Below are 70469 nucleotides of genomic sequence, written 5' to 3' on the forward strand. Positions count from 1 at the left end.
CAACGGCTTTTATTCACACATTTTCGATTTGTATCCGTAAGCATTTGGCCCTAAATAGGGCCGTTGGGTTAGCCTTCGTGAAGGCTGCTCCAATCCGCCTGATTCGTAACTTTACAGGGATCTCCACAGCTGGGGCAAGGTCGCTCCTTCCACAGCAATCCACGCTCAGCGAGCCATTCCTCCTTGGTCTTTGATGCAAGCTCCGCGCTCATAGTAACCGAAACGAAGTGGTGAAGAGTCAGCAAGTTAGCAGCAGCAGCCATTATGCGAATGAAACGGTTTGACGACGTGAACGGTGTGACGATTCCAGCGCTCTATGGAAAACAGCTTTTGTGCTCTATGGACGATAAGGACGACAAGTACTGGTCGAACCTAGCGTATCAGCGCAAGAATATCAGTACTGTGGTAGTTGCCTACGCAACTACCACAGGGTCCCTATGGTAGTTGACAATGTGTGACCGCAGCCGCACATCTATGTTGTTTCTTGTGTAGCTACACAAACCACGCCGGCAGTTACGACATGATAAAATAAGTTCTGATTTTGATTTCTGTCTCTCATATATCTTCCTCTGTTTATTGAGTATTACTTCTCGTGGATTTTTTAATTTGTTTGTCTATTTTGCGACTTCATTTATTTTTTGGAACGCTATCCACTTTTAATTGGTGATCTAAACTTAAATTTATCTTTTTTTGCTAGTTAATTATTGTCAATCACTCTTATGCTGGAGTTCTACGATATAATACTGATTGAACCACTGTGCTGACTATAATGCTGACCATTGTGCGATGACCGTTTTCTCTTCTTTTCTGTGAATGGAGAACTACAACGATTTATTTGAGATAGTGTTGCATTGAGAGATGAGGTAGTAGACGTCCAGTCACAAAAGATGAGCAAATTCGTTCTGGAACGTATTCATCCTCTCCTTCAACAGTTGGTATTGTATCAAAAAGCGAGCCGAGATGTTAAAGAAATTCTTACTGTGGTCAAAGAATTTATTGAAGGTACTTTAAGGTCATTTTTTCCTATTCCGAATTGCTGTTCTCAGCACTGTTCATAATAGACATACACAAGGAATTCTATAGGTGAATGGGCGGTAGTGGATGTACAGGAACGAGCAGCGTGCGAGGCAGCGATTCTCATTGCTTTACGGGTAACATTCCTTCGTGACTTTTTCTTTCAAAAAAGACTTTGATTTCTTGTGCTGTCATAACTGAGAGAATGTTAAGATACAAAGACCTCCTGTTGATTCAGATCGGCGCTGAGTCCTCGATATCAAAGGGTTACTGGAACCGCGATCGTTCGAGATATGCTGCTGTGATACATGCCTGTCTTCGAAGAGACAATGCGAAAACCAGTCAATATATACAGGTAATTCTACTTTTTTATTCTTGAGACACCACAGAGATGCTTATTAATAAGTCTTCAATTGGTTGAGAAGTCCTCCAGTATTTCCATTGAATTTTTTTTCCTGCTGTTGAATAGTACGGTTCCATTTTCTTTGCCGAACGTTGATATTCAGCTCAGCACGATCATGTTCCAGTTGTTGTTTAGCTCAACTCCATCAAATTCCGACATGTCCATTCACTGCTTTCTGCTTTGTTATCGAACATCGAAGGCGATTCCATTGTGGTATTCTCAGTCTTGCAAGCTATCTTTGATCTCACTCAATACATACTTTGTTCCGATGCATTGAGAAAAGGTAAGTCTTCGCAGAACGTTCTGTTAAAATCGTCGCAACGTTGTTTTAGAGTTCCTATTGCCTCAATGTGTTCCATTGTATGGAAAGCTTGTTTCTGTTTCCTTAGAAGTCCTTTCCAATTACTCGAAAGATTTTAGATGCAGGTTAGATTTGCGTATATATGTTCATATTGAAAAGCTTCTATAAATAAAGTTTCAGATTTTACAAGTAACTTCATTTTAAAACCTTTTTTCTTTTCTTCTATGAATATTTAACTCCCTTTGTCTTGCAAGTATTCTATTCTTTTTTCTGATGGTTTTGCATTTCTAAAAACTGATGCGTAGCCGAGCATTCACCTACCTTTCCTTTTGGGTTTATTTTTTTTTCGTCGGTGTTCATGCGTAGTGCCTTTTTCCTTGAATACGTTTTAAACCACGGTAAGAGATGATTCAATAATTGGTATCATGAAATGGCACATTTCTTATCTGAGATGTTTTACTTAGTAGAAGTTTTAACATTTTCAAGCAAATTTCAGTTCATTTCAATCTAATGTAAAGGGTGCATACATTTTAAACACTATTCTTTTAAAATAAAAACAGCAGTTTTTGATTTGCAGATGGGTGACTCTTGCAATATTAGAAGTACTGGTGAGCTCTTCTAAGGACAGTTTGTCCCTATGCATTGTGCTACCTGGGTTATCTTCCACTTTGGCCACTACGATCTGTGAATCAGTCAACGAGCATTTGGATATCACAACTACGTCTTTAAAGGTGCTATTTGTTCCACATTCACATATTTCTTCCACAATTCTATTTGTGAACCGTTGTTCGATATTTCCTCTTCTCTTTCTTTTGCAGAAAATGACAAATTTTGCTCCTTAACTTACCTCATGCAGCAATTTTTTTCTGAAGCAAATATTTCTATAGGTGATATCAATGGCTGTGCGATATTCCTTAGCAGATTCGGCGGAGGATATTGCTAACGTCGAAGAATCGAAAGAAATCAAGCCAGAAATACTTGAACTTTTGGTGAGACGGAATATTGAGTGGAAAACTATGTCAGCTGTGAACATCAGCAAAATAGTGAGTTTGCTTTTTAATTAATACGTTTTCATCGATGATTTCAAATTATTGTTATTTATACAAGTGTTTTTTTTCCTTTCTAATGCAACTTTTCTTTGTGTTTACTAATTTTTTTCCTGAAGATACGGATGTTATGCTCGACTCTAGCGGTACATCCTGATGAACATGTTCGAATGACGCTCTTGGAAGTTGTTGATTCTATCCGAACTGATTGCAAGAAAGCGTTTAATGGGGCTTTAGATCCTTTTCTGTTGGATTTGTTGCTGATAGTACGCGGAACTACTTCATTTGACAGGTGCTTTTATCCATGAGTGTTGATTTTTCAAAGTTTCTTCGGGCAATATAACTTTATTGTGGTCTCTTTGAAAGTTAATAATTTAATTTATGTGGTTCAAAATCTTTAAAGCATTAACCTAATTTTTATAGGAAAATTGAAAGGCGTTTCTGCGTTTGTGAATGGTTGTGCATTTTTTAAAAGGTTAATAGTGTGCCGTTCGTGTTAGATTCGTCTTTTGTTGATTTGCTCGATTTGTCGTAATGATTTAGGAGTGCTAAGGATCATTTGTCTGACTCTTTTGCTCTCCAACAGTAGAGGAGAGGAGACGGTGATGAGCTGCTTTTTGTTGCAATGCTTCAGTTGTTATTCCAGTGAGGTTGTTTTGCGACTACGAGCAGAGAACGTATCTGCATTCTCTCTCCATATGCATGGAAAGCTACGAGAGTTAGCCGAGAGAATACCATTGTACGTGAGGAAAAGAACTTCAAATAACGATCTCATGTTCCATCAGGTAAGCTTGGATATTCTTTGTTTTAGAAGAAATTGCAATTGCAATTGCATGAAATTTTTTGTATTGGTTTATGTACATTTTTGGTGTTTCTTGTTTATGGAAAGATTTGGCTCAACAAAACCTGTTTCTTTTGTGCTTGTTCAGAAGAAAATCCAATTGTCTTATTCACTTGCTTATTTATTATTTGTTCGTATCACTCAAATGCGCATGAAAAAGTAGAATTAGGCGAAATTTGAACTTCAGCAACCACATAGTTGCTACATGCATCAAACAGTTCAAATCTTCTTTTACCAACTGAAAGGAATTTATATCTTTTTTTTTTCTTCTCGCTCGTATTTTTGATCTAATGCGTTCTTCGGACGTTTTGAGGGCGGGTGTACCGCAGTCGTTCAGATGTCCGCTATAGCCGCACGGTCGATGGTTCGAAACCGCTTTTGTATAAACCAAGCCGTATGTCTGGGGATAAATTGGTACCAGAATTGTCTCTAAGGATAAAAGCGCTGACTTGACTCATCGGCTAGCCCCCACAACTCATTGTATAGCGCAACACACATCCCAAAACCTTAACGATTACGAGGTCCAGTAGAAAAAAAAACGCGTTGGCGCATCCCAAAAGGGAATGGTACGACAGTGACTTTTGACTTTTTACTTCGGACTTTCTATTCACTTATCACAATTATTGACATGATTACTCCAAATTTCTAGTTAGCGGGAGTGCTGTCCTGTCTGGAATTGGATGTGACCAGACTAGCTATCTGCCGAGCACCATCCTTACAAACCATACTCTGCGCTCTAGCCTCATCCTTGTGCGTAGATGTACGACGAGTTCTGATTAGCCGTACTCAGATTCGTGAATCTTCTGTGGGTGAGTGGAACATTAGTCGAATTTGAATATACCAATCCGAAGATGTTGCCAAAATAATATTTCTTCGTTCATATCATTTGTATTTTTTAAAACTTATTTTTTGGCTCTGATATTGATTGACGCGAGCGGATGCCCCTCTGGCTTCCGTTGTATCGTGAAAGACAATTGACCCGGACTGACAAGAAACCTCATTTCTCTCTGAAGGGCTTTATGTAGAAATGATACGATATTTAAAGGTGTCTGGGGTGCTACGAGTTCCAAGCGGGTAATGCCTATACGGAGTCGCAGATTGTGGGGAGGAGGGTGATTCCGTTCATCTCTCCCTATATTAGTGTAAAGGACGACCCGGAACGCTGTTTCTTGCGACATCCTCTACTGCAGTGCGCCACTCTCGCGCCCTCTCGCGATATTCGGAGCCGGTGCTGCGACACCCTTCAATTTTGGATTATTGGCGGAAGAAGAAAAGAAGGAATAACCATTCATAATTATCATATAAAATAAAATAAATAATAAATATAAATAATAACTATATGATCGCACAATCTTACTGACTTACCTGTCTTCTGATTACAGCGTAGCAGTATATTACAGTATAGTAAGCTACGAAATGAGAAGACGTTGCCCAGAATGAACCACCAACCAACAGAGCTAGAATGTACGATTAGAGCGTGTTTTTTTCTTTCGCTGGAACGAAAATTCGCTGAAATAAACAGCTAATATCTCCGTTCAGAGAAGAAATCGCCTGCCAATGAAAGGTATCTGGAAATACCACATAACTTGACGAATCGAACGGTATACAACACATTCATTATTCTTTCTACTCCGCGGAAAAATTTCCGTCCAAATTTAGGCATGAAAAATTGAGTGTTTTCAGTTTTGAGCACATTACTTTGTTGAGAGACAAGGAAAGAAGATAGAAGTACAGAGATAGACGAGGAAATTTACTACAAAACCAAACCAAAGTTGTTTTTTTTCACTTTGACGACTAAGGTGAAAAATTAGACCTGAAAATGGTGGTCGAAACGGCCAAATTTTTGAGCTTTTGCTTCGTTTTCTACCTATTCGAAACGAACAGGTAAATGTTATATACCAGAAGAATACTCATTCCACACTCTATCAGAAAATATATAACATGTGAGGAAAATTTTTTTCTAATAGAGATGGAGGGTGGAGGAGCTCGCGCGGTTGTAGATTCTCCGGCTGTACAGTCCGAGCCCAATGATTAAGCATAGGAGGGGGGAGCACGCCGACGATAGCGTGCTCCCCCATCCTTCCTGAAAAAACTACGAATATTTCCAGGTCAGCCGAGTTATCTCTGTAAAGAATGAAGAATTCTTTAGCGAATATGTACCCTTCACTCTATTGATAGGCTTCCAATTAAACAAGTTATTTAGAAAAAAAAAACCTGTTTTTTTCGGGTAAAAAACAGCAACTTTTTGAGCTTGGGACTCATTTCCTTAAAGGCATCACCCCATCGCAATCAACCGCACAGACGTAAGTATTAGTGTGCAGAGGTACCGACAGCAGGTTGTTCGGTCGTATCGGTTGCTCTCGCTGCTTTTCTATACTTAAAGGCATCACCCCACGAATCTGAGGTGGTGCAGATTTCAGCTGGAGTATTCGTATACGGGATGGGAGACTATGGAGAGGGGGGTGATTCCGTCCATTTCTTTCTAATTGCCGTAAAAAACGGCCCGGAAGATGCACGGCCGCACAAGGCTGGCGTGCTCCAGTCGAACTCTTTGTAGAAAAAAGTGCACCAGAACGCCGTATCTTTTGGGCCGTTTTTTACAGCAATTAGGAAGAAGTGGACGGAATCACTCTCCTTCCTATAATCTACCATACCGTATACAAATACTCCACCTGAAATCTGTACCACCTCAGATTCGTGGAGTGATGCCTTTAACCCAGTCAAGTATGCTCGGTATAGAGCAAAGGAAGTTGGAGCAGTTATGTACCCTTCACTCTACTGTTAGATTTTCAAAGAAGTTAGTTATTTAAGAAGAAATTTGCTTTCGAAGGTGGTGATAGAAATAGTAAATTTCTGCAACTTAAAAACTTTCGGTCCGGTATTTCGGCAACAAATACTTGTAGCAAATTCCAACCTCTCTTACGCTATATTGCAATTAATCCACGTAGTTTGGTCTGGATTTTGCAATATCTGAAATAGTAATGTATGTGCAAGTACTGCTCGTGATGACTCATCCCGCCGCAGTTCTTTGGGAACTCTGCTGCAAACTATCATGATCTACTATATAATAACGGGCTTATTCTGTCACGTGTGTGTGTGTGTGTGTGTGTGTGTGTGTGTGTGTGTGTGTGTGTGTGTGTGTGTGTGTGTGTGTGTGTGTGTGTGTGTGTGTGTGTGTGTGTGTGTGTGTGTGTGTGTGTGTGTGTGTGTGTGTGTGTGTGTGTGTGTGTGTGTGTGTGTGTGTGTGTCAGTCACGAAATTCAAAATGAGGGGTGCGACGGGTCCACCGGCGTCGAGTTAATGCCTCGAAGCTAGGAAGCTATAAAATGAGGTGTGAAGGGGTCCACCGGCGTCGGATACCTATAGAAGGGGGTGCGACGGGTCCATCGGCGTCGGATACCTATAGAAGTGGATGCGACGGGTCTATCGGCGCCAGATAGCCTTAGAAGGGGGTGCGACGGGTCCATCGGCGCCAGATAGCCTTAGAAGGGGGTGCGACGGGTCCAAGACGTCGGATACCTATAGAAGGGGGTGCGACGGGTCCATCGGCGTCGGATACCTATAGAAGTGGATGCGACGGGTCTATCGGCGCCAGATAGCGTTAGAAGGCGGTGCGACGGGTCCACGGCGTCGGATACCTATAGAAGGGGGTGCGACGGGTCCCACGACGTCGGATATTTATAGAAGGGGGTGCGACGGGTCCATCGGCGTCGGATACCTATAGAAGTGGATGCGACGGGTCTATCGGCGCCAGATAGCCTTGGAAGGGGGTGCGACGGGTCCATCGGCGCCAGATAGCCTTAGAAGGGGGTGCGACGGGTCCAAGACGTCGGATACCTATAGAAGGGGGTGCGACGGGTCCATCGGCGTCGGATACCTATAGAAGTGGATGCGACGGGTCTATCGGCGCCAGATAGCGTTAGAAGGCGGTGCGACGGGTCCACGGCGTCGGATACCTATAGAAGGGGGTGCGACGGGTCCCACGACGTCGGGTATTTATAGAAGGGGGTGCGACGGGTCCATCGGCGTCGGATACCTATAGAAGTGGATGCGACGGGTCTATCGGCGCCAGATAGCCTTAGAAGGGGGTGCGACGGGTCCATCGGCGCCAGATAGCCTTAGAAGGGGGTGCGACGGGTCCAAGACGTCGGATACCTATAGAAGGGGGTGCGACGGGTCCATCGGCGTCGGATACCTATAGAAGTGGATGCGACGGGTCTATCGGCGCCAGATAGCGTTAGAAGGCGGTGCGACGGGTCCACGGCGTCGGATACCTATAGAAGGGGGTGCGACGGGTCCCACGACGTCGGATATTTGTAGAAGGGGGTGCGACGGGTCCATCGGCGCCAGATAGCCTTAGAAGGGGGTGCGACGGGTCCATCGGCGCCAGATAGCCTTAGAAGGGGGTGCGACGGGTCCAAGACGTCGGATACCTATAGAAGGGGGTGCGACGGGTCCATCGGCGCCAGATAGCCTTAGAAGGGGGTGCGACGGGTCCATCGGCGCCAGATAGCCTTAGAAGGGGGTGCGACGGGTCCATCGGTGCCAGATAGCCTTAGAAGGGGGTGCGACGGGTCCAAGACGTCGGATACCTATAGAAGGGGGTGATACCTATAGAAGGGGGTGCGACGGGTCCATCGGCGTCGGATACCTATAGAAGTGGATGCGACGGGTCCACCGGCGCCAGATACCTATAGAAGAGGGTGCGACGGGTCCAACGGCGTCGGTGGACCCGGGCATTGGTGCGCAATAACTTAGTGTGCGTGACGCAAAAGGTAAATGGTTGCAGCCGTTTCATAGCCGTAACCACTTGGCGCTTTGCTCTTCACCTTTATGACTCCTCTGCGTGCCTATTTCCTTCTTCTTTCGCCTCAAGTTTGTAGGATGCCGTTCTCAGAAAGTGGAAACATGCATGCAAATGGCTGCTTAAATAGTAGCAAGATGTTTATGTGATCTGACGTGGAACGTTATCTTTATCAGTAGGATAATGTTTTCACGTCATTTAATGTTAAAACATCATTCTGTGATAACTATTGGGAGAAATCAGGTGGAATACCCATACTTCGAGTAATGCTTCCAAATTGTATCTATATTATTCTGGCATCGAAGGAGTGTTTGTAGCTGATGGTCGAATATTCTCCAAATGTAGAATTAACGCGTTTAGAAGGAAAACTCCGTAATCTTTCGCCTTAATTTATAACATAAAGAAGAGAAGGAAAGCGTTGTTTAAAAAACACATCTAATTTTGCAGAAAACACCACTGCTATTAACTTTCATTGATCAGTGAAGGAGAGCGAAGCTAAAATCACTGAAAGTCTGAAGTCCGGCTTTAGCCGGACATTCAGACTGGTATATAATATAATATATGACATATATGATGTGTGTAAGTGCTCTTTCTCCTTCTAGTTTGTAATTGAAGTTGCCCCTTCGTCCTCGTAGCTGCTCCTTCGTCCCGGTGTTGTTTATTCATCTTCATACTTTCTCATTAAGTACCGTTCAGGAGAAAATGCATACCATGTTATTGCTGTTGTTACTTTTCATTGAATAAGTAATTTCTCCGCTACCAAAAATGAATTTTTCGTTCTTGTAACTCTTGATTAATACAACTAATCTCCCTTTAATGTTATCTGTTGGCTTATGAGCCCTTCTCTTCTAAATGATGTTTTAGGACAACTATTCAACTAATTAAATTAGTTAAATGGTTTTTAGGTATTCTTTTGTCGATGAGTACTATGAAACAACCTGTCTGAGTTGTCCATCTTTATTCTTACAGACCAACATTTTTTTCTTCGAGAGACATACAAATCTGACATTCCTATTGATGATTATGTTAAATGATTCGGATAAATCCTATAAAACATACGCACCATGTGGATGAAAGAATCCATTTCGTTCACTCAACCCGATTTATTTTATTTACATTCGGTTCTACTATCTATTTAGTTATACTATGAAGAAGCTCACAATAAATAGCATTACAACCTTTACTATCTCACATTATAAATTTCAGAATAGTATCGTTTCAGAGCGGGTGTAGTGTAGCGGTTAGCGGTTCCGCTTCCAACACAATCGATCGTAGGTTCAAATCCGCTCTAGTGCTCACCAAGCCTTTCATCCCTCCGGGGTCGATAAATTGGTACCAGACTTGTCTGGGAGGATAAAAACACTGACTTGACACACCGGCTAGCCACCGCAAGTCATTGTATAGGCCAGATACACGTTCGTAAACCTCAAACGATTCTGAATTGAAGTGAACGTGGGGGCGCATCCCAAGCGGATTGATTAACGCCAGAAACTTTATCCTTTATCCTTTATCTTTTTCAGAGTAGAATTCTTCTTAAGTTTTTCTTCGTCCCATCGCATGCTCAACCTCGAAAGCCGTAATGACATAGGAGCAAGGATGCGGCTCCTGAAAAAAGACCGTAAAAAAACCGATAAAACAATTTCCGTTTCGTTCCTGCCCTTACGCGAAATCATAAAAAACATTAAGTGCCTTACCCGGAACTCATCAGTAAGTAAGGAAGGCATAACATCTGAAAAGACAGGAAATCACTCGTAGAGAAGAAAATTTCATAGGAAAATTGTGTATGGAAATGCACAAAAGAAAAGAGAAAAAAATGGAAATAAGAGAAATTTATATTAATTATTATTTGTGTCCCATTTATTTATTGGGAATTTTTATTTTCGTTGTCGCAATTGTTGTTTGCGTAATGCGTGTGTGGTGGTGACACAGAAAATGAAAATAGCAAGATCCACGTCCTCCCCCGGTCGATCATTATGGTATTATAAATGTGTAAATGTGTGCCTTTTTTTACTTTGACAACCTCCTTCACTTTGGACAGTCGGAGACGGGTGAAACCCCCTTCACCTCATGCTCCTCCCTATCGCACCTATGCCCCGCCTGCGATTTGTCGAAAACCCATTCGGCCGAATCGCAGGATGGGGCCGGGTGCAAAGGTTGCGCATCGCAACAGAAGCCTTTATAAACAGTCCGGGGGTCGTCCGTTCACACTGATACAAGGAGAGCTGAACGGAATCATCCTTTTCCCCACAATCTACGACCCCGCATACGCATTACCCGCCTGAAACTCGTACCACCCCGTATTCTGGGGTGATGCCTTTAATATTCTTTCTGAATTGAGAGTAGTTCATTATAGAGTTCTTGAAGTCTTTACCCTTCTCGTTTGATGTAAAAATTGGTTGGATACTTCCCGTTTGCAAGTTGCTTGCTATTCACGGAGGAGTTGAGGTGAGTTGCGAGATTTTCTCTTAATCATATGGACAAAGTATTCAAGAAAGTACCGTATAATAGCAGTGATATTACAGTTTTCATTTTGACTTGTTCGTGCCATTGGTTTTGCGGACTACTTTCGTTTCTTAGGTAATCGACATAGCTGCATCTGAGATGGTGGAAAGCTCAAAGAGTGATCGTGCTTCTCTTGCAATCCTGATAACTTTGATCTTGGCAGAGATGGAACCGCAAGATGATTCACACATTCTGTATTTGCTTACTGAGACATGTATCGATTGGATCAGAGATGCCCGTCCAGAAGAGCATACACGCGATGACATCATTGAACGTAAATACTTGTCGTTTATAGAAACAAACTGAAACACTCCAAACATAATTGTTTCTGTTTTTGCAGGTTTGCAACATATTTGATCATTTCACGCTTATTTGTAACTTGTTCCGGTTAAGTCTTCTTTTCCCATTTCTACCCGCAATTTCTCACATACATGTTCAACTTTTTTTGGTGTCTTCTTATTAAAGGCGTGATAATGACAATGATAACGATGTAGTTCGGAAACGAGTGGGAAGTGGAGTGTTGATTATGAGTATGAGAATGATCTCATTCAATTTCCGCTACTCGTCTTGAAAAATAGAGTGAGAGTGGAGCTTGTTTCTGTGAGATATAATACGTCACCCTTGTGTACGATCTCGCCGCCTCAGCGGCCCATTCATTTGTTTTGCATGGATACGCTGGTGAGGATACCTCATTGATCCTCGCGTCCGCTCGTTTGTGGAAGCTGCGCTTGCACAAAAGTGGGGCGTTTTTACGCATACCACGTAGGGACAAGCGCCGTTTTTTTTTTTTTTTTTGGCGATTAGGGGGAACTTAGTGGGGCCAAGGTCATACTCGTAATCTATCCCTGACTCTACATTCTCCCACACACTTCTCAACTACGTCAGTTTGATGCTACGCACCCTTCAAAGAAAAGCACTTGACTTTAGTTGGTGATGTATAGCGTGTAGTGATGTAGACTTTTGCTGCCTCAGCAGTGGTATGGTTCGAAGCATTGGTACAAATGGTCTCTACTAGAAAAAAATGAGGACACGTAGCAACAAAAGAGCTTCGTAAATGTAGCTTTGGATAAGCACTTAAGCCTCCTGTAAATTGCACTAACAGTCATCGCTCATGAATAGTGCAAGTAACGCTTACATATAACATATGAAAGTGAAGGCGAACACATGAGATGTATTCGTATATCTACCAGAACTTTATCTATCAGTTCCGTTATGTGCCTACCATAAGCATTTTCGCTTCGTCTGAGTCAGTCTAAGTAAACTTATCTTGACGAAGTTCCTTATATTCCAACTCTTTTCGATATGCCTTCGTTTTTTTTTCTTATTCCACGTTATTTCTTTAAAATTTAGATAAGGTACCTGTCCCGAGCGGAGAAACTATCCTTTCCATTTCTTTGGTATCGCTAGTAGCCGTCACCTTTACTCGCATCAACGAGGAAAAGAAGCAATTGAAGGTGAGAATTTTGAGCTTCGAGTTGTCTCTGCATTCATTTCTCTTTCCTTCCCTTCATTAATGAACAAAATCTGAATCTTTCTAATCTCTAATGTATCGAAAATTCACTTTGAAGTTGTGCTTCTTGTGTTGTTCTCTAAAAAGTGTTTCTCTGTTTTTTATTATAATTAATGCTACTTAGTTACACAGTGATCTGAAGAGGGATTCACTAGAGCATAACAATTTGTTTCTGGATCTCTTTGAGAATGTTTAGTTGCGCTGAAAGATATGAGATTCTCCTTCATCTTGTAGAACTTTAAGGTCTCTTATGGGCACTTTGGATATATCCATTACCCATTCTCTATCGCACTTCTTGAAGAATGACTTTGTTTTTCTGACTGGCTCTTAACATGTTGTCACTTTATTGTATTATTTCTTGAACTAGGTTCTTTGCTTGCATATTTTTTTTTGCAGATTCTTGGTTCATCCTTTCACAACTTCTCACAATTACTTTTCCTCAGTCATCACAAAGTCATTTGATCGAATTGGGTTATCACATGTTATTACGTTGCGTTTTTCAGCTGCTGACTGCCTTTTTATACGAGTTACTTGGCCTTTATGCGATAACTAACTGGATTGTGCATGATGCAGCCGATTGTGCATTGAATCAAATAGCTAGTGTAAGACGACGAGTTTATTCTTTGCCTATTATTGTTGAAAAGTCATTGAATATTTATTATTCGAAACATGCTTCTCCCTGTTTTGCCTTTCATATTTTTATCATTCGTTTTATTATCAGTCGCATTCAGCTGTTTAGACCATGTCACTCTCTGTATCCGAGTTTTTATATGAACGAGGAACCTATCTTGTACACAAGATTGCTCTGGCATCTCGCTCTCGTAGAGAGCACTATCATGCTCCTATTGTATTCTCGGCCCTTCTAGAAAGGGTAGATGACCCACGAATGTACGATCACGTGAGACACATTGTGGAAGATCTTCTGCTCGCGTTGGACAGATTCAAACAGGCATAACTCACCTTTAATTATTATAGGATAGGAAGTCATGGGACCATTTGTCATTTTTTCTGCTTTATTCTTTTTACTCAGTTCACAATAGAAATTAATCAATAATATAATCGCCATTACTAATCAGAACGGTGTCCCACCTAGTGGGACGGTCAGCGATCCCTTTCTCTCAGAACTGGGGAGGCTAAGAGTCAAAGAAGTCGCTGACCAGCCGTTCGACTTCAAACTTGGTGAAGTTTTTCTTAGCTAGGAAAGCCTTGAGGGACCGGGATAAGTGGTAACTTGAGGAGGCAAGGCCGAGAGAATAGAGGGATGAGGCTCCGTGTCCCAGCCCAACTCCTACAGTTTTTCATGGGTCTGCTTAGCTATATGGGGGCTTAGCGCTATCGTGGAGGAGGTGCACCGAAGCTCGTCTCGGCTATCGTTTTTCTCGAACGGACGATGTGAATTTCTGAAGCTGACTAGCGTACATGGAACCGGTGATGGCCTTGTGGAAGCAGCTCATAAAATCGCATTCCCTTCGAATCCCGGAAGCAACAAAGGAGACACTTCTTAGAGTGGAAGTCCGATTTGGCTTGCGTCGGTCTTCTCCTCAAGGGAGCCACACGGCATGCTTAGAGTCGTAGGGGACCCAACTCTCGTCTCCAATAATAAGATTTTCGAGAATCTTCTTTCGATACGGGCGAAGGAGAGATTGACCGATAGATATCCGGGTGAGCCGACTGCTACCCGTCAAGGTGTGAGGGATACATCGAGCCAGTACTTTTCTGTAGCCGAGGGCCTGGAGGCGACTGATGAATGTTGAATGGCTGCACCCGAGTCGCAAGACTGTGAGTGTTCATATCCGGATCCTCTTTAACAGCGTCGAGAATCGTGATTAAAGTTAAGTAAGGCCCCCGACTATATATTCCTATTGTGGAGAAGCTTCGAGAATGTTCTACAAGTACAACATGGTGCAACATGTGTTCCGTTCCAAAAATGGAAAGTTCTGGAAAAAAATGAAAATGGGTGACATGACTTTCTGTCCAGCCTAATACTTGTAATTAGTGGAAGGTGGTTTGAATCATTGGTGTGATGTGCTTCAGGAGTACTGTATATTAATTTTACGATCCATGTTAGCCTTTGTTACCGCTGCGGGAAGATGGTTTCCAGAACTTGAACCGCCACAAGAGGTTAATTTTCTCAAAATTACTATCAAAAAATTCGCAAAATGTAGTTATTGGTCCTCATTGTTGTCCAGGAGGATATGTCGCCCGCTGAAGAGGACCAACTGACCGAAAATCAGGCAATGGAAACTAAGAAAGCACCACCACCACTACCAATTCAAAGTGTCGAATGTGTTCTACTCAGGTGAATGGAGCATACTGTACTACAGTTATGTTGTCCTTCTAAGTTTTTGACCTTCTAAAGAACGAAACACCTGCTATCGTCATCGCACTTTCCAATAAGAATACTTGTAATGAAGATATTACGTGAGGGTAGGTTCCTGCAGGTGTTATGAGTATATGGTTTCGTCAAAAAAGCAATTGTAATGTTTCGCAGGATTTTGGGTGTTGAGAAATTTCGATGATCAATTGTTACCGATGGTACATCAGAACTGGGAAGTGTTGATTAACAGATTTCGTGATAAAGAGTTGGAAGTGCGTCACGAAGCTCTCAAGGTACCTTTTTAATTGTAATTTGCACAACCGAGGACTGCGTAAGCGTAAAAATAAGAGTTTAGGGCAACTTTTATATACCCTTTTAGGTTCTTGCACCTTTATGCTCTTTTTAAAGAATTTTCATAGCAAGTTTACAACTGTGCCACGTGGAGCGGGTGGCATTTCTTTCTTCTTGCACCGCTTTCAGTCCTCTCCCCACTCCAAATTTTCTTAATGGAACACAATCAAAATCGGGTACTGGACGATTGAATGATGTAGATTGAACTTCTTCTTCTGCTTTACTTTCTTTTGCTACTCTGCGGAGCCAAATTTATAACCTTTCAAGGGCGCCAAATGTGGAACCTTTCGGGGGCTCGTTGGTGCATTTGGACCCTTTCTGTTAATTAATTTGTAGACTCCAGTCTGCTGTTTAATTTAATGTGCAATCAATAACTATTATGTGACATATCTCCATTGGTTCTTTCATTCACAATCGTATTCATTCATTTGTTTATACACTTAACTCGTAGTTTTATGGTGGTCAAATACTGCGACGTACTCACCGCTTTTCTAATTTCAGGTTGTCACCCAAATAGTACGCCTCTCCAAAACCTTTGTCTATCGTAAAGTGCGCTATCAAATGTGGCCAATTCTTGGTAAGTGGATGCATGACGCTAGCATCCACACTTATTCTACGACATCTGTAGCGTATAAATACCAGCTGTTTGTTTTGCAGAGGTAAGGTAGGCTAAACCTTTGACATTAGACAAGTATTTTTTTATACTTATTTTGCAGTGTCGCCGAGATTTTCATCGGGATAGAGGCTTCATCAGATGATTTGAATTTGGTGTTGGAGATGCTGGCTTTGTACTGCAACAGAACAGGGACTCCTCAACTGAAAAAAGAGGCAGAATCTGCTACGAAACGTCTGAACGTCTACCTTGAAAGGAGAAAACGAAAAAAGGATTTGGGAGAAATATGGTAGTAGATCGATAACACCCTTAGGAAATGGATGAATATTCGGGTGCGTGTAAAGAGGGTCCCGGCAGATTTTCGAGCATGCCCCGATCATGCTTCGGCAGAGCAATTACCACTGGTGCGAGAAAGAGATTTATCTTTGTTGCTGCCTAAATACCTGAATCCGCTTACCTATCGCTATTCATCCGTTGGATCACCGGCTAGGATATAATTCACGAGCTACTTAATAGTTTTGGAGGACCAAACACATCCACTGGAAACATGTGATGTGAGATGACCTCAAATTTGTAATCATAGGAGAAGCAACGGAAGTAACCACGTGAAATATGAGAGAAGGATGCACCTAATAGCTTCAAATATGAAAAAAAAAACTTGCTCCCGTTCTCTTCTTTTTTAGATATTTCTTATAACTGTGTAGATTCTTTGCGTCTCTGTGGCTAAAAGAGCATCTAAGACGGTTGTCTGCGCCATCATGAATGACTAGAGCGTGACCTCGTCGAGATATGTTCGTGTATCCCCCGGGCATATCCACTGGACACGTAATGTCTCGGAGGCATTCGCGGAGAATCCGCCAGGATCCTCTTTACCGTTCCCCTGAATATTCCGAGATCAACATAAATTATCAATGAAAGACGAACTTGCGGGAGATTCCAACACATTACAGTCTATAGAGGAATCCGGCTATACATGCTGCTTTTGCACTTACAAAGCGGAAAGGTGGTCTGAAAGGTGAGAAAGTTGTTCATGAGTTCCGTGTCAGTTTCCTTTTTGTTTTGTTTCATTGCACTGGTATTCTTGATTTCATGAGTGTTTGATAAGTGAAACAGCAGGTTGTTAGCAGAAATAAGAAGTTGTGGAGCTTAGAGGCAGGAGCCTAGTTCCTGAATTGCTGCTCATATGTTGTAGAGAGACTTTTCTCTCACTTCATATTTTTCCCGATTTGAAGTCCTTTGATCCACGGAGTTCAGAGATTGTACTTTATCATAGATGTTTTCAGTTGTCTTTAGTGGCCCTTTTACCGCACCACAATCTTCGCATTGTCTTTGCCATTGTCTTCGCAGTTGTTAGTGCTTCCGTTACCTATCAGAAATCGTGCCATTTTACGGGCTTTATTAATAAATTTTCACTTTAAGGATCTGTAATTTGATTGCTACGTATCTTTTTTCTTCTGAGGTTCATTTTCCTTCCGCTTAGAGATTAATTTGAAGCAGCAAAGATGATGAACACATCTTTTGAGTGAAGTCGATGCTCTCAGTTCTTCTTGAATACGGTGTGACTTAACTCCTTGCACCCATTTCGTTTAGAAGAAACCCTAGTCAGCTGCTACATTTTTGAATTTCTTGTCATTAATGATAAAAGTTCATGAAGCTATTGTGATTTCTGCTATCTAAGGTCCCACCTCCTCCTTATCACTTACTTTCGTTTGTGATTTTTAAGTACGTTTGGTGCTTCGTGTGTTGCTTTGCATTCTGATCTCGCGCTGCTATGCTGCTTATCTGTCCCGTAGATTATCACATGCGTCTGAACCGACATCTGCCGTATTTTCTTCGAGGACGAGTTGTAGCGGGTTTTGGTAGAGGCGGAAAGCAGTTGGGATGTCCTACCGGTGAGTTCATAATAAAGCGATAGATTACTTTGGAAATTTAAATCTTTTCCTCTTTCAGCGAACATTGAGGAAGCTGTTGTGGAGACCTTACCGTCTGAATTTCCTTGTGGTGTGTTCTATGGGCTAGCACGAGTCGATGGCGAACAGGTAATTTACTAGTAGTTATTCGACGTTATATGGGGTGGATGTAGCGCAGCGGTAAGTTGGATTTACGTTATGCTGTGTCTGCTTTATCGATCGCGATAGTTTGAAACTGCGTTAGTGTTAACCTGGCCTTTTATCCCTACAGGTCGATAAATTCTTACCAAACTTGTTAAGGTGAAAACACCGACCTGATACATCCGCTAGCCCCTGCAGGTCATTGTTTAGGCTAAATACACGTTCGTAAACCTCAAGCTACACTGAACAAGTGAGTGCGGTGGCGCATCACAAGCAGTCTGATTAACACCAGACACTTTATACCTTTTTGTAGTTCGTCCGGGAAAAAAAAATACACGTTCAAGCAGGATGTACATATGCTTTAACAGCCATTTAATAACCTCTTTATTTGATTGGTTATATCATAAACTACATGGAGCGTTTTTCCTTTTTTTTACGTTTTTACAAGTTACCAGATTTCTGAAGCTTCTTTTTCTCACGTTCAGGTCGACAAGATGGTAATGAGCATAGGACGGAATCCACACTATCATAATGAGAAGAAAACGCTGGTGAGGAGTTTTTGCACATGAGAAGTCCGGCTTCTTATCGTTGTGATTTTTGTTACTTGGTTCTGCGGAGATAAGAATACCTTGGGAAACTCTCACCGTCTGCAGTCGTGTGAAAACACTGTTGCAGAAGAAATGCCGCCCTTTAGATGCGCTTGTTTTATATTATCTTCAACATTTTTCTGGTTTGTATGCTTTTGTGCCTTCGTTTGTTACTTTCGTTTGTTACTACAGCAGCTTTAAGGAAGTGCACTTATTACGAAAATTTGAGAATGATTTCTACGGATCAATGGTTGATGTGCTGATTCTGGGATTTATACGTCCAATGGCTGCGTTTAACAACCTAGGTATGATACTGTCATCATTTTAACGTGATTAGAGTTGCTGACTATATCTTCATGCACTATTCGCGAGATCAAAGCTAGATATGGCAGTGACTTCATCACTTACTCAGCCTGGATTACTTTAGATGAACTCCGTACAGCGATCAGTTCAGACATAGCCCTTGCCGAAAAGGAGCTGAAAAGAATGGACACAAAAGAGTTGACACAACAATTCTTCCATTAAAGGCAACATTTATGACAGTTGTCTGAATTAAGTTATGCAGATTTACATTTTTCGCAGGAGCCAGTAATTTTCATATGGTTGTGATTTTGATTAGAATTCCATTCTATTCCAACCTCAGTATGAACAGTATTTGTGATTTTTCTGCATAATTGCATCAGTTTTGGTGCATAAGATGTCATTTTACTAATATCACTTCTGGTTTTTCTACGACAGACATGAGCTTAAAAATACTTGAGACCTTATTTCTGCTTTTTTATTATGTCGGTCACTAAGTTCTATCGAATCCATTGATTCAAGCGAATCTTTGGTTCAGATGCAGTAAAACGTCGCTTGCTAAGGTTTTGACATGATGACCACGGATATATTAACTTTTGAAGGTGGATGGCTTCTGTAAAGTTATTGATTTCTCTGTCACTTCTTTCTGGGCCCAATAAACGTCGCCTAATGGAGTTTTTACATGCGCTGAATTAGAATTAAAACCGTTTCATTACAAGCGGAATAACGACATTGTTTCTTCTTTCTACAATCCTCAACCGTAGAAGTTTTCGTATGCGCAAATTTTTATATGGTAATCATCCAAACAAAATGTTTAACATATGGCCAACAATATAGGTGCAATGGGGAGAAGCCGGACCCTCCTCAGGTGAAGGGGGTTTAGCTCATCGGGTGCAGCTCAAGTGAAGGAGGTCCCTTCCCCAACCGTCCAAAAGTGAAGGGGGTCAGAGCACTGTCTCCCACTATCGGATCCATGGCCAACAACGCAAAACTGTAATGCAGAAACGGCTCAGTAGTGTTTGTCAATCCTATTCGAACATTGTGATGTGAAAATTAAGATAGTTAGTAGTTAAATCCGAAGTGCATACGGATAAAGTCGGCATAGCCGACTCGTGACTCAATAAAAAATCGTAAAGGGGCAAACTTTGAATAACGTTTCGTGACAGCTCCATTGTAAACGGACAAGAACAATAAACTGTAAACGACAATAAACACAAGTTTAAAATAGTTTCATGAACACGCATGCCATGGTTACAATAACCTGAGGGTGTGAGCGATGTATAGGGCATGTGCTTTTATCCTCACAGGCTTGTCTAGTATCAATTTATCAATCTCGAAGAGATGGAAGTGTTAGCTGTCCAATAGCGATTTTGAACCGTCGACCGTATAAGTTATAGTAGGGTCAAAACGACTTCGTAAGCGGCTGGATTTGAAGCGGCGCGGTGGACAAAGCGGTTAGGATCGAGCCGGCACCATCGCGAACTGTAGCAAAGAGTGGTGCTGGCAAGGGTCTTTCGTCTACCCCAACCACTGCGCTCGACCGCACCGCTTCGAGCGCAGCCGTTTAAGCAGTCGCACTCTGCTTCATGTCGTTCTGACCCTGCTACATATTTGGTACCTTCTATCACCTCATTACTTCAAAAGTTTTTTTTTTCATTGCAAGATCCAGTTTTTTTCGAAATCACATTTGAACTTGGTGGCCGACCTAATGTCATTCTGAATTAAAATGGTACAACTTGAGCATAATTTTCTTTTTAAGTCTTAGTCTGTGATTTGTTTGTGATAGGGATTTTTATGTCATACTTTCGAACTTGGTAGGTCAAATAAACATGATGAATGAATCGAACACTTTCGTTAATGTAGATATTTCAGTGGCACTTTCACAGGATAGAATATTGTATGAGATATAATATTTCCCTTTGCTTCCTTGAATTTCTTACGACAGCTCAGAGCAGCCGAAATATAGAGTAGACTACAGACCGATAAAAAAGACCTGATTTTTGGTGCAATTGCTTGATTGGCTTGTTAGCTGTTAGCTCTACCGTCCACTTCGAACGCGGACACTTGCACACTTGCACCAGATCTCAGGTAGTTTTGACTCCACTATATCCTCGAATGATGTTATCTGTTGCTTGTTTATTTGTTTATTTGTTACAGTGTCATCTCAGAATTAACAGCAGAAGTATTCATGCAACAGTATTCAAAAGTCAATAAGGAAACTACTGGATTTCCAACCGCATGGAAGATTTGATTACATGTTTTTCGCACTGAATCGAACTTGCTAAAACTGAAAAAACAGCGAATATGAATCCGGATGTTCATTTACATGATTTAAAAATGATTTTAAAAGAAACTAAGCTCATAAATGCTCCACATACATAGTTTGAAGATGCATCAATCATTTTAATTTCAAGGAACTGTAACTTTGAATACTTCTGTGAAAAGGCAGAACTGTTCCACTACATTGCAAATTCTCTAAATTATCGTTCTGATAAGCACCACCCATCAAAACGTGTTCTTGTCCTGTGACACTTTTCAAGAAGAGTTTCTTTCTCACCGAAGCGGCTTATAAGCCCAGCAATCTGTTACACATAATTCACCAGTTTTCCGCAAGCATCGCTCTGCTTTGAAGTGAGAATGTCCTATCGATTCTCCTGAAACGATCCGAATAAAAAAAAAACGCTTCAATTTCATGATTTATGAGTGGTTTTACAAGGCAATTACCGCCATTGTGTTTTTCTATTTGTTGCTCGTCGTGAGTAATAGGAGCAGTGTAACCGGGTCTTGGCATCGGGCTAGTATTGTGCTCCTGTTGCACTTTATAAAAATGAGACAAAAACACAAGAATCTTCATACAATCGCACCTGGAATTCTTGAGTTACGGTGTTTTCTCTTGCCGAATTTGTTTTTTTTTTTTCTGGCACGCGAAGTGGGATTGCCGCGGCATTACTCTATTCCTTCCACCGGAACAGCAATAGGATCACTGCGGTGGCTCGCCGTGCAAACCCCCCACCCCGTCCAGTCAGTGTGCGTTATCGAGTTAGCGATGCGATAAGTGCATCCAGCTCTTCCAGTAAGCCTCCGCTGCTTTCGTCACAGTATGGAACAATGCCACTTTTTCACGATGGTAATTTACACTGAGCCGAAGGTTAAGCAAAATGAAATACGGCGGCGCTAATCATTGCTGGAAAAACCGTGACAAAGCCGCTGTCTAGAAGATTGGTGCTCGGAGCTGAATGGGCAACATCATAAAGCTGGGATGAGCATAGAAATAGATGAATCCATAAAATGAAGTAACTCTTGAGAGTCGAGCGTGCAGTCGTCATTCTACCACGATCTTTCTTGTTTGTCGCATTTCGCTCGAAGTCACCATGGACAATTTAGGAGAAAGAATAGCCTTTGCAATTTTTGGCAATCTGAATTGCATCGCAGTCGGCAAAGACTTGTCTCCGCTACTTTTACTACTTGGTCTCTGAACAGAGAACTCGCATTCACTGTTCCAAAAAAAAGAGAAACAAGAAGCCGGGGCAACTTTTTTGTTCTTGGATGTCTGCAAAATTTCTGAAGAGACTCTAATAACTAACCTTTAAATATAAACCCCTGGGATCACCGGAATTCCTTTTATTGCATGGTTTTTTCATACGCACTTTTTATTGGACTAAATCTGATTTGGCGGAGCATTTCTCGTTGTGAGCGCTCGTCACGAGTTTTCTCATGATACTCTATGTCAGCGCCAATTAAATGGTGCGTTCTGGGACCTAGCTGCAGCCTAATAATATTATTAAAAACCATTAAATTTTGATTGGCTAACTATTCAAAGAAGAACTTTTTTGCTATGCCAATCTAGTCATTTTCTTTTTCGAGTGAACATATATATATATATATATAATATATATATATATATATATATATATATATATATATATATATATACAACTACGCTACGAGTCAAATAATAGGTTTACATGCGTATTACTTCCTAGTTATTACACATGTTGGAGTAGACGCTATATGTGGTACCATTTGGAGCGCTGTATGCAGAATACTGTACAGCGCTGTTCTTCCGCGTGACGTTTTCAAATTATCACTTACAGCGCTTCTCTGACAAAGGTTACGTCGAATCTGCTAGCTTTAATCGTGTGAAAAGAGGAATTCTAGAGTTTTCCGTTGCACTCTCGTGTATTCAATTGCACCCACCCGCTGCGATGGGGGCGACGAGTTGGAGAAACTCGTTAGGAAATGATTTTAGAGAAAAAGTCAAACCCCACTGTTTCGTTTTTAATTACGAAACTGCTTCCTCGTTACTGAATGAAAATGTTTTCCACAGATCTTCGTTCAGTAGTCTCGTCAAACTTATTAGATAAGGAATGCCGTTTTCACCTAGCTTTTTAGGGATCAAAATCGCATTCAGGATCTTTAGGTAGGAGAAAATTATTTTTTTTAGTTTACACTTAACACTGCTTCCTTCTTCTTTATCTGCTCAAACCATTTCTGAGATTCTAAGTTGTTCCGCCCAAAAGTTCAGGATTTCCGCTATACCCTTATTCGTATTAGACGAATCCATGAAAAACGAATGTACTGGCCATGAATCAAAGTTTGTACCCAATTTCTATATCATCTGTGCTAGTAGGGATTTAAAGCGCATTAATTTTAAGAAAAAAAGAAAAAGAAGACTCTAGATCTTAGTTTTTAAGTCCTTACTTGAAGCGATCCCCACGTAATCATTTAGAGCTTCTCTATGCGCAGTGCATTAGTGCTACTACATTGCTTTAATTTATGGCGTTTCCTGCACCATGGCTTCTTCCTGCTGCCATATCTGTAATTGCGAATTTGAGGAATTACCGTGTGTGCAGCTATTGCTACTTATCAGCAGTCTCTGACGTTAAATGACACCAACTGTGTACACTAGTTGAGTAGAAGAATGCAACACAGGGAACAAAAAGCTAAGAAAGTGTATTCGTTCTTTTTATCTAGAGATTGAAGCGATGAAAATACCGGTTCTTTCCGCAGGGTTTACGACAGGTTCCTTGAAAAAAAGAGGATTTCAGTGTTGTTCCACAAATTACCAGCTTAGATCGTAGTAATTATTCCAGAGCGAGTACTAGGCCAGGTTGTTTTTAGCAATTAAAGGTATCTTACCGTACCACCAGCACCATCCACCGCTGCAGTTCGGGATGGCCTCACGTCGATTCCGACCGCCATGCCCACCGCGCCGCTGCGGGCGCAGCAGCTTAAAGAACCCAACCGTGCTCCATCTCATTTTGACCGACTATGGAGGTCAAATATCCATTCTGGAGGATAAACTGCAAAGAAATAGGGCGATGATTTTCTGTAGTCGGGTCGAAACGACATGAATAACGAGTGGAGTTGCGGTGCAATTGCGTACGCGCTCGAAACGGCGCGGTGGAGGCAGCAGTTGGAATCGAGGTGGGACCGTTGCAGCTTCATGTCGTTTTGACATTACTATATTTAGTAGTTGTTTGTATCGTAATGCTTCAAGAAGCTACCTTCATATCTTTGGCTCAGCAACGCACTTTCGAGGCTGTTCATACAAACGTTGGAAAATTTCTGAGCGGTGCTGTGTCGCGGCTCTACCTCCTTTACTTGGGATTTGTGTTAATTTTAAGATATTTGTGCAGTAGCAGTTTCTTCTCAGCAGCTGAATACGATATTCAGTCTTAGATGTCTCAAATTAGCGTTAGAAAATTGGCTGATACCCAGCCAGCCGTCCTCTTCCTATTGGGCTTGCCTAGCGGTGCAAAGACCGACGGCGGGGGCGCGCAGGATTTGAAGAAGCTGCGGCGACGGCTACTTTCGTGCTCTCATTCACACGCACAACTTACTTGCTTTCACTAACGCCTCGCCACATGCACTCACTCCAGGCGATATCGATCGTTGAGCAGATGAAGCGACATAAAAGGAGCGTATCGGAGAGAACGGGGTGCGAGCCGGGGCTGTGGGTTCTGCACGGCGACGCCCGGGCGCTGCTCGCTTCGGACCAACGCGAGGCGTGGCTAGTGCGGTTGCGATATCTGTGGTGTGAGCGCACCGACTTGCTATCCGACTCCTGTCCCGCCAGAGAGTGCCGGCATCCCGGAGACGCCGACATCCAGACACGCAGAGGAGCCGACGGAGGCGGCGGCGGCGACACTAGCAGCTTGACCGGCGGCGGCGGCAGAGCAGCACCCCGTTCCGTGTAGCCACACACACCCACTGTACGGGCCTCCTGTGCCCTGAACACAGCGATTACGCCATTTGTTCGCCTCTGTTCTGTCCACCGCTCACCACGCCGTCCGCGTTGTTCGGCTCGGATCCCGGCTGTTTGGCTAGGATGGGACATTGTACAAGCAAGGATCAGAAGGAGGGGAAACGCCTCAATCGGCGCATCGACGAGCAGATCAAGAAGGATCAGTCGATGTCGCTGAGGATTATTAAACTGCTGTTGTTAGGTAGGAGTCATTTTCTTCTCTTCGTGTGTCAATTCTTGTTCGCGATTTCGCAAGGTACCATGCCATCCGTGCAGGACTATCTCCATTATCAACGAAACTAAGTTCAGCGTTTTTTCTTTTGCTAAATTTAGTTGGATTGAGCTCAGTCATGAAAATTGTGCGATTTTTTTCATGGTTTACAGCTTAGAAAGCAGATGATCTAGGCTTTTTGTGTAGTGTCTCTTCTAGCTCTTCGTGCACATAAGGATAACCGTAGATATCTTACCGTGGCAAAAAGCGACATTTTTACAACATAAAAGGAAGCGAACTGGTGCATCTGACATCCGTTTGAAAGCAAACGCTGTTGAATGAACTTTCCGATTACCACGGAACAATGCAGTTCCTAGAAGGAAAACTGTGTCGCATCGGTAGTTCTCGAACGTGCATACTTCATGAATGATTTCTTTTTCTTCTTCATATCATCTGCTTCTTTGTCACAAGAGTTGCTATAGTATCTTTTTTTTTCTTCTAAGGACGTCTGATTCAAGACCGTTTTTTGTATAGTCAGCGAGATTGAGTGGTTGATTGCGAAAGTTCGGAAGCTGGTTGATTTTTTTTTGTTTCTTTCCCGTTTTGACATCTGCAAATTATTATTTATATTTCGTGTTTGATTATGGGGCGGGTGTAGCGGTTGGAGGTTCCGCTTCCTGCACGATCGACCGGAGGTTCGAATCCCCCCTAGTGCTCACCAAGCCTTTCATCCCTCTGGGGTCGATAAATTGGTACCAGACTTGTCTGGGAGGATAAAAACGCTGACTTGATCACCAGCTGGCTTCCGCAAGTCATTGTATAGGCCAATGCGCGTTCCAAAACCCCATCGATTACGAATTCCAATAAAACGCGTTGGCGCATCCCAAGCGGATTGATCAACGCCAGACACTATCCTTTTATCCTTTATTTCGTGTTTGATTAGTTTTTGAATTATCGTAGTGTCGGTGATTGGAACCTCAAATACAGCACGAGTCTGACGCAATGAGGGTAACCACTGGACAAGTTAGAGATGGAGTTGCAGGATCAGGGGTATTTCCGCTCACCTCTCCTTAATCGTTATAAAAAAATAGATAAAAATGGCGTGAAAGACTCCGTTTTTCATGGCGATTTCATTTGTACGCCCCACAGTTGTACACCCATCGCATCCAGCTGCTCAGCAGTCTAAAGCCAGTGAGTTCTCCTCGACTTCCTATTCAAGTGAAACCAATGACTAGGTTGATGAGGGGATCAGAACGTACACATAGAAAAGCGTTCTAACGTTCCCCATAGGAACCAAAACCGTTCCCACGGCGTTTTTTTTTAGGACGATTAAGCGGAATCACCCGTGATTCCGCAGTCTACATCCCAAACTCTAGCTCCCCCCGTGGACCTCCTCAATACGTCAGATTCGTGATGTCCTGTCTTTAGTAGCTGTGTGACAGGACTTTAGAGAACTCACACTTGTTGTTGTACTATACTTTTGTTCCAATAGGCAAAGATTTGTGCAATGGGGGAAGATTTGTTTACCCCTCTTTCCTTTTTGCAAAAAAAAAAATTCTCACTTCCCGAGACCTAAGCGTAGTGACTCGCAGTTACTTTCATGTTAGTCAATCCGAGGCTGTAAGATGAGATGTCAAACGATTCGCTCGATGTGAGGAGTGGTGAAAATCTTGTCGTTCTCCTTGTGAACTACTCACTTGCACGAATGCGGCAAATGCTGTTAAGATCGCAAATCTGCTATTGCACGTTTGACATTAGGGGTTAATCATGTTTGTATTGCTTTTCGCCATTTGTCCTCCTCTTGTCCCGAGAAACTCGATCTCGTCAGCCCATAGCATCTAATCCATTGGGAATCCCGGGTGAGCATGATCTTGTTAACCTTTCACTCTCTATTTATTGACCTTTCATTTCCGTTGTGTTAATACGGAACGGTTCTTGGAAGCTGTAGGAGTCTTGCACAGTTCTAGTTCTAGGTCTTGTCATAATTTAATCCTAGGAATTTCCTTTTTTAGGATCGCTCTCTACAAAAGTTGTTTTTAGTATGCAGGTTTTACGACGTTATACGATAGTGAGGAAGTCAGAGTGTTATTTTATGAGCAAATTAGGGTTTTGAGCAGATATTAAACCCGAAAGTACTCAGCTACTTGGGAGTAATATCTTTTTTTTTTGTGCAGCAGAATCGTTGACCAGCCGCTTCCATTCTTCAGCATGGATTTCTCAGCGTTTGAGTTATGAAGCCCTTGATGCAAGAAGAAGAAAATATCCTGAAGTATTGCACTAGTACTAGTAGTAATAATAACAATAAGTAATAGCAGTAGTAATAGTACTAGAGTAGTCGAGTATTACAAAGTTCAGCCATAGTTCGAATCTTTTAAAAAACGAATTAAGTAATGCATGAAAAACTCCCGGGGACATGGATTTCAATGGGAAGGATTCTGGATTCAGTATCTGGTTGTTCACAGTTTATCCCTCCAAGTTCTGATCTCAACTGGCAGCAACATAAAGTGCCATAAGATCCCTGTCAGGTCAACTAACCATATATGTCCATCGTGCCAGCGAGGTGTTGTGGATCTACTTGACCTAACTTTCATCTCTTGTATGTTTCCATTCTTACTTGCACAAACCTCACTTTTCTGTCGGATTCCATCTCCTCTCATGATCCAGCCCTCCCTCCCCCCTCCCCCCTGCGCCATCACTCGTTGCTTCCGCTAAATTTTTGGTTTTTCGTTGTAGGATTCTTTAACCTGACAGATACCTAAGCAGTTTTGCCGTATTTTTTCTTATCTACATCTTCTTAGTCATAAGCTCTCCTGCGCTGCCGTCTTCTGTTCACTTTAGCGTGTACATAAGATGAAGGGATTTCTGCGACTCTGTTAAGGTTTTTTCTAGGTTGTTTACGACTTTGCCGTTATTTCTCGTCTTCTATATTTCTTACTTCGAATTTTATGAAACATTCAAAGGTTAATTCACTATTAGATTGAGGGAAAGGGACCCTATAAGGAATGCATAATGTGCAACCAAATAGGAAGATGCATCTTATGAGAATATCTACCGTCAGATCTTTTTTCTTTCGTACTTTGTAATTTTAACTCACGCAGGGCTAATTATTCATGGATTAACTGGATATTGAAGTCTTTAAGTATGTCATAAATAACATCTAGGAGAAATTGCTGTTTTCACGGTCCGATTCACATATTGAACTGCTTTAGCGTGCGATATCAGCTCGTAATGTTAAGATGTAACGTGGATATTTTTTTTTCGTAACGTTTCATCTTCATAGGAGTGTTTTATCCTTATTCCATTTTCATTCTATACTCCATTTCAAAAGTTCCATTTTTTGTTACCCTTCGATGTTTAACTGAAAAAGATTTGTAGTTGTGAATACAGGAAATTGCTCTCGGTTTCCATAATCACACTCAAACTCTTGCTAAATGCTATATGCGTTTTGCGATCTAGCAGTTTCTTACACATTGTTATTATTGTTATTGTTACATTACTATCATTAGCAACCTGATATAACTTAGCTCTCTTGAAGCACTAGGAGTGCGTAGAAACGTTGACGAAAGCTTCAATTAGTATGACGCGAGATGTTCTTTCAGTCGTAGTCGACGAGATTAATTAGCTCTGGCAATCTGAGCCAGTCTGCTAGACGGAACACCAGTCAGCAAGAACGAAAAGTCAGTGCGGGAAGGGATCGTTCTTAGCATTTCTTTCGTTGTAATGATAAAACCTGTGTCAGGTACAGTGAAATCCGTGCTCATTATTGGTATGAGCATTCCGCAATTGCAAATCCATTTGCACTAACTTTTTCTTCGTTTTCGTGTGGAATTCGAGTTTCGGGATAGCACCGTTTAACGAAACACAGTGATCAGCGGATCCTGAACGTGACGTCGCCGTCGCGCATCAAGATCGGCTGCTAACCTACAGTTTTAAACGGTAACTCAAACGTGGTGTAATTTCACGTAAAAATTGTATTAGCGTTGACATCGCATCTGCTCCACATTACATGGAAAGATGGTTGGCAGCAAGATTATGCTGTTGTTACTTCGTTAACGAGAAGTCCAGAAGAGAAGTCATGTGACCGTCATTACTGGTTAGAGTACTGGGAATAAGTTTATACTTCCCCGTCGATTTAAACAGATAGGGATGAGATATGAGGTGAGAAAGTCCGGAGTACCGTACATGAGTGACTCAAACTGGTGTTGAGTGTTGTTCATTCAAGATAAACGGAGCAACCGTGCGAAAATGAAAGTCCTCATTGTTGTACTTGCACGGCGAGGGAATTCCCTTGCAATGAAGCGTTACTCCGTTGCCTTCTTCTACTCCTTCTAACTGTGAAATCCGCATAAAAATGTTGTCTATGCTAAGAAAAACTCCCACGCCTTCGTTCTCTGCGTCGTGTCAATGTTTCTTTATACTGTCATTCCAGATTAACATTTATATGTCAAGTTAGAGGCTGGACAGTGATTATGCATGTAACTGAGAAGATTACAGCAGTTGTTTGGAGAACAATTCTATTCATCTTCATTGAAAGGTCTTATAAAAAGCAAAGTGCTACACCGAACATTGTTAGGATGTCAACTGCTGTGACATCACAGAGATGCAGGAAATTATCGCCGCATACATCAAACATGCCGCCGAAACCACCTGCGTTTGTAATTGCGTAGAAAACAGAGCTCGCGAATTCGATTTGAACTTGTAGGAATAGGATTTCACTGAATGTTGGTTCCCTACTTACTCTGCGCTTATCATCAGTAGAGGGCAACCTATGGTTGGAAATCACCATTACAAATTCCTACACTAGGTTATTCCTAAAGTTTCTCTGGTGGTTGACATTATGCTTATATATAGAGCTCACATTTTTTTTAGCACGTGTTCATGACTACCATTTATCACGCGAGTCCTTGTGCACCTACCCTTTTCGTGATTTCTGTCGCTTTTGTTTCGCAATTTGGATCGAAATTTTTGGAAATGATTTATTTTTACGTAGTCCTTGGATTGGAAAGATGTGGATTTTCCTGTGAACAGTCTCGGAAACAAGTAGATTTTTGTTCTCATTCTTTTGAATTTCCATGTTATAATAGGTGCCATTAGAATAGAAATCAGCAACATTTTTGGAACTAATGTTTCACACCTTTCGTGGCGGCATAAGATATGACACGGTGTTACAACATGTGATTTCTAGGATTTCCATGATTATGTCTTTTTTTATTCCTTTTTCTTAAAATGTATGCTTGTTTTATGGAAAGTACGCTGCAGATCTATCGATAGTTTCTTCTTCCACTAAATGTTCATAATTTGCAAGGAAAGCAGTAAAAGGATGTTTGCAATAACAAACCAAGGTCTGCGTTGCATTGAGGGTTTTTTTTCAGGTTTAATGGGTCCAGTGTTTCACAGAGTATAAAGTTGGGGCCAAAGATTCGTGTTCACACAATTTTTTATCTTACACTATTCAATTTATCAATTAGAAATCTGTATACATTGTTTTAAATTTCTCACTTCTTTTCTTAAATTTGACTTATCTAGCCTTGAAGAATTCAAAGACATTAACCTAGTTAATTTAATCGTGTGTTACATTTTTTCGTTTAAACTCACCAATATGTTGTTGTTCGAGATTTTCGATGCCTACCACTGTTATTTTTTCCAGAACCTAGATCTCCGATCTCTCGACCCCTGTGATATGCCAGCTGATCTTTCAAGTTGACATCTGTAAACTGCAAGTTTAATCTCAGACGTTACTCTTGGATATGTTAGTCACAAGGGACTATTTATATTCGTTGTAGCGTTGAAGATGCATCAACATATTCGAGAGAGCAATTTTCATCTTTTTTCCCCTTTTCCGCTTTATCTCTGGTTTCTACCAGTTTTGATCGTAATTGGCTATGTTCAATTGGCAAGCCTCATTGCAGTTACTCACTTTCGAAGTAATTTGTTTTCACCCAGAAAAAAAAACGAACATTCTCTGCTTCTCTTCATTATATGAAACAGATTAGCTTTCGTCTGTACAACGTTCGCTCGCTCTCTCTTTCTCTCTCTCTTTCTCTTTCTCTTTTTCTCTAATAACGTGAAGAAGTCCGACTTCTGAGGATTATCGTTTAAAAGGATAAAGGACGATTTTCCGGACAAAAATAGCTTACTGTCAATGAGGGGTGTTTGATGTTCGCTTAAGGATGTGAATATTAGTTCTTAGGTGGACAATTTGTTATTTGAAACAGAAAATTGAGGACTGTTTATGATAATTTTCTTTTGGGGATACATTTAAGTAACTCACTGTTTCACTTTTTTCTCTGTTGTTCATGACGAGACACATGCGACTCCAAGCAGTACGCTGAGAGAACAAGCTCTCATTTGTTCTTTATACGTTGGCGTTTGCAGAATCCGTTTCCCGTTTCCCGTTTGATACTATGCAGAAGGGTCCTTATGCAGATTCTTATCTGAAATTTTTCTCATCTTTTTTCGGTGCATAGATGGATATTGCTTCCGTGAAGGTTGCATAAAAATTACATTCTATCACTGCATCTACTTTTCTGTATTTGACGTTTCGAAATGAGTTGATTAGTGTTGTAGACAGAGCATCCCCTAGACAAGAAACGCTGTCCTTCGTGGAATTGATTCCACTCCCCACAAAGCGTGTTTTATAAGGCTGAGAAAGAGGTTTGAGTAAGCAAGCGAGCAGTAGAAAATACGTGCAGTGATGGATTTTCGCCATAATTTCTCTTTTTTTTGGGGATTGATGACTTTTTCTATGACTAGGTCATTCGTGTGACCCTATGAGATGGTTCGAAAAATTCCATAGTTTTTACGTAACAAAGGTGTTGTCTGTCTGATAATGTTCCACTCACCATTCTTCTAAAACGAATTAGTATTTTTTTGAGGGCACACATTTCCCATTTTCTAAAAATTTATTTTTCTGGGTGGTTCTTCTTTCTAATGAGTTGGTTTGAAGGATGGCATTGTTTTCAACAAGTATTGTAAGTAAATCTGTAATTCCTCACCACTTTTCTGTGCATCAGAAGATTTTCGCCGCACCATTCAATTCGAATACGGAAAACGAACTGCTCGAAAAACCATGTTTTTCCTCCTTACTCATTTTTGTTGTTGAACAAGCGCGCAGTGAGAGGCAACAGTTATTTTGTCATTCGAACAGCATCACAATAGAGCTTGTTTTTATAAGTGAAGCAGTGATGGAGAAGTGAACAACGGCTGCGCGCTATTTGAGCCGAGCGAACAAAATAACCACTGTAGCTTTTTTCGAAGTTACAGCACGACTTGGTGTCGGATGATCGCGTTTTGACGTCAGTTGGGCAGCTACTAGTAGGTGATTTGGATGGTCGTGAAGGGGTTCTCCGAGGCAAGAGAAGGATTTTGAGGTGTGCGCTTATAGGAGTATCTTTGTACGCTTTCTGCTTTTCTCCTACTTGATCCTATTTTTGGAGGAGTTTGAACCATCAGGAGATTAGAGGATATATTTACGTTTTCTGTTTGTGCTATTTCTGGAATATAAAGAAGTCAGTGTTCATGAGTACCAACCCCACTACTGCTGTGACCCGGTTTCTGGTTGTCATTAAGCTTTTAGTGTAGGTGAAATCTATTTTACGACAGCAGGAAGAATTTCAACAAACTTGGGAAGGTTCGCTATGACCAGAAGATATTCAAACAAAGCGCGGTTGTTGCGAAGACAACCGCAAACCAGTGACTGACAGACTTCAAAGGGTTCATTTTTGCAATGAGAATCACTTCGGTTTGAATTAACTGGAATGTATCCTGTATAGTGTGCAGTTAAATGGTTTCTCCTTCTGGTTGGGTTCCCCCAACATAGAAATTCGCCGAGTTCATGCACATCTCAACCACTTTTGTGGATAGTTTCCACAAGCATAACCTCATTATCTGCGTTGTCAGTTAAAGGTATCACCCCACGAATGTGAGGTGGTGCAGATTTCAGGTGGAGTATTCTCATAATGGATAGTAGATTATGGAGAGGAGGGTGATTCCGTCCATTTCTTCCTAATTGCCTTAAAAAACGGTCCGGGAGATTCGGCGCCGCACTTGGCTCGCGCGCTCCAGTTGAACTCCTTGTAGAAAATAGTGCGCCAGAGCGCCCGAAGCCGCTTCTTCCGCGCCGTTTTTTACGGCAATTAGGAAGAAATGGACGGAATCACTCTCCTCCTCATAATCTACTATCCCATATACGAATACTCCACCTGAAATGCGTACCACCTCAGATTCGTGGAGTGATGCCTTTAAGCATTTTTTTGTATTCCAACTGCTCATCTCTTCGGTTCAACCGAAGAACAACCTTTTTGAGTTTGAGGAAGTTGATGTTCACCTCAGCTTTGAAGTTTGATGTTATTTGTTTGTTTGATCTTGGCGTTCGACTCTAATTATTTGAGAAGCACTCATGAATTCAAAAAGCCTGAAAAAGTACTCAAATAAATGAACACTCATGAACATGGAAATTTCTCGTTACTTACTAGATACGCGGAGAAGGACGCCAACACTTTTCAAAATGGATTTTCCTCTAATCGCACAATTAGTGAGTAATAGATGCCCGCTGTTTTATTGACATGGATCTCTTGAATAAATAGTGCGCATGCACTTTTATATACTTAAAATACTCGTTCTCTGATTGCCTGAATAATGCGTTACTAACGCGAAGTGCAATTGCCTTTTAACCCAAATAGAATGGGAAAATTTAGAAACTGTTTACTACGCAGTAATGAGCATAGAAGTGGCAACAAGCGTCGTCGGCTTCTCGTCGGCGAAACGACTCGTTTCGTAGTCGGACAGCGGGCGCTAATGAGGCTTGAAGAGGCCACAAGATCGTCAGCGGGCGAATACGCTTTTCGCAAGGGGCACTCGCCTAGAAAAAATGAAAAATCGGATGTGATGCTCTGTCCTCGTTCTCCTCGCTCGGAGGCTACCGCGAAACAGCTAGTCCAGTAACTCTGAATAGTTAATTACGTTGCGAAAGTAATTCCTATTCACATCAAATATATGAGTAATGTCACGAGCACTTATTTGATATCAGTGCGTCGAAGCATTCACTCTGCTGCCGCCGGCATGCCCTTTCACGTTACTTCATCGTCGAAGATATCCGAGTAGCGCGCATACTCATCTCGACTCCCTCGATAACACTGCCTCGTGATTTGGAGCAGCTGTGTGCACCGCTGCTCTAATTCCCATAAAGCCGCTCGTGATGCGTTTCCAGCGTAGCGCAACTGAGTTTTCAAGGCAACATCCATCATCGACTTCAAGGGTTGACAAGAATTAGCCTACTGCAGTGTCGTCAGGGAGATGTGTAAGCACCGACGGGTTTTGGTGTCATGGCAATGCTGAAAATCAGCAGGGGTCGTAAATAAGTGAACGAAATTGGGTGAGCTGGGATAGGGGCTGATTTTGAGGCAGCCAAAATGGTTGGAACCTAAGTTTGACTAGCTGGTTATGCAACGAGGATCTCTCTTAGCCATAATTTGCTAAAATACATATTCGACGGTATGGCGACACAAGGGATTCGAATACTACGTAAAATTAACGGTCTTCCTAGGCGAACCACTTGCACATAATTTGATTGGCTTATATATCTTTTTTCTTTTAGCACCGGAGATTTGAGCGTTAGTAATTGCTTTCACCACATATCTTCCAACCATATTTGTTTTATTTGCTAAGGGATATGTAAGTTTATTTTAAAAAACTTGTACAGTGCAGGAGTTTTAATTTTTTTTTGAGTTCTCGGAAATTATGTGCACTTCTGTCGATCTCGTTCAACGAGAAAACCCTCCTTTGAAAAGAAGTCCGGCTGAGATGTACCATTTTTTTTTTATAGACGCGGGTCTGTATATGTTCACATGACGCACTCGTTAGCAATCTGGGCGCTCACAAAAGACCTTTCGAGCTGATCCCTATGACTGGGGAGTTCATCTGAAAAGCAAATGCTTTTTCTTGGATGCGTTTGATTTTTAAACGATATGCGAGACGAAGGGATTGGTTTCGAAACGGCGCTGGACTGAAGAGGACAACCTTTACGATCTTCAGTTTGTTGCTGGTTCGGAATTCTTTGCGAGAACTCTAAAAGTTGAGAGGGTGGATAGAACGGATTGCACCAATTACAATTTACCATCTCTTCGTATTAAAAAGAAGTTGGCATTTCTTTTCGGAGTGGTCAAGAGAGTCACAGTCACAGTCACACTAGCCCTTTGTTCCTATACAGATAATTTCATTTCTATGAAAAATCCGTTTTTTTTTAGTGGAATGGGTTTTTTATTCCCCATGGTTTCCTGATGTTCTGAGAAAAAGCATTGGTAGAAAGCACTCGCATTTTGATAATGGAGAATCGTTAGCTGGAGTGAGGTTGGCGGTTTTTATACTTCCGGAGGACTTAAACGATTTCCGATGAGAAGGAAACTGCCGTCCATGCAAAGTACATCGTTTGGACGTTGACATTAGTGTAGGGGCTGTATTAATGTTAATAACTTTCCTAACAAAACGGAGTGCCAAGGAAAACAAGAGGAAAACAAAACGGTTATGCTAAACACAGCGCTAATTTTCATCCGAGATTTCATTTTTTCGGTCAATTTGCCCAAGCTTTTGCTGTGATCTGTCAAAATTATTAGACTAATGCATTTCGCTGCGAACACTATTACTGACGCAATTTGGAGTTCCTCCTCGCGTCATTCGATGTTTTCGTCGCGTTCAAAACCCAGCGTAACACCACCCACTCGCCTCCGAGCTGACGTGGATGCGAGTAATTCACGCGTTTATGCGATGTTGACAATTATAGGAGCAATTCGATGCCTGAAATGGCGTTTGAAATATCCTCAACGGAGGGGATGGCTGAAAAAAAAACTTTTGATTAGTACTCGAGCGGGCTATTAGTCCTTACTACGGTAACAAACTACTTATAACTGAGTTTTCATCAGTTCACAGTAGTAGCTCAGAGTAAAAATTCAGTTCAATTCAAATGATTGTTATATAAGCGCCGAATCTAAAGCTTTTGATAATTGGCTACTGACTGATTGGAAGGACTAGCTCGAATTCTCTAACTAGATTCGTATTATTTCGATATAATACGAATCCAGGTAAAGAATTTCGTCTGGACTTCGTTTAGGTTTCGATATTGTCAAAACGTCTCCAGGGCCAAGAACTGAAGAGTATGGAACGTGGAGTCTTCGGGCATCGAAAATTCCATTTGGTGAGAATCGTTGAGTTCAGCCATCAATGCTTATTCCATTGATCAACGGATTCTCGAAAGTTCTCGATTTACGAGGAGCTTCATATCCTGTACATCAAATTATTTTGATAAAAATTCGTCAAAAACGGCTAGAAATAGATCACAGATAGCAACTCTATCTTGTCTTCACAGCAAACCGCCTTTGTCTGCTTAGCTGTTTTCCCCTCCACTCTGCTTCGAAAAAAAGTATTACGCTGAAGAAACTTGATCCAGCATGTAGTGGAAGTGCATTATTTTACGACGCTTCGTAAGTGAATCGAGAATAAGAAGGAGGAGGAGGTTGATACGAGGCAGTACATTTAAACTCTTTTCTTCTCCTTTGTTTACACTCATGTTTACAGAGAAGTAGATTGCTCCTAGGAAATAGGAAAGAAATAGGAAATAGGAACATCGTCGTTGAAAGAATCTTAGTGTTGATGTGGGCGAATGCATTGCAACTAAGGAAAACGGGAATATTCACTATGAGCAACACGAATCGCCTCCAGGCTTTCCTTTCGGAGCTCTCAGCAGGGGTACCTAATTATTTGTATGTATGTGTGACTATCAGCGGGGTCTATATCTAATCCTGACCAAAAATGCTCAGAGGAACACTATTATTTAATGGTTAACAACCGCTGACAGGAACTGTTGGGTAATATCGAAGAATCTGGAAATGTGCTCAGCTGTTCGTTTTGCTTCGTTGAAATCGAATCGGCTGCTCGGTGGCAATCCGCACTCGAATCTCTTACGCTGAAATTAGATTGACTGCTGCTGAAATTAGATTTTTCTTTTCAAGAGAAACCATGTTTCTATTTTGTTCTGACACTTGAAAGGTTGTGTTTACGATATTCTCTTGGGAAGAATGACAGAAAAAAAACCAAATAATTCAATCCACTTGTGTGTAAGGAACCTAAAAGCAGGCTGTGAAGTGGGTAATTATGTCCTTAGAGGATTGTTGTTAACTGAGATTGACTAGAAATTTCCTCACCTACATCAGTAAGAGAGAGAGTAGAGTATTTATGCTGCTACTGATGTTCAATTATGGGAAGAAAAGGGTACTTTTACTCCGAATATAGAGTTGGAGTTAAACTGAACCAATACACAACAATACAGTAGTACTTGCAATTGTCCTGTAATATAATCTAGTGCAATAATAATCATATGAAATTACCAACATCCGCTGTGTATGGGAGAACCAATGTCGCTTATGCATGATTGATTCGATGACAACATGCGTTGCAGAGCGAGACAGATTCGGCATCCGTCAAAAAAGCGGCATCGAGGACTGGGTATTTATGCAAGGACAATCAGGCAAGGCTCTCACTATGAAGATGGCCAGTCACGAACAAAAGGATCGTCCAGAAGTAGTCCGAACAAAAAGAAATGGCTACTTCTTAGATTGATCTTTTTGCAACTTGATTTCATTTGCGAATCGCCAGATTAGCAAGAATGAAAAATCCAGTGCAATTTTTCGAGTTTCCGAGTTTCTCAGTCGGTTGTGAAGGCTTCAATTATTTTTATATTTTGTTCTTATGTTTGAAAAGGACATACATAGTACTTATTTCTTCGTTTTAAGCAAGTTTTGACTATTTTCCTTACTTCTGTAGAATATGTCTGACTCTACTTGCAAAATCTTCGAATTTTCATTCGTCGCTTTGAACTTTAAAAACAATAGTTCAGCTTTTTCTGAGAATTTGATTCAGAAATAAGCGTAACTTATTTCTATTTCTTTATCTTTATGGTTGTTTACCTACACTAGAAATGGACTGCAACGGTTTTTTCCTACATATAAAATGTAAAGGGTACTTGTACCACGCGTATTCAGCATGTAGGACGATTTCTAAACGTATGCTTGTGCTCTTATCCTGCTTGAATTTTATTATTTTATCACTCAATAACGATAAGATTCAATATTTACTTACAGGAGCTTGCATCCTTCTTTCGCAACAGTTTTTCCTCTTGAACATGGAGACATTGGGAAATATTCAGGCATTGGATTTTTTCACCCTAACAATGTGGGTGCCGAAAATCATCGATCATTGCCAAGTGCATCGGCTCAGCACCGCGATGTTGTCGACGAAAACTGCTTTTCGAGAAAAGTACGCTGCACCTTATGTCGTCCGGATTCAATTCTCTCAAATGGATGCAGCATGCGAAATCCCCCTATTTTCTTAATCAAAGAGGACTACCGGCTCGCTATGAAAGATGGCCAGCCACTGGACTAATGCTGTTTAACAACAAAATTCGGAGCAGTTATACTCTTCGAAACGTAAATGTAACATATCATCCGAGAGAAAATATATGTGTGAACTTGAATCTGACAATACATTTGAAGCATGCCGTCGAAGAAATTGCTTGGAACTAAAGTTTTCCCTCTCTTTTTTGTGATCTTGCTTAAAAAAAACAACGAGAAACAATGCTCTTCTCCTGGTTTTCTTTCTGTTTCATCTTTTTATAAGAGAGACTTCCTTCATTGTCTACTTTTTCAGGCGCCGGTGAAAGTGGAAAAAGCACAATTCTGAAGCAGATGCGGATATTGCACAAGGTGAGAATGGATGTTCCGTAGCATTTTCTGGAAAAAATATGCTTGTATATAGGTTGAATTAATGTAGTACATACTTATGCTGATACCTGAATACTCATTTTCTCTGTAGGCGGTTGAATACCAGAGGAACTCACCGAGCTGCAAGGCAAAATCATTAGTTAACGGGAGTGAGAATTTGCGAGCGTTCCTGATTTTTTAAAATAGTACACTAATATGTATACGGTTTGGAAAAATGCCTTTCCGCTTAAAGTTTTCAATATTTTCCCAGCAATGAGAAGAGATGTGGTTGGGGTTGCTGATCCGAATTTCAGCGACCAAATCCCTCGGCTTCTCTTCTCTAAGTAGCGCATCTTTTCGATTTTTCTAACTTCAGGATGGATTCTCACAGCAGGACCTGGAGATGATTCGTCCAGTTGTTTATTCGAATTGTATTCACTCCATGTTATCAATACTTCGTGCCATGTTTCATCTTCAAATCGAATATGCCGACAACGAACGAGTGGTGAGCCGATCGATGCATCGATTTTTCCGTTAGTTTCCTAGTAATTGGGGACAGTGCTGTGAACTCTCCTTTCGTTTGAGTTGTTGTTCCACCACCTCGTAACAAGCGATTGATGAATTCCATCTTATAATTGGTCTGCTCTGCGGAATATGCATCGCGTTACCGCATATTGATTTATTGATCCAATAATTGCTAAAGCTGCGGTAACATTGTGTAAATAATCCTTCGCCTAGTAATTGAGCCAAGAAGCAGGAATACGGTCGTACTGAACTTCGAGGATATTTCGGGGATCTCGCTGCGAATTTTATGAGAGAGAAATTATTTCATGAACTTCATTATTATGAGTTTAGCAAATGAAGCCCTACGAATGAGTTATCTCCCTCAAATCAAGAAACCAAATGCCTTAAAAAATGAATGCTTCCTTGAACAACTTTTTTCTTAATTTTTCACAATAGCAGCACATGCTGCTACAAGGACCTTAAAATCAGATTGTGACACGTAATTTGCAGTTATTCTCATTGAAGCGGGATCTCTGTACGATGACCTATGCTGCATTTTTTTATAATAGAGTTTTCGGTTACGTTTGTCACGAAGCAGTTTGTTTTCCAAGTAAAAACATGGGAAACGAGTTTCTTTTCAATGTTTTTAGAAGTTTTCGCTGCGACTTGTGAAATTTTTCCCTTGATTCTCCTACGCACTTTCTTTATCTTCTATCATATGCGAGTTTTTTTAATTTCATATCTTTGCACATGATGAATTAATTTATTGATTATCTGTTCAATTGTTTATTTAGTAGTTTTCTTAAAACTATCTTTGTATATTGTGAAAATCTCCGACATCCTAATGAGAAAGGAGATAATGTAATCCATTATTGCTCAGCTTTGTGTAGTGTTTGAATAATTGCTGTACAACCTGCAATGATTTGTTGAGATGAGCTCTTATTCGACTGTTATCCTTCATCCTTCTCTTCTTTCTAGTCCATTTCTCTCTTACCCTGCACTTTAAATCTTCTCTTCTTTTTTCTTCATCATCCTAGTACTGTTCATCCCCAATTCCTTCAAATAAATTTGCATTGACAGTATTTATTTCGATACTGACCATCTAACTACGTAATTCAGTGTTCTAAATCATGTTAGATGACCTTTCTCCTGATTTTAGCGAGACAGTCAACTGGTTTTCGCAACGGTTCATGCGAACAAGGAGGAGTTGACCGAAGAACTGGCTGCGGCGATGCAACGACTTTGGGCCGACGAAGGAGTACGGGAGTGCTACCGGCGTAGTAATGAGTATCAAATAGATGACAGCGCTAAATAGTGAGTTTTTTTTTGGATTTTTTTTCACTCTATACATCCTTTTTCTTACAATAATGGCCAATTCTATTATAGTTATCGCAGTTGAATTTTTACGACGTTTTTTCAAGTTTTGTCATTCTATGAAGAAGTTTCCACATTGCAGTTTTTTGGACAACTTACCTCGCCTTTCGTCATTAAACTATATACCGAGCGAGCAAGATCTGTTACGAACACGAATTAAAACCACTGGCATCACGGAAGTGCTTTTCGAATTGAAAGGGTTAACATTTAGGTGCGTTTCTCAACGTACTTTCTGCTTATTTCTTTCTTTAATCATTAAGAAAGAACATGTACTGAAGAAGTCTAATTTTAAATGCACACAGTTCCGCATTCATCTTGTAATTATCATTCGTCTATTTTTTTTTTTGCTGTTGCTAGCTAGTTCTCGTTTATTATTCTCTAGTCGTGTTTTATTACCATTTGTTAAGAGTAATTGACGTTGGCGGCCAGCGATCGGAACGAAAAAAATGGATCCATTGTTTTGACAACGTGAATGCGATAATTTTCATCAGTTCGCTGTCGGAATACGATCAAACGCTGCGAGAAGACAACTGTACTGTATGTGATGTTTGAACCAACTTAAGTTCGACCACAGTACCGCTTTTGTGTTTGATTTGCCAATTTGAAAATTGACTTTTGTTCCTTTAAAATATTCGGTTTCACTGCAAAATATGTTGTCAGGGCGACTAATTGAGTTCGCAACGTGAACGAAATGTTCGAGTTTAAGGGGTTTACAGTGCTGCTAAATCTTTCAGTGTCGATGAAATCGAAATCGGTCCTTGGGAAATTTGCCACGCAGATTGATACATCGCCTCCAACTTCCTTATAAAGCCCGTCTCAACATACTCTTAAAAAATCAGATTTTCCATAGGAACACATTCAATGGTGCAGTGGTGCTGGATTTCGCTCTGTAATGTGAAACTTTCCGCTTTTAATAATCATCAGAAACACATTTTTTTAGAAATATGAGTACGATTTGTCCTCGCTAGCTCTTATATGTGGAGAATTTCCGCAAAAATTCATCCTAAAACCTTACCTTCCGGGCGGGTGAGGATGTAAGATGAAGAAAATTCTTGCATTTCCGCGAAGGGATCATTTGCTCATATTTGATGGTGAACTATAGAAGAATCCTTGCTTTACTTCGATGTTTCCTCACGTGAGTGGCGGCTGTTCAATTTGTACATGTCAGCGTCTCGAATTATGTTCTAACGGAGAATAAATAGAATACGGCAATCATCCCAAAAGCGTACGATTTTTAACAACACAATTTTCTATGTGAATTTCAAGAAAGAGAAAAGGAATGCGCGAAAATACAGAATGTTCCTGTTATACGCTTAAAATTAAACAAGAAAAATTTGTATTATTTCAAGCAATCATGTTTGTACCACTTCAGACTTCAGACTTTCTGTTGTGTTCGCCTCGCTCCCCTTCACTGATCAAAGAAAATCAATATTAGTCCTTTTTCTTGTGAAATTAGACTTGTGTACCCCTCACAATCTTTCTTCATCTTTTTTATTATAAATAAAGGCGAAAGATTTCATAGTTTTCCTTCTAAACGCGTCAGTTCTATATTTGGAGAATACTCAAAATTCAGCTTCAAACAATACTTCTCCTTCGATACAAATTATAGACATACATTACATAGACAATTATCGACATTATACAATACAATTATAGACAAAATTTGAAAGTATTACTCGAAATATGGGTTTTATTAATGTTTCCCCCAAGAGTAACCAAAGAATGATGTTTCAGTACAAAATGACGTGAAAAACATCTTCCTACTGATAAAGATAACGTTCTACGTCAGATCATGTAAACTCTTCGCTACTATTTAAACAGCCGTTTGCGTGAGTGTTTCCACTTTCTGAGGAAGGCATTCTACCAACCTGAGGCGAACGAAGAAGGAATTAGACGGGCGAAGGAGTCACAAAGGTGAAAAGCGACGGGGCCAGTGGCCACGGCTATGAAACGCCCCACTTCGATGATGCGGGATCCGTCTCATTTTCGAATTTTGTGAAACGGAGTGGACGGGCCCGGGGCGTCATATTGGTGCGCAATAACTTGATCTGCATGCCGCAAAAGGTGAATACTCGAAATATATAACTGTTTAATAGCACTGATCGCGGCGCACGTTGCTTTTCACTTCCATAAGTCCCGTGTGTCTATTTTCTTGCACCTTTTCCTCTACTTGGTAGCATGCGTTCTTCATAAAGTGGAAACATGAATGAAACCAGCTGCTTAAAAGCAGCATACCGCGAATGTGGGGTGGTACGGGTTTCAGGTGGAGTATCCATATACGGGGTCGTAGATTATAGAGACCGGGGTGGTTCCGCTCATCTATCTCTGAATCAGCAAACACCCGGCCCCTGAATGCTGTTTTGTAGTGCATTGCAGCTCGCCACCCTTGCACGCGTAGTGTCCCTTACTGCCATTCGGGGTAGTCCGATCTGATTTTCGACTAGTCGCAGGGCGGAGGCGGCGCAAAGGGTAGAGCGTTGCAGTAGATGGCGTCGTAAAAAACAGCATTCTGGAGGCGGCTGTTAGCAGTGATTCAGGGAGAGATGAGGGGAGCTACCCCCATCTCCATAATCTGCGACCCAGTATACGGATATTCCACCTGAAATCAGATCAGAATCACCACCTCAGATTCGTGGTATGTTGCCTTTATTGCCCAACAATTTACATGATGTTATCTTTATCGTTATCTTTAAAATGTTATCTTTATCAGTGCGATGATGTTGTTCACGTCATTTTATGCTAAAACTAGTCTTAACGTCCAGCTAAAGCCGGACTTCAGACTTTCTATGGTGTTCGCCTCGCTTCCCTTCACTAATCAACGAAAATTAACAGTAGTGGCATTTTCTGTGAAATTGGACTTGTGTATCTCCAACAATCTTTCTTCCTTTTTTATATAATAACTAAAAGCGAAGGATTTCATGGTCTTCTTTCTAAGCGCGTCAGTTCTACATTTGCAGAACACTCGAGCTTCAGCTTCAAACACTCCATACCAGTATATTGCAGACAAAGTTCAAAAGTACCACGCGAAATATGGGTTTTCCTCCTGTTTTCCCCACACAATTATCAAAGAATGATGTTATGGCATAAAATGACTGGAAAGATATCGTCCTACTGATAAAGATAACGTTCCACGTCAGATCACATAAACATCTTGCTACTATTTAAGCAGCTATTTGCATCCGGGTTTCCACTTTCTGAGAACGCGCCAATCCGATGCCGGTGGACCCGTCGCGCCCCCCTTTTTGAGTTTTGTGACTCATCTTGACATACATGCATACATACATACATACATACATACATACATACATACATGCATACATACATACATACATACATGCATACATGCATACATGCATACATACATACATACATACATACATACATACATACATACATACATACATACATACATACATACATACATACATACATACATACATACATGCATACATGCATACATGCATACATACATACATACATACATACATACATACATACATACATACATACATACATGCATACATACATGCATACATACATACATACATACATACATACATACATACATACATACATACATACATACATACATACATACACACATACACACATACACATACACATACACATACACATACACATACACATACACATACACATACACATACACATACACATACACATACACACACACATACACACACACACACACGTGACAGAATATGCCCGTTATTATGTATCATGATCATTCTGTGATAACTGCTGAGGAAAATAGGAAGAAAACATACTTCGAGTAATATTTTGAAATTGTGTCTTTATTATGTTGGCATCGAAGGGCGGGTGTGGCGCAGTCGGTTAGAGGTCCGTTGTAGCCACACGGTCGAGGGTTCGAAACCGCCTAGTGCAAACCAAGCCTTTCATCCCTCCGGGGTCGATAAATTGGTACCAGACTTGTCTGGGAGGATAAAAACACTGACTTGATCATCGACTGGTCTCCGTAAGTCGTTGTACAGGCCAACACGCGTTCCAAAACCTCATCGATTACGAATTCCAGTAAAACGCGTTGACGCATCCCAAGTGGATTGATACGCCAGTGACTTTATCCTTTATCCTTTTTATGTTGATATCGAAGGAGTATTTAAAGCTGACGGTTGAATGATCTTCAAATATGGAATATTTAGAAAGAAATCTTGCCTCTAATTTTATATTTAAAAAAGAAAGTACTGTTAGAGAGGCACCAATCTAATTTCACAGCATATGCCGCTACTATTAGTTTTCATTGATCAGTGAACGCGACCGAAGCGAAAGCCACAGAAAGTCTGAAGTCCGCTATTAACCGGACGTTCAGACTGGTTAAATATGTAATGATAATATTAAATATTATACACTTAATTTCGGTTTTAAAGAAAAGTTCACATTTTTCATTCCAGAATCGAATGCAAGAGTCGTTGAAACTGTTTGATTCCATCTGCAACAGTCCATGGTTCGCCGACATTCATTTCATTTTGTTTCTGAACAAGAAGGATCTATTTGCGGAAAAGATTCAACGTAGCCCGTTGACAATTTGCTTCCCAGAATACAAGGGGCAGCAGAATCAAACCGAATGCATTAACTACATCCAGTGGAAATTCGAGCAACTTAACAGGTGATTTTCGTAACCTCTTCGAAACTTTTTCTTTTTCAGCGGAGCTGCCATTTTACATTTTGATTAAACCCTGAAAGAAAAAACGGGATGTAAGGCTCATCCCTGATTCACTTCAGGTAAAACGATTAAGTTTGAACTGAGTTTGAAATATTCAATGTCTACTCAGTTCCTACGATATCCATGCTAATATTTATGCTTTGGAGAATTGATGTCCACGCCACGTAGAATAACTGTGTATGAAAGACACGATCCCAACCGATCCCCATATATGTGCAAATTAGATAGCTGGTTTGCGACGAATTTACAATTTTTGCGAGAACTTGTCTCCACACCATGTCTTTAGTCAGATTACACAGTTGAGGCGCATTTTATATGTCTGTCCGGTAAAATGTGTCAGATTTCGCCTATTTGACATATCATTTCGTTGTTTCGACATTTCGCGCCTTGATCAACAATGATGTACGAGGATAGGTACTCACTATTCTGGATTTCATGATAGTGCAGGAAGTCGGACGGAATTTCTGGTGAAGTTTTGCTCATGGCTTATATTGTTTCGGACGAGTTATCGCGACTAATTTTTCCATATGCTGATTTATTCATTAGTCCAGGTGATGTGATGGGGTTACTCAACCCGCATACACTAGATCTCATCTGCATTCTAACTTGTTCACGTTACTGAAGAGTCGAAGACTCTAAACTTAGTCTTCTCAGTTTAAAAAAAATGCAGTCTTACAGCGACGTAAAGCTACTGATTTTCTAGGTCATCACAACGAGAGATCTACTGCCATCACACGTGCGCTACGGACACGAATAACGTGCAATTTGTACTAGACGCATGTCTAGATATGATAATTGCTAAGAATTTGAAAAGTATGGGTCTGTGTTAACACAGAATATCGTAATCGCGTTGCCTCCTCTAAGGGTGATGTACCTGCGAACGAAGCACCCAAGCATTCGTCACCATCCTCCATTTTGCCAAGTACTACTGCTACTTTTTTCTCTCCCTCTTATTCCCCTCTTCTTAAAATGCTCTATCCATTGAATGAGTGGAGTATGGACGACTACGACCATTGTGACTACTTTTCGTCGTTTCCCCTGTCTCTATTTCACATTATCGATTCGGGTTGTCCTTTTTTTCTTTTAAATCTGAATTTTCGTAGGAAGTGACTGTGACTTTCTCCGCCTACTGGGCGTAACATAACGTTGTAATTACGATGCTATACTGTTAGTTGACCCGTTCAGAAGTCAGATGATGAACAAAACCTGTCCCAGTTTTCTTGAATTATCTCATCAAGCCATGTGATCTCATCTCCTTTCTAGTAGTAATACGATCAAAATGTTTGGATATGCTTCTAATGTATCTTCTAGTCATTCTGTTGAATTACTGTCTTACGGTTACTAATTCTCAATGTATTGGTATCACTGTTTCGTTGTTTGTCTCGCCATGTGCTGATCAATCAATATCAAAGATCCATGTCAGATTCTCGGGATATATTAAAGTAATTTATGCAAGGGAATCCCTAGAACTGACGATTTTTCGGATCCTCCCGTAAGATTACTGTCTGTAGATCATTACACGCCTCTAAGCTGCCGTCGTCGACCAGTTAGCGGGTTTGGTTTTATGATGTAATATCACCAAAAGCACGATTAACAGAAATAGGTGAGTTATTGATTGATTTGCTCATCGTGATATCAACGGACTGTTGTAAGCTTTTGCGATAACCACTAATCAAGAATCGATAACTGCTTCGCGATGGATCAAAGGGTTTCGAAGCGTTGTAGCGTCGAGAGAAGTAGCTCCACTAATTTCATGTCAGTAGGAGACAAAGTGGGAAGGAGAACGGAGCGCCCTACTGTTGGGGGTCGGGGAGTGAAGGTGTATGCCAGACTTTCCGACCGCAACGCTCGGAAACCTAGATGAAATCAAATGCTGACCCCAATAAAAAGTGCAAAAATGAAATTTGATTCCTGATAAGAAAAACATTCTCTGAAGAAAAAATTTGAAGGAAAAATTACGCGCTTAAAGGCAGCATACCACGAATCTAGGGTGGTACAGATTTCAGGTGGAGTATCCGTATACGGGGTCGTAGATTATAGAGACCGGGGTGGTTCCGCTCATCTCTCTGAATCAGCAAACACCCGGCCCCTGAATGCTGTTTTGTACGATGCCTTCTATTGCAGCGCGCCACCGTTGCACGCGCAGCGTCCCTTACCGCCTATCGGGGCAGTCCGGATTGATTTTCGACGAATCGCAGGGCGGAGGCGGCGCAAGGGGTGGAGCGTTGCAATAGATGGCGTCGTAAAAAACAGCATTTTGAAGGCGACTGTTTGCAGTGATGCAGAGAGAGAAGAGCGCAAATACCTTCGTCTCCATAATCTACGACACCGTATACGGACACTCCACCTGAAATCAGATCAGAATCACCACCCCAGATTCGTGGTATGCTGCCTTTAATCGATTCATATTCGAACCAGGGTCATTGTATCGTTGATTTTTTTCTTCTGTATTTTTATGAGATTTTTTGAGATACATTATGTTGTTGTCTTTGTGCTGTATTTGTAAAATAAAATGTTATTTTCAGTCTGGAGGTCCTATCGGACAAGGACAAGAGATCTCAAATGTCGCGTAGTTTGTTAGAATAAATAATGCTAGAACAGCCACTTCATAATTGCACTGAAATCTTGACCATATATAATGTCTGGAGATATTTGACGAGACCTTTACCCAGCGCTACGTTTCTCTTTTCTCGGCTCGAAATTGACCTTCAGTGCAGTTGAAATCGAAACGCTTATAGAACCTCAGAAGTCCAGCTCCACGGTATCCCACACTCAGACCGCAAAGGTCTTTCGTGAATTATAAAACGACTTTGCAGCCAAATTTTCACATTCCACTATAAGAACGTAGAGGGTTCAACAGAATTGACTTATCTATCTCAGGATAACAAGATATCCTTCCTCTTCAAGGTTTATCATACCAGAACAAACGAGCATGATATGATCTTACGATTTTGTTTCTATTGTTCGTGCTGTTCATTGCACTATGTTGTTTCTATTCTCCTTCAACATTTTGTTTTAATCCCACCTGTCAACTGACCGAAGAGCTTCGAAGGAGTTTGGTTGTGAATGGTTCTTTTTGGTTTGTTGCTGTAAGAACATTATTCGAAGTGTAACAGGCTTCGATTAACTTCCCCGCAGTTCAGTACGTTTCTATAAGTTGAGTCTCAGGCTAACTTGTATTCTTGTTCTCGACTGTCTTTCTCATGAGTTCGTCTTCTTCGGAGCCTTGAGCGGCAGTGAAATCGAAAGTGATTAGTCCGGACAAACGCCTAGTTCGCCAAACAAAGATACTTCCAAGTCTTCTTTTGGACCTCACAGCTAGATGTGAATGTGCAAATCGTACCTTAGGATCAGGACTTTCGCTACGATTTCTATATTTATCTTCCTGCACACGAATATGAAAGTCGACCTTGCGTAGACCTTGACGTTTAGCCTTTTCATCGGCGTCATATGTGAAACAAAGAACTGAGTTGTTAGCTGTCTTTATCATCGTTTCATCAATACTAATGTTTCGGAACTGTCGCTACCATCACAAAACCTACGAACGAAGACAAGTGTAAGCTGCTCTCTCAAATGGCTGATCTGCAGAAGCCGTGCAATCTTCATGTTGGCGCGTGCTACATGGTAGAATTGCTCCACTAGTAGTAATTTAATGCGACAGAAGAGTGACAGCTATGCGGAAAGGAGAGTTTTCACCGCCTTTTCTGTGGACATTTCAATAATGAACGAGTTTTGACCTGCCGCATAGATGTTCCTTTCCCCGAACATAGTAAGAGTCGCGCAGTGGAAGCAGCTCTCAACCCATACAAGGAGAAGCCTTACCTCTAACAGATGATCTGGGCTTCGCCCCCATCGGGAGCATCCTCGAAAGGCTCAGGCTAGCGTCTGCAGGTATCCAGCGGCTAGGGTGCTCCTCGTGTGCTCCAGGCGTGTGCTCTTATGAGCCTAGCCACGAGACTGCTCCTCCTCTCGTGTTAGATAGTTCCGCCCCTAAAGGGAATATTACAGATCGATCAACTTACGATAGAGCGCATTATCCACATCACTTACAACGTCAAGTGGTTGCCTACATAGTTCCTCGCATATATTGCCGTTCATGTGCTCACATTTACAACAGATGAGCTATGCAATCTCCTTGCTGGTTAGGATTATTACCTAACTTGGAGTTAAGGGCTCGAGAGCCCTTGATCACAACATGTGTTTGCCCCGATCATTACGAAATTACAGGGTAACAATGAAGCTAAGTGCAATTACGTAAGTGGCTGCGATCGTAGTGGGACTCCTACTCATCTCTTACAATTGCAGCAAGTGCAAGCAATTTTTCTTTGAAAGATTCAAATCATCTGGTCGGCGATCTTCGTACTGTAGGTTTCATATCTAGCGGGACCCAATCGCCTGCCACTCTTTTCTATCGATTTGTCGTTGGGACGCATCACATGTGCAGTCTACCTAATTTTATCTTTGCTGGCGAATTAGTGGTCGTATCGGTGATATAATGCGGAACACCGAATCCACCCTCCCCTGACCAATGCAGAACTACTCCTATCATCAACCATCTGATAGGATCTTCGGCGACGCTGACCACAATGCTCACTCCTTGCAAACTGAAAATGAGCATGGAGCCGCCTGTTCTTGGTCTTTCTCACTACATTCTCGATGTTCTTGGATGATCCCAAGTTGCTGACTTCCGCTTGCTCATCGTTCGAAGGCGAGCCGTTCATCAGTTGTTTCAAAACGAACTGAACCCTGCTGCAGTTGCGCGCCTCCCGCTTATCCCGCATTGCAATACGTTCTTGGGGCTTTGCATATTTTGGGTGACATCATTTCATTACCGTTAGAGATTGGAATAACTAGAGATTGCACTCAAAAATGAAGCTCAACGACGCAACACGAACGGATGGCGTAGCCAAAAATCGTAGTCAAATGTCAGTCAATCCATTCTCTGTGGAACTCTAAGGAGCCTAATAAGGCGTTCCATTTTTTTAGGACCGTGAATTCCTGAATAGCCTTCTTGAGTCAGAAAAGTAAAGTTTAAAGGCAGCATACCACGAATCTGGGGTGGTACGGATTTCAGGTGAGTATCCGTATATTGGGTCATAGATTATGGAGACCGGGGTGGTTCCGCTCATCTTTCCCTGAATCACTGCAAGCAGCCGAACAGTGAATGTTACTTTGTACTACGCCTTCTATTGCAGCGCGCCACCTTTGCCGCGTAGCCCTTGCTGCCTATCGGGGCAGTCCGAATTGATTTTCGACTAGTCGCAGGGCGGAGGCGGCGCAAAGGGTAGAGCGTTGCAGTAGATGGCGTCGTAAAAAACAGCATTTTGAAGGCGACTGTTTGCAGTGATGCAGAGAGAGAAGAGCGCAAATACCTTCGTCTCCATAATCTACGACACCGTATACGGATACTCCACCTGAAATCCGCACTACCTCAGATTCGTGGTATGCTGCCTCTAGACACCGACTATCCATTGATCTGTCGAAAAAAAGAACTATGTGATAAGCGCGCACAATAGGCGCAGTTCTAGTCAGATTAAAGGCATCACTCCACGAATCTGAGGAGGTACGGATTTAAGGTGGAGTATTCGTATACGGGATCGTAGATTATGGAGAGGAAAGTGATTCCGTCCATTTCTTCCTAATTGCCGTAAAAAACGGCCCGAAAGATGCGGCGCATGCACAAGGCTGGCGCGCTCCGATCGAACTCCTAGAAAATAGCGCGCCGGAACTCTCGAAGTCGTATCTTCAGGGCCGTTTTTTTTACGGCAATTAGGAAGAAATTGACGGAATCACCCAATCTACGACTCCATATAGGCATAACCCACCTGAAACCTGCACCACCCCAGATTCGTGGAGTGATACCTTCAATCCAAAACGAGGATGATGTTCTCCTTTGATGCTCCACTCTTTATCCTTCAAAACTTTGAAGAACAAATAATTTGTGAATATGAACAGCGAACAAGATCAACACAAAAAAAATGAATTGAATTCGACAGTAATCAATAGTGGTCCTTCCACACATCCCCGTATTTGTAGTCGATGAACGGCTTCGTCCCGTATCCGTCCGGCAATAATCGGCGCATATTAATTTTGCCGTAAAACTGTAGCCGATGAAAATCTGGCTTCTGCAAGGTGAAATCTAACCGCAAGTTAGTGCTAAACATGTAAACGATGCAACCAATGAACTCAAAAGGTAATGGATCGACTCCTACCTCGTAATGCCCGTCTGTCACAGGATTTAACGCTTCGTATACCCGCTCGTCTCCTGTACCATGAATTGCAAAAGAATTGAATTTGGTTATATCTGAATAGGAATTCACCAAATTTAACAATAACTGCAGAAACTAATTAACTAACTAACTAGAAACAACTTTTTAGCACGGAAATGGAAGAAGGCGAAGCACAATAGAAAATTTAAAGGCATCACCCCACGAATCTGAGGTGGTGCAGACTTCAGGTAGAGTATTCGTATACGGGATGGGAGACTATGGAGAGGGGGGTGATTCCGTCCATTTCTTTCTAATTGCCGTAAAAAACGGCCCGGAAGATGCGGTGCCGCACAAGGCTAGCGCGCTCCAGTCGAACTCCTTGTAGAAAATAGTGCGCCAGAACGCCTGAAGCTGTATCTCCTGGGCCGTTTTTTACGGCAATTAGGAAGAAATGGACGGAATCACCCCCCTCTCCACAGTCTCCCATCCCGTATACGAATACTTCACCTCAAATCCGCTCAGATTCGTGGAGTGATGCCTTTAAATTCATCCATAAGGAGAGTGTGGAAAACACAAGTTTATTTAGAGGAGAAAGAAAACTAGACGTTTTTCACTATGACATAGGGAAAATCAATTGAACTGAAAAGAAGTGCAGCGATTTGTCCAGGCACTCACTTCCTGGTAAATAAGCAAGAGGAATCTCGAATTCGCAGTGCCATACGTTTCCAACGAATTTATTAGTGATCTCCAATTCCAGCTCTTCTCCTGAAATAGTGACAAATGAAGATAAGGACATCATAAAATAAGTACTACATAGTCATTCAAAAATGCAAAGACTAAAGTGTCTTCTTTACAAAAAAGCAGGTGTCCCAGTAATACGACTACATCTTACTGATGTGCCACCAAATATAGAATAGATAAATAAATATAGAAAGCAAGATTTTAAAAGTATTTCATCTACGAAACACATACCAGAATTGAATGGCTTCCGAATTCCATCAAATAACAAGCAAAGCCAGTGTCCATGGGGGCCAACTTCTACTTCAAGATATTGGTTACGATTATTAGCGAAGAAAAATTCAACAACCTCATATTCCCAAAGCTAAAATACAATGAAAGGAGAACCAAAGAAAAAATCTAAGAACGAATAGGAAACTTCCAAAACTGTGCACACTAACGAACAATAAAACTACGCAATGCAGAGAAGCTCACTCCAGGTAGTATCCCAGGCGGGTCTGGTGGCGCTTCGGGATCATCAAATAAAGGAGCCTGAATGACGGGAATCACATTTCCGATAAACAACCACTTGTGACACAGGTAGTGAGAACCAAATGACTGTGAAAACTATACCTGGAAATTGACTTTGATCACTCTTTTGTGTGGCTTGCCTGGAAGTCTGGCGAAAAGCCATTTCATTTTCACATGAATAGGGTCGTGATCAATAGGTAATCCATCCCAAGTCTTATCAATAGTGTATTCAAACCCAGACAAGGACGAGGGCACATCGGACATCACCCTGCAAATTAATATTAATAATATAAATTGAATCAGGGATAGAATTCGAGAAGAAACGAAGAAGGCTAAAATGTAGTCGCGAGGGGTCTCAGCAGCGCTCTTATTTCTGGAAGTAAGTAACTATGTCAATCGACCCACTAAAACCTAAACATTAGTCTTAGAGGATCTATAACATGTGAGCCAAAGTTACTAAGATAAAACTGGGAACTTAGAACCTCCAGAAATAAGGGCGCAATTGAGTGCCTCCTAATGTTGAAGCGAAAACAATGATAGCATGAACAAGATGGAAGAAGAATGTTGAAGGAAAGCTCAACAAAGATTTATGGGTTTAAAATAAATAGGACCAGTGTCTAAGCGAGCGTGTAATGCAATCATTCGATTTTATCTGTGTTAATCATAGACATGGAAACGGTTACGGGCAATTATTAGCATATAGCGCGATTAGTATTAGTTGTTAGTCGTCTTTGTGTTTCTAACATGACAGAAGTCCATTTTTTGCGCAGCAACAAACAAAATGAAACAGAATACTTCAAAAGAAAAACTTGATAAGGATTTCCTCAAACGCGTACAGCTATAGCAGCGGATAAATAGCAAATATAAATATATAATAAATAGCAAATATAGAATTTTTGCAATACAAAACGGATTTCAATTTTATGAGAAACACAAAAACGCCTGACAATGAATGGTGCCATGTCACTAGTTGCCTCTAAGTTTTCGTTTTATTTCGCTCATGATTGAAACAAAAGCTAGTGATGACATATAAAAAAACATGAGAAATGTCATAGTTTCGTCTTTTTAAAAGGCATGATACAGAATTGCTCTATAGAGGAAGAGATAAATTTTCTAAATCAGTGTTCACTGAAATCTGAGACAGATTTCAGCAAACACTGATTTAGAAGCGATGAGAGCCTCAAAGAGGTTTGCCACCTTTACAATAGCATGAAACGTCATTAAATTAATTTCCATTTACTTTCTTGCTCAAAAAAAGATTGCAGGTGCGAGAAGGATAAAGAGCACCTTCACGTCTCTATTTCCTAATTTCTTTCGAGTTCCTATTTTTTCTAATCTACAAAAGCGGGAAAATTCTCTAGAAGCTACCAATGGGATGAATCAGAGGCAACGTGGCAAAGACGACCACGACATGTACTTCATAATACAAATCACAATGACCTTATTGCATTTCCCAGTATATATAGTATATGTATATGTTTTAAAACAGCTGCAGTAAAAGTACAACCGACAAACAAATCCCTGTACAACACAAAGAACCCGAAAACTTAAACGACAGCGCCAGGAAAAGAGAAGGAAAATTTTCGTAATACGGTGGCGTGTGAAGTTCGTGTGTTGTCTGAAATTTCATACACGTTCAATCGCGGAGCGACTGTACGTGACTTTTGAACTGCTCATCGATGTGAGCTACCTGTACTGGTGGTTGGTGGAGGTTGTGTTTATTTTACGGTGGGAAATCCCTATAAGTCCTACTCGCGGCTGATTGTATTATTTGTCCTATTTTTTCGTTGCTCCTTCCCTTTACTGTTGGCCTTGTTAATTTCCTAGATTCGGCTGATCTAATTCGGCTACTATAGGTGTTTGTTCCTTTGTAGAAACTAAACATTCATCCTGTTTGATAGATGTCAAATAGCAATTGTGGGCTTCTGTTCGTCCAGGGTGGAGGCTGAGGTTAGATTCTTTGTGGTTCAGAGCGAAGGCTGATGCTGAAACCAGCCAATCAAAAATAGTAATAGGTGGAAGATAGAAGAATTTGAAGAAGGTCGAGTAGTTGTGGATTGTGCCATACAAATTAGCCTAGGATTAGCAGAAGTTGTAACAGTAAAACCAGAGTTTTATATGTGCATGGACTAATTTTCGGCATTGATTGAGTACTGGTACGGGAACATGTCAAATGAATGTGTAGTGACGCTAGGATGCTGGAGCAGTATACGCAGTTAATCCGCGATGTACTCGTCTACAAGAGTGGTTATCGTCGACGCTACCCTTAAAAGCACTCAGGACAACGATAACTTTTTGTTGTAGGCTTCACCTGTTCCTATAAATTAATGTACTCTAAATTATTGCACCAACCGTGCAATCTCTTGTGAACCCCATCAGCTTCTTCGAGTGGTTTGATTAGTTCTACGAGAAAATGTTTTAATTCACTATGACTGGTTCTATGTAGGATATTATGGGTGCTACATTTTTTCGCTTCGGATTGGATTTCTCGAACGAGTTGAAATTAACCCTTTTCTTCGATTCTCAGTTTATTTTTACGAATTAATATCAGAAAACATCACTTTCCGAAATCCCATAACTTTAGTTGTAATGTTAGAAAGTACTTTGTTTGTAGAAGGAAAGAATTTAGTTCGATTCCATGACACATTCAAAAACATTATTTGGGGAAATGTAGTTGGTAGGGGAAGAGGGGGGGCACTCAGTGGCGTCCTTATTTCCCGACGTTCTAACTTCTCTTAGTAATTTTGGTTTACATGTTACAGATTCTTTGAGACTAATGCTTAGGCTTTGGAGCCCAATTGAATTTATTATTTACTTCGAAAAATAAAAAAAAACTACATTTTACCCCATTATTTTTGTTTTTTTTTATCTTGGTCGGAACTGTTTAATTCGATGAAGTCGTCCTTGGAGGAACCTTCACTTTGTGTCCCTGCACCGTTTTGGTCAATCTTTACCTTTTTGTTTACCGGTCCACCTTGAGTCTTTTACTAACCCCGTTGTCGTTCCATCAATCGAAGTTATCGTGCTGGTACTATTCAAACTATCGACAAGCCGTGGTCACTTTTTACCAAACGTAGACTATTTTGCAGCCGCTTGTAAGTCTCGTACCCGAGACCTCCAGATTTTACTCAGTACTTCTTTAGTGAAGGTCGTTGCGTTTCAGTTGCTAATTCGTACTGGCATTGCGCACGCGTTGGAGGGCCGGTGACGGTGATATGGAGTGTTTCTCGGGAATGAATACCTGCACCATCGATTTTAGAACATTCTAACTCGTTTCATCTACTAGGAATATAATGCAGTAAACGAAATTTTTCTAAAATACAGGTTTTTGTCAAGATTATTTACTCGATGTTCATTTGTAATTGGTGTGCAACAACTGTTTGCCTTGCAAACCTAGGAAACAGTTGCCTTCTTAAAAGAAGAACACAGGAGACTCGTACGATCTCTTATTTCTTTTACGTTTTCGTTTTACGGCACAGTTTTTTTTTCTTCAGTCACGGTTTAACGCAGATAAGAAGGTGGATTTACCTAATTGTCAAAAATTTCTGCCGAATTCCTAATTAAGCACAAGATTGTGCTGTCTTTAAAAGTAAACAATTCTGTGCTTGCAAATTTGGCGTTTTACTGCGGGAAGAATAATACCCGTGCAGTGCTTAAAGGCATCACCTGACAAATCTGAGGTGGTACGGATTCCAGGTGGAGTATTCGCATACGGGATCGCAGATTATGGAGGGAAGGGTGATTCCGTCCATTTCTTCCTAATTGCCGTGAAAAACGGCCCGGACGGTACGGCTTCGAGCGGTCTGACGCGCTATTTCTTACAAGGAGTTCGATTGGAGCGCGCCAGCATGCGTACGCGCCGCATCCTTCGGGCCGTTTTTTGCGGTAATTAGGAAGAAATAGACGGAATCACCCTTCCCTCCATGATCTACTATCCCGTATAAGAATACTCCACCTGAAATCTGTACCGCCTCAGATTCGTGGGGTGATGCCTTTAGACTTATTATTATACTTTGCCCTCGAGTAACGCTGATAAATACATCATGTTAAAACAAGTGTTTACATCAGAAATAGTGTTGTTTATATAAAAAAGTTATTTACATCCGCATCACTGATGGCGCTTACTGTACAGCCTTGCAGAAGACAATCATCAGTATGTCCTCCATGTCATCTGTTTATCTGGCAGTGCTCTTCTGCAATCCTACTGTATGTTTGCAACTGCATAAAAACAAGTGTCACGTCTAAATTGTAGTACATAAATGATTTGTCGCCTGATATCTGTTGTAAGTTCCGATGATTTCTGGACTTCTTTTATTTATAAATATTCTTACTTAGAAATATTTTAGGAAATAGTCGTCAGGTTAGCGAGTTCTATTCGGATTTTTAGTTTTTTTTTTTATAATTCTAGCTGCGAATTAAGGCTGAATGTCTGATTTTTCGCTCTTTTCGCTGTGTCGAGATTCATAGGTGGTCGAGAAAACGTGGGACACATGATGAACATGCTGACATATCGCGCAGTTTTTATGGCGATAATCTTATCCATGTTGACCTCGTTGAGGACAATTTCGCTGGATGTGTCTTCCGCTTCTGTTATAGTCGTTTTCTATGGAGAATGGGACTGATTCCACTGATTTCTCTTATCTGTTCAGTTCTATTTTGCTTTGATGGTTTTTTTTTTCGGAAGAATTTCTATTGGGATAGTTCGTTTTGTGGAATTTGCAATGTGTTTCTGTGTTTCAGAAGAAAAATGTTTTGCACCATAGCAGAAACATCGTTTTCAATCTAAATAACTAATACAACGTTGGAATGGAATTCTGTTGAAAAGCTGACGCACATATTTTTTGAATTGCTGTTCTGCAAAGGATTCATATTACTGTAGATTTGTCAAAGACTAGATCAGTAAGACCTCTAGTTTGAACAATACTTGGTTCGTAAAGTAGTCATGGTGTTCTCAACGAGTTCTGTCATCAGATTTTCCTCAGAGAAGTCTCATCTGCTTTTTCTTATGTTCACCCGTCTATTTTCATTTTTTTTTCTGTCACAACTTAGAGATTTCGGATGTTACCTTACGATAGCAGATTTAAACGCTGTCTAATTTGTTTTCTTTAGGTGTAAACAACTGTGTACAAGTAATTGTCTTTGATAGTCTCTATAGTTCTGTCGTGATAGAGGAGGCAACATCTGGATTTAACTTCATTTTGATTCTAAAAATTAGTATAGATTATAGACTATTGAAAGCTGTAGTCCGTTCCAATATTTATTAATTTATTAACTATTGAAACTGTGGTCCGTTCAAATGACTCTGCTGTAAGGGCCAGATTTTTGTTTAGTTTCTTTAACATCATGAAAACAAAAGAGTGAATATTTATTAAAATTTGATCATTGGTCATTGAATGTCTTTGTCATGTTAATGATTTTATCCATAATTAGTTGAGAAATGATCGATATTTGTGTTGTTTTGTGAGATAGATATAGTCGGGTCAAAACTGCATGAAGCTAGGTGCAGTTGCGTAAGCGGCTGCGTTACAGTGGAGACGGCGGTTGGAGTCGGCGTGGGACCATTGCGAAGAACTGCATCGATGGATGGTGCTAGCAAACAACCCTCTCTCCCTTTCTCTCTTTGTCTCTCTCTCTCTCCCTCTCGATCCTAACTGTCACGCACCATCGCGCCTCTTCGAGCGCCGACGGTTACACAACTGCATCGATCTTCATCTTCTTTTGACCCTACTGTAGATAAAATGCCTATTGCTCCTAATGTTCACATCTCGTGAATTGAGCTCTCTTATCTTGTCTTCTTTGAGATACATTGTTGTTCGTCCTGAAGAGTCATGCTATATAATAACGGGCTTATTCTGGCACGTGGGTGTGTGTGTCTGTCTTTCACGAAATTTTAAGAAGAGAGGGAGCTGTAAAAGCCAGAAAACGGGGTGAGACGGGTCGGATCGGTGCGCACTGGTGCAGTAGTATCGCACAGTTACTTCTTGTTCACTTCGCAGGGAGTAAATGAGAATTTGTGAACCGTTTCACAGTGGTCACACTGTACGCATTGCGTTTCACTTCTATGACTCCTTCATGTATCTACCTCCCAGCACATTTGCCTCAGGTTGGTAACATACTTTCTTCTGGAAGTGGAAACACGCATGCAAACGGCTGCTTAAACAGTAGCCAAAAGTTTACATAACCTCATGTGGAACTTATCTTTATTATTGAGGTTGGAGCATTTCATCGCCAACCGAAAGTAATGATTGTGGAACACCTTGTCTCTTCATTCTCTTCACTATGCTTAAGGTAACCTGTTAAATTATCCTTAATACACAAATACAATTAGAGGGTTAAAAGTATAGGTGAGCAATCACGCGCAAGCTCGCCCACTTGGCGGTTCCCTTGGGCGCCTTGCCTGATGCAGCGCTACCGCTTTGAACGGTTCTGCAGCTCTGTGTTGTGTGCAGCTACTTCTGCACCAATTGCTTTGGCGCCACGTACGCCTTCTCAATCGCTTAGCCCTGGGTCCTCCCGCTGAGACACCAAGGGGGCTCTGAGTCCTGTCGACGAACTCTCACTCACTAATGGTTCGGCTACAACCGTCCCGTTTTCCTGGAAATATGCTCGTAGACACTCTCCTCTCGTTCGCACTGTACTAGTGCATCGTGCCTTGTCCTCAAGTCGAGCGCCATTCAGCTACGAGGTGTCGCACTGAATTAACGAACCGACTGACTCCTTGGCTGTGAGCGAGCTCTTTATGTAGAGGGATTTCCAAACTGATATCACGTGGCTGCCGCTCTCGTGACTAGCGCCCACATGATTGCCCAGTACAATTCGAATTCAAAATTATGAAATCGAGAGTGTGACATTATGATGCGACTATCTGCGTTACCAGTAACTTATGCAACAAATACATGAAGTCCTATCTACACTAGTACACGCAGTACAATAGTGATATTCACGTCATTTTATGTTATCTCATCATTCTGTGCTAATTCATAGAATGATGAGCTAACATGAAAGAAGGGAAGGAACTCGTACTTCAAATAATGAAACGTGGTGTGCAAAAAAAATATAGATTTAAAATCAAGCTTGAATGTCCTTCAAATGTAGAATTGATGCGTTTTGGGAAGAAAACTACGGAAGCCCTCGCTTACGCCTAAATTTCTGGGAAAAAGTTAACCGTTGCTGGAAGAAAACACTTTTATTTTTACACTACTATTGATTTTCATGGATCGGTGAAGACGAGAGAGTCGAACACCACAAAAAGTCTGAAGTCCGACTTTAGTTGGACGTTGTGACTGGTTTGTAAGCTAATTCTTTCAACATGATCTATCTTTGCGTATTAGTCATTTAACGGATCCTTTTGAGATTGTGTGCATTCTTTGAGCACATTAAAAATTTCGTGTTTATTTACATTTGAGCGTGGCACTGCATTGACACAAGGAACTGACATTTTTCGTTTTGAGGAGTCAGCGCTTTCTTTTGTAAAAAAAATACTAGGGGCACTTTTACGAATTGACTGCCAGCTCCAGGCCCTGACTCTGCCATCTTCTGTTTCCATTGTAAACTTTTTGAATGTTCATGAAGAGATTTTCTTAGTAACACTTTTATTTAAAGATGAATCACTTCTACAAACTGTTGCTTAGACGGAACATTAGATGTTCCTAAACATTAGATCGTGACAGATGATGTGGTTTTTCTCACCTCATTTGTCGTCCACTGCACAGCTCGTCTTCGTTGTGGCTGTAGACACCTGACTAAGCGCCACTCACTTGAGCTTTATCAGTTGCCGCCCGACTGTTTTCTGGTGATGCATGTCGATCAATAAGGAGTGTGCGTTTACGCCTTCACATGTTCTTATTTCGCATTTTCGTCCTTTTTGCGTCTTTCGATGTGCTCAAAGGCGAAATGATCTGAGCCAGATTCTCGTTTCACCTTCGCTTTTCATTCAATACAATTCCTGAGAAAATTACTCTTTCTCTCTGTCTTCCTCTGTATCATGCACTTTCACTAATCGAGTCTCGCCCTAAAGTCCGTAAACGTATCAAGCTCCACTTCGAAATTCTCTGCTTCTCCCTCACTCCACACATTATCTTGATGGTTCTGTACTTTGTCTTTGTACCATGTTTCAGACATAAAAGCAGGTGGCATTTGAAAGCTTTCTGTAACTTTTTAAGGAACAGATATGTGAGCAACATTAAAGTTCTTGACGGGCACTGTGGCCATTTTTCATGTACGCTTCCATGCTCAAGTGTCTTTACCAAGATTTTTGGCTTTTTATGTGCGTATCCGCATCAGAATGACCAGAATCCTAGCGCAGTTGTGTAAACGGCTGCGATCGAAGTGGGACTTTTGGCAACTCGCTCGGACAGCAGAGCCAGCGATGGTACCACTTCGATCGCAACCGGTGGCTCTATCCCGTCGCTTCCCCTGCAGCCGCTTACACAACTGCGTCAGGGTTCACGTCGTTCTGATACCCACCATTCAAGGAATACAGTGTACTATACTTATGTAACTTTACTAGAGGCTTCGAAGATTATAAAAAGTAGAGTTGTGGCAAATAGAAATAAGCCGGCAGCTGAGGTTATTTAGAAGCTTAGGGAAAGTGAAGGCTCTTTTAAAATCAAATCTTGGGTTTTTTCCGTGATTTCGTGTTCTTTTAGACATCCAATACATTCAACTTTCCGCAGTGTTAGTTGTTTTTTCAGATCGTATTATAATCTGTCCAGAACTCCCAGCTTTTATTCTATTCTTCTATTGTATATCGCTGACATAAGTAGATGAGCTGAAGAAACACAGCATTTGTTGTAATGTCCGATTCATTTGCTTTAATATGCTTTCACTATTTGAATTTATTTCTTATTTTAGACAATCACTACTGACTTTCTCGAGGTTTTCGAGATTTATTTCCACGGATTTGGCTATGAGTCTCAAGCACGAGCCCCTACCAGTTGACATATTGGCATCCTCCTCCCAAAAAATTGATTGACCATATGATGAGCAAGCTGTTATAGTTTTTGCTCAGGACGCTGTAACTTCAAGCAAAAAAGCAGCCCCACGAATCTGAAGTGGTGCAGATTTCAGGTGGAGTATTCTTATAAGGGATAGTAGATTATGGAGAGGGAGGTGATTCCGTCCATTTCTTCCTAATTGCCGTAAAAACGCTCCAGAAGATGCGGTGCCGCCCAAGGCTGGCGCGCTCCAGTCGAACTCCTTGTAGAAAATAGTGCGCCAGAACGCCCGAAGCCGTATCTTCCGGGCGGTTTTCTACGCCAATTAGGAAGAAATGGACGGAGTCACCCCCCTCCCATAATCTACTATCCCGTATACGAATACTCCACCTGAAATCCGTACCACCTCAAATTCGTGGAGTGATGCCTTTAAGTCACCGATTGCTGTGAATCATCAGTCCAATGGCATTGATTTCCACCTGTTTAGACAGTCGTACGCACCATTATCTGTCACGTTGCTCTTTGTGCTGCCCCGATATGTTCGACTTTAACTCGAAATCGTTTGAGGCTTATGAATGCGTGTGTGGCCGATGAAATGATTTGAGGTGCCCAATAGTGGTGTTCTTATCCTCTTTGACAATTTGGTACCAATTTATCGACCTCAATTGTATGAAATGCTTGGTGGTCCTAGAGGAAGGCAGTTTGGAGCCATCGACCGTGGACTCCTCCGTGCTCCATCGCTCCGCTGAGACGCCTATATTTTGCTCAGTCTTACAGGACAAAATGATCGATACGCTCTTTATTTAACTGTTCCAGTAAATATCAGAATTTCTACAAAACAAAATCTAACTCCTTCCTTCCTAGGCTCTAACATCATTTTTTCTCTTAGTAACTTTGGCTTACAAGTCATAGATCCTCTATGACTAATGCCTAGGTTTTTGGGGTCCATTGACTTCCAGAAATAAGAGCCCTGTTGAGTGCGCCCTTTCCCCAAATACACTCTACACGAGAACTGACTCCAACAAACAAGTTTCGACAGTTGTTCACCTTTTTTTGAATGAAGTTGCTACATGATGACTCACAAGAGCGGATCCTGTCGAACATTTATTACGTGGACGTAGAATGTTGTTTTCCTATAATTTTCTCCCGTATTTGTTCGAAGCGTTCCAAATAAACAAGCAGTCTGTCCCGTTCGTCACCATTGTTTAGTACTTCTGCGTCCCTCTCTTCTCTGTACAGTCAGTTGGAATCCGTGTCATTTTTCTTCGCGAACTTTCTTTCTCTAATATTTTCATTAATTTCTATTTGACATTTGAATTCTATACAGTTTGAATCCTCTGAATGGTGTTATTGCGTTCTTTTAACCCTCGTTTTACTTCTCAGAAAGGTTTTTCTTCTGCATTTCGGCAGCCCAACTGGACTATCGACGGAGGTGAGAGCTTGCACTTTGCTGGCTTGAATTCATGGGAGCTATCGGGCTTTAAAGCAGACTATACATCTATAAAAAAATAGATGTATAGTCTGCTTTAAAGGTGTTGTTCGCGCTCAATTTCCTACTTTTGGGTCTACTTCCATTTCATATCTACATCGCCATCAGATACATCTAGCTTTGCAGTCAGACGAGTGTTTGCAAAAAAATCTAAAGAATGTGTTGAGTGTACAAATCGTTTATTACGAACGAAAGCACTACGAGCACGACAGCTGGTCGTCTGCTCCTGACTCAGACGTTTTTTCTATGTCCTTGATGTGTATGATATTGCTTTTCTATACTCTTCTAGATTATTATTGTTACTGTTGTATTATGTCTTTATTTTTATGTTTGAACTGTTTCTTCAGCTAGTTTTAATGCATATAATCTTTAATTCCGTTTTTTTTCTCAAACACAAATGACCGAGTTCGGCTTTTCTTTCGTTCTATTGCTGTAATTTGCCGTTCAATTTTTATGGACTCTAATTCTAGAATGGTATTTCATCCAAAAGGTGAATTTTTTGATCTGTTGTGTTGCAAGTGTTTTATGTTATCATATTGTAAGTCTTTTCTTTTTTGTTGTACAAAATGTTCGTACTTTTGCATTTTATGACGAAAGCAGAGTTGTTCAATTCCATTCTTTTCTCCAGGTTTTTGATTTCAGCAGAAGGTGAAGGAATGCTGATCCGGAGTCTGAACTAGGGAAAGAGAAGATCATCAAGACTATCAGTAATGGTGGCGCCATTTTTGAAATACTTTTTCTACCGAGGGGTACTTCCTCTCTCATTACTGTTTGGTGAGTTAGTTATGGAAGTTCGCATTTAATAAACATTATTTTTTTTTGCAGCACAAGAAGAAAATATTTAAATCTCAAGCATTTTTTTTCAGCTGCATTCGTAAGGCCATGCTTTATGTCCGTTGGCTATGTGATTTTCGCTCTACTGAGTCCGGTGCTCCCATCGATTCATGCCGCAATGCCGTTACCAGGTGGAATTTGCATGTGTTGTCTTTGGTTTTTGTTGGGCCACTGTAGAGCTACCATTTACTTAGATGACCTCAATCACATAGACCTCCTGTTCTTTGAGGGTGTCCAAGTGTTTTTTTCTTTTCTGAGACGGTTTTGATGTTTCCATTGCAGTCGTTGATCGTGACGTTAAAACCTTCTAGTGCAACATGAGGTTGCACTCAAGACGCCTTTTTTCCTTTTATTCAGAAATCACACTTTTTTGTTTCTCCTTATCTATTTTTATTTCCCTTTTTTGAATTTTAACCACTTCGCCACTGTTTTCTTACAGCTCCGTGTATTGCTCGTTTCTTGAGTTCTACCAAATGATGTGCTATTGATAATGAGTGGTAGTAAACAGAGCCGTTGCTTGCGTGGCACGTAGAGTGACCGTTGGACAGTGTAATACTGTGCGAGCAGTTGTTTTTCTCGCTCGCTGAACTATTAGTGATGCGAATTACGGATGTCGTGAAACGAGCGAAATCTGAGCGGTTTCTATGAATTTAACGATGCGAAAGTTTTGCTTTGCATCTCCTCAACTGGTGCTGCTTTGCTACAGTATTCAGTTGAGGACATCGAAGTCTAACAACAAAATGACAATAAAACAATTAAAGTGCTTTTGTTGTTTGTGATAGTGCTTGCGGAGAAATTTACTCTATCGGTAAGACATCACACTGTAGGCTTTCGGTGTGGGAAGCTTTTTTCAGCTACGCTCGTCTAGCCCCGACGAAGGGGCATAAGCCTGAGCATGAGAATTTTGGGTTATATTTTGTGTTATTTACGATTTTAACAAGTTTGATCAAGCTTTGCAAGAATCAGCCCTATTCAAATATGTGCAGTGGTGCTTAGAATGTGACTCTATCAGCGCTGTACACCATCTATACTAGTGATTTATGATGATTGTCGCATCTGATGTGCTTGCACTGTTGTCGTAAATAATGTTTTTTTTTCTGAATATTTTGGCGACACATATGGATGAAACAATTTCGAAAGGAGTTTTGATCAGAAAAACTGAAGTTTTATGTATTATATTTTCGAAGTGACTTGTTTTAATAATGATGTGAATGGCTTTAACAGTACACAATACAGCTTTTTTGCTGGCAAAACTGTTAGAGGAACGAAAATATTGGAAAGTTGCACAAAATACGTACGTAGCAGTCGGATGACCATTTTTCGGAGGAATAGATAAGGAATTTGTAGAGGAAGAATTGACACTGTATGGCGTTTCGACTAGAAGTACTTTTCTATAAGACGAATTGTAGTTGGTGTGTTGGAAGTCTAGAAATTACGACAAATACATTGGTCTTGAAGCATGAGCTATGTGAACTCAGTGAGTTTGCATTTGCGTTCTTTAGCACTAACATGTAAAAGTTTGGTTTGAATATTTTATTTTCTATTTTTTCAAATAATGTTCATATTTGGACATCAATTGAGAATAAGACGTCGATTTAGGAAGTTGATGTATTTTTGAATAAAATTTGGCCATCTAGTGGGGAAACTGTCACCAAATGATATGGGAATGGACGAATTAGGGAATAACCTCTCCGCTCACAAAAATTAAGGTTTTTTTTTGCGTTATAGCGGAAACCGAGTAGGTTCAGTGTAATGATTTGGCTTTCAAAAATTGTCTTCCTTCACTATTTGCACGGCACTTTTCATTTCTTATTTTTGCATGATTTCTTAATAGAAATGCACGTTGCAAGCTTTGTTTTACCATGAGAACTTTTGTTGCATCCTGTATTTGTTATTTTGCTTCCACTGTCTTCGCTAGAAATAAGAAGCGTGAACCTGTGGCAATAACGCTTGAAAATTAACCCATATAAATTTATGGGGACGAGATCAGTTACAAAAAGTTAATTCATTTTCTGTTTTTTCTTTTAAACCTGTTCCAACCTTTGCAGTAATATTAGGTTGTTCGGAAAGTAATTGGGGTTTTTAAGCGTTTAAAAAATCATTCTCTCATAATGAAAGAAGAAGAAATATTTTCCATTTTGTTCGATTATCTTTTGCCATCTTTCCGGTAATTTCACGATTCCTCTCTCATAGATCTTCTGGTCTTTTTCGGCAACGAACTGGGCTACATGAGGTTTGATATTCTCATCTTCGGTAAAGGTTTTTCCATTCAAGGAGTTCTGGAACGATCGAAATCAGTGGTAGTCGGATGGCCCAAGATCAGGGGTATGTGGTGGATGCAACATTAATTCCCAATCCCCAAGCTCCAATAATTTTTGTCGAGTCGCCAAGAATGGTCTAGCTTTGTCTTTGTGGAACACTACTCATTTGCGATTCGCTAATTCTGGCCGGTTTTTTTTTAAATCGCTTCATCTAACTTCATCACTTGATGGCAGTAGAGGTCCGAATTCTGTTTCCTTGGAATCACCTCAAAATTTATCACACCTTTGTAGTCCCACCAACCTGATAACATGACCTTTTTTGATGGAGTTCAGCTATGGCATCGTTTGAGCGTTTTCAGCCGGTTTTGACCATGATCGTTTGCAAGTGATATTATTGTAGACAATTTATTTTTCGTTACCAGTTAATATTCGCTTCAGAGATGGGTCGCGTTCATTCCGTTTGAAGTACAGATCGCAGATGCTAACTCGCTGCGTTAAGTTAATTTCCTTCAATTCGTGTCACCCACAAACATCTAGCTTTTTTACTAGTCCAATTTTTTTTATGCTTGTGAACTGTTCCAATGGATCGGTTGGTCTTCTCAGCAAGTTCTCGTACGGTTACATGATCGTGTGCTCCAATCAATGCCATCAAATGCTCATCTAGAAGTGAAAAATTGCCAGAACGAAATTTTGTGAACCAATTGTCACATGTGCTCTGTGATAAGACATCAACACCATATGTTTTACATATATCATGAAGAGCATCAGCAGTTTTTTTTGCCACTACGGAAGTAAGAACGCAAAATGTGCCGAAAATGCTCCTTCTGACACTCCATGTTTAAATTGATCCTGAAAATACAAATGGAAATGAAATTTGCGCACTTAAAAAAAATACAAGTACATTCTTGTGATATATATCAAATAAAATCAAATAATAATTGCAAAAATCTTTCAAAAAAGCGTTTAAAACATTATTCCCAAAAATTCCAGTCGCTTTCCGAACAACCTAATAGTTTCTGTTACTTTTTGCTTTTGTTTGTACAGACGACCCCGGAACTGTCTCTTACAACGGTTTCTTTTGCATTGCGCAACCTTTGCGCCCCGCCTGCGATTCGTCCAAATGGGCTTTCGAGGAATCGCAAAGGGGGCGGGGCGCAAACAATGACACAGGGAGAGATAGACGGAATCACCCTTTTCCCCACAATCTACGATCCCGTATAAACATTACTCCCCTGGAACCGCCACCCAGATTCGTGGGATGATGCCTTTAATTTCTGTGGTTGAAGCTACTGACAGAAATCAATGAATCCATTTAGGGAGCATTCGACTGTATTCATGGGCCTGTTTACTGTACTGTATGCTGACCGCAATTGCTATGTCAGCCTATCAGATCTACGAGGCCGTGGGAGGACGCACAGAAAAGACATATATAAAGCATTGCAACAACTCGGACCTGCAATGGTTGCGCTACAGCGGTTTGGTGAGGTGGGAGTGATTTATTGAAAAAATAAGGTCGAAGTATTCATCTTCCGAAGTCGACACGTGATAAAATGAAGTTTTCAAATTTGACTCATAGATTTTATTTGAGCTGTTTTATCACATCATGATAAGTAGACGATGTGAAACCTCGTTTATCTCTGGTAGTCCTTAACTATTAAGGTCGAGTATCTTTTAGTGTGCTTTAAGTTTGACAAGTTTTTCCTCATGAAGGTACATCCTTTTGAGTAATTTAGACTGCTGAGTTTCCTACTTGGTAGGAGCTAGTTTAAGGAAGAAGAATTGGTTTTGGGAGTCACATTTTTCCCCTTTTTTTTGGAATAATTTTCTCAACTAGTATGAATTTCTATGTAGATTCCATGGTGGTGACGGATTCGAGTCGGCAAAGTCAATTCTTCCGGAAATTGTCGCCTTCGTCGCTTCATTTCTGTCGACCATTTTCGTTGCGGTGCTTCCTCACCGAAGAGAAAACTTGGATGTAGTCGGACCAGTCCGACCTGTGCGCATGGGAGATAATGAGTACTATCGAGTTTTTCATTGGTGTTCTTAGAAGTTTCTGAACTCATGTGAAGAGCTGTACATAACACTTGCAGGAGTCCTAAGAAAGGATTTGGCACAAGATCAATAATGGTTGCCTTGAAAAGATTCTCCAACTTCGCGATTATTGTTTTAGCAGCCTTGGTTGGTTGTGTACAGGTAGTTCTACAGTTTTTGTTCTTGTTTTTTTTTTTGTTAGTTTTTGTTCTACAGTTTCACTTCATAAACACTTTAAAGTCTCGAGATTTAGCCGTCCTTGTTGAACTGCGTCTATTTTCTGTCGTTCCTGTCTGTTGCAAGCTGGTGGGCGCTGTATAAGCCATTGCGACATGGAGTTTATAATAGAATCAAGAAGGTTAGTGAGAACTAACGGAAGTTACCACATTCAAATGCATTCACAGAATTCGAATGAGAGGGGCTCGATTTGAGTTTAAGTTAATGTATTCGTATAGTTTTGCACTATTAATATTCTTTTCCTGCTTCATAAAGGAGTGAATGTATAGTCGGGTCAAAACGACAAGAAACACGGTGCAGTTACGCAAGCGGATGCGCTTGAAGTGGTGAGGTAGAGCTAGCGGTTGAGATCGATATGGGACCATCATGAACTGCAGCTATGAGCGGTGCTAGTAAGGGTCCTCGCCCGACTCTAACTGCTGCGCTCCACTGCACCGCTTTGAGCGCAACTGCTTACGTAACAGTGCCGTGGTTCATGTCCTTTTGACCCGGCTATACACAACGAAATGAACATGTGCTAAATTGGGAGTTAATTTTTTTTCCCGATTGATTTGAAAACAGATATCCATTTTGAATCTTCCTTTTTTATTATAATTCCAAGTTTTTGCAGGTCCCTCTTGCTAATGAATTTCTATTTCAGTTCCTTCTTTTCTATGCTGCACTTCATATTCTGGCAATATACACCTACCAGATACCAATTATACAGCGGATTCTGCCAGGGGAATCCATTTTAGCAAGGTTGTTACCAGTTGAAACCACCAATCAAATCCTTTGAAGCACTTAACGACGTCAACTGTGCCCCAATTAAGACCAGAATGCATTACTTTTGTGTAGTCTCTAGGTTCCTCGTGTACAATCCACTAACTTCCGTTGGTTTCATTCCATGGAATTCTCCGCTAAATTAGAATCAGTTGCGAAGTTCAGCCTTCTTGAGACCGCTTAAACTAACCGAATATAACAAATTGTTTATATAAAAGCTGTTCTATGCCCATAATTCTATAATGTTGTCCTAAAAATAATTGCTGTTAAAAAACAAACAAAACTACAGCAATCTAACCTAGTTTCTCCATCTTGATCTACAAACTTCACACAGAAAACAAATGCTCTCCGCAGTGTATGTTTCATCCACCTGGCTCAGTTTCCGAGTATAGAGAACCACATCGGTAGTTTGAGATGGATGCAGGCCCCCAAAAGTTGACTATCGTTTTTTGTTCCACTATACACAGAGCCAGTTTGCCATTCAATGACGCTGATCACATTTTCCTCCTTCTTGCGCCCACGTTTCTGAAGAGTAGGTCAAAGCAGAAGGAACGGTGGTGTTGAATCGGTGAGAACGGAGCCGGATGTTCTTGGTCCTCTTCACTACATCCTCGATGCTCTTGAACGCTCCCCAAGCTGCTCGTTTTCTTCTGCTCAGCTCGGAGGTCAGGTCGTTCATCATCATGTTGATTTCCCTACCTAGATATACATAGCTGAAGTATTCCGATATGTTCGTTCTGTTGAGCGTGAATGGGGCATCAGAAACCCATCCGTTCTTCATAAACATCGTCTTGCCTAGGTTCCGCCGAAGACCGATCTTTTTACACGTTTCATCAAATTCAGCCAGCATCCGTTCCGCCTGATTGATGCTTGTTGTTATAAGAACGATTTCATCAGCGAAACGAAGATGGTGTGAGTGCCGGCCGTCAACTTTCACTCCCATGCCGTCATATTCCAATCCTTGCATCGCGTTCTCGAGAGTGGCACTGAATATTTTGGGTGAAATTGTGCCATCCTGACGAACACCTCTCATCACGTC

The 70469-nt window shown here is 41.1% G+C and overlaps 9 protein-coding genes across 18 annotated transcripts in view; 5 read left to right on the plus strand and 4 right to left on the minus strand.

Annotated features, from left to right (window-relative positions):
- Window positions 1-264: 264 nt before the first annotated feature.
- RB195_001809 (uncharacterized protein) lies at window positions 265-16659 on the plus strand (the record flags this gene model as incomplete). Of its 2 annotated transcripts, none has more annotated exons than XM_064198758.1 (23): window positions 265-397; window positions 841-1002; window positions 1084-1151; window positions 1253-1369; window positions 1553-1700; window positions 1750-1843; window positions 2296-2449; window positions 2606-2761; window positions 2884-3056; window positions 3411-3549; window positions 4255-4414; window positions 10763-10854; window positions 10987-11185; window positions 12262-12365; window positions 12925-13023; window positions 13161-13370; window positions 14456-14542; window positions 14611-14720; window positions 14781-14848; window positions 14913-15031; window positions 15591-15748; window positions 15806-15991; window positions 16653-16659. In XM_064198758.1, 23 exons carry the CDS (start codon window positions 265-267, stop codon window positions 16657-16659), a joined length of 2943 nt encoding a protein of 980 aa, XP_064054639.1. The 2 variants fall into 2 exon arrangements, with proteins under 2 accessions (XP_064054639.1, XP_064054640.1); XM_064198759.1 differs by having other exon boundaries at window positions 271-397.
- Window positions 16660-17473: 814 nt separating this feature from the next.
- Window positions 17474-18865, plus strand: RB195_001810 (uncharacterized protein; the record flags this gene model as incomplete). Of its 3 annotated transcripts, none has more annotated exons than XM_013436291.2 (5): window positions 17474-17594; window positions 17653-17741; window positions 18239-18301; window positions 18543-18645; window positions 18768-18865. In XM_013436291.2, the coding sequence occupies 5 exons, from the start codon at window positions 17474-17476 to the stop codon at window positions 18863-18865; spliced, it is 474 nt and encodes a 157-aa protein (XP_013291745.2). The 3 variants fall into 3 exon arrangements, with proteins under 3 accessions (XP_013291745.2, XP_064054641.1, XP_064054642.1); XM_064198760.1 differs by having other exon boundaries at window positions 17504-17594; XM_064198761.1 differs by having other exon boundaries at window positions 17504-17594; window positions 18570-18645.
- A 2234-nt stretch (window positions 18866-21099) lies between these two features.
- On the minus strand, window positions 21100-23842 carry RB195_001811 (uncharacterized protein; the record flags this gene model as incomplete). Of its 3 annotated transcripts, XM_064198764.1 has the most annotated exons (7): window positions 21100-21115; window positions 21198-21294; window positions 21365-21449; window positions 21505-21557; window positions 23433-23456; window positions 23636-23666; window positions 23780-23842. In XM_064198764.1, the coding sequence occupies 7 exons, from the start codon at window positions 23840-23842 to the stop codon at window positions 21100-21102; spliced, it is 369 nt and encodes a 122-aa protein (XP_064054644.1). The 3 variants fall into 3 exon arrangements, with proteins under 3 accessions (XP_064054644.1, XP_064054643.1, XP_064054645.1); XM_064198763.1 differs by lacking the exon at window positions 23636-23666 and having other exon boundaries at window positions 21505-21591; XM_064198762.1 differs by lacking the exons at window positions 21505-21557; window positions 23433-23456; window positions 23636-23666; window positions 23780-23842 and having other exon boundaries at window positions 21365-21494.
- Window positions 23843-24507: 665 nt separating this feature from the next.
- On the plus strand, window positions 24508-24840 carry RB195_001812 (uncharacterized protein; the record flags this gene model as incomplete). The annotated part of the gene is made up of 1 exon (XM_064198765.1): window positions 24508-24840. The coding sequence occupies one exon, from the start codon at window positions 24508-24510 to the stop codon at window positions 24838-24840; it is 333 nt and encodes a 110-aa protein (XP_064054646.1).
- Window positions 24841-24971: 131 nt separating this feature from the next.
- Window positions 24972-46256, plus strand: RB195_001813 (uncharacterized protein; the record flags this gene model as incomplete). 4 transcript variants are annotated; one of them, XM_064198768.1, is made up of 9 exons in its annotated part: window positions 24972-25089; window positions 37547-37660; window positions 38794-38849; window positions 39223-39351; window positions 40510-40664; window positions 40807-40935; window positions 41132-41261; window positions 45155-45369; window positions 46130-46256. In XM_064198768.1, 9 exons carry the CDS (start codon window positions 24972-24974, stop codon window positions 46254-46256), a joined length of 1173 nt encoding a protein of 390 aa, XP_064054647.1. The 4 variants fall into 4 exon arrangements, with proteins under 4 accessions (XP_064054647.1, XP_064054648.1, XP_064054649.1 ...); XM_064198767.1 differs by lacking the exon at window positions 37547-37660; XM_013436293.1 differs by lacking the exons at window positions 24972-25089; window positions 37547-37660 and having other exon boundaries at window positions 38832-38849.
- Window positions 46257-48595: 2339 nt separating this feature from the next.
- RB195_001814 (uncharacterized protein) lies at window positions 48596-48916 on the minus strand (the record flags this gene model as incomplete). The annotated part of the gene is made up of 1 exon (XM_064198769.1): window positions 48596-48916. One exon carries the CDS (start codon window positions 48914-48916, stop codon window positions 48596-48598), a length of 321 nt encoding a protein of 106 aa, XP_064054650.1.
- Window positions 48917-51425: 2509 nt separating this feature from the next.
- On the minus strand, window positions 51426-53147 carry RB195_001815 (uncharacterized protein; the record flags this gene model as incomplete). Its single annotated transcript, XM_013436294.2, has 6 exons — window positions 51426-51551; window positions 51639-51730; window positions 52311-52400; window positions 52608-52737; window positions 52848-52904; window positions 52986-53147. The coding sequence occupies 6 exons, from the start codon at window positions 53145-53147 to the stop codon at window positions 51426-51428; spliced, it is 657 nt and encodes a 218-aa protein (XP_013291748.1).
- A 10871-nt stretch (window positions 53148-64018) lies between these two features.
- RB195_001816 (uncharacterized protein) overlaps window positions 64019-70469 on the plus strand; it is a gene marked incomplete at both ends in the record, with an annotated part of 52401 nt that continues 45950 nt past the window's right edge. For both annotated transcript variants that reach the window (XM_064198771.1, XM_064198770.1), the window contains 7 exons: window positions 64019-64082; window positions 64175-64273; window positions 67720-67888; window positions 68255-68419; window positions 68494-68596; window positions 68688-68792; window positions 69312-69409. In XM_064198771.1, coding sequence (XP_064054651.1) covers window positions 64019-64082; window positions 64175-64273; window positions 67720-67888; window positions 68255-68419; window positions 68494-68596; window positions 68688-68792; window positions 69312-69409 — 803 coding nt within the window. The remainder of the gene's footprint in view (window positions 64083-64174; window positions 64274-67719; window positions 67889-68254; window positions 68420-68493; window positions 68597-68687; window positions 68793-69311; window positions 69410-70469) is intronic.
- On the minus strand, window positions 69912-70463 carry RB195_001817 (uncharacterized protein; the record flags this gene model as incomplete). The annotated part of the gene is made up of 1 exon (XM_064198772.1): window positions 69912-70463. One exon carries the CDS (start codon window positions 70461-70463, stop codon window positions 69912-69914), a length of 552 nt encoding a protein of 183 aa, XP_064054653.1.

This window comes from Necator americanus, chromosome IV, assembly GCF_031761385.1.
Source record: "Necator americanus strain Aroian chromosome IV, whole genome shotgun sequence".
NCBI classification, from domain to species: Eukaryota; Metazoa; Nematoda; class Chromadorea; order Rhabditida; family Ancylostomatidae; genus Necator; species Necator americanus.